The sequence below is a fragment of the Python bivittatus genome, unplaced genomic scaffold (assembly GCF_059951505.1).
Source record: "Python bivittatus isolate LINGU-HERP-01145 unplaced genomic scaffold, Pbiv_v1 ctg000480_np1212, whole genome shotgun sequence".
Taxonomy (NCBI): domain Eukaryota; kingdom Metazoa; phylum Chordata; class Lepidosauria; order Squamata; family Pythonidae; genus Python; species Python bivittatus.
Genome location: NW_028277075.1, coordinates 100,451,976 through 100,512,923, shown reverse-complemented (window position 1 = coordinate 100,512,923; position 60,948 = coordinate 100,451,976). Strand labels below are relative to the sequence as shown.

The window sequence follows — 60,948 nt, the reverse complement described above, 5'->3', positions numbered from 1 at the left end:
GAATTTCAGTTTAGAGCATATTTGAAGGGAACTCTCATTGCAAAACAGTCCCGGGGGGGGGGGGGGGAGCCATTAGCAGCATTGCTCTTCCCCTGCAAACAAGAGGAGAAAACAGATACAACTCTTCCATTTCACCTCTGCTGGTTTCAGAACTATCCTGCTACATGCCCCCAATCCTGCCACTATCACCAACCATGTTTAAAGCTGCTGTAAAAAATCCGTAGTTGAAAAAAATGCTGACATGCTATCAATGTTGGTAGTGACTCTTAAACAGAAACAGGAATCACACCTTTGCAAATGAGTAAATCCCGCTCACAGCAATCACAATAAACCTCTGATTTAACAGATGAATGAGGGCAAAAGGAGTGCTTATTAAATCAGAATGTCTGTTAAATCCAAATGGGATTTTATGCATGTATATTTAACATGCTTTATGTACCTTATGCATGCATAAAATGGTAAATGGAATTTTATGGATGTTCAAAATGGCAAACCAGATTTTACACATGTGCAACAACATGCAGTTAGCAGAAAGATTTTCTCCACTGCAGCCAAAGTCTATTAATCCAAGATCCATGAAGTTTACTATATTCTGATTTTTTGACAAGCAGCCAAAGAAATCTATGAATGTAATGACAGTGTGTGTAAGAGTGGGTGTTTGAATGGTAACTATTCACTTTCTTTCCCTTTTATGTTGAATGGAATGGTGTGAAGGAATAAATGGTTTGGGTACTGAAAGTTTTTGTACTATCCTGTTTGTCAGCTGACAGCATGATTATGTTCTGATGGTCTCTACCTGGTCCCAGCATTTCAAGGTTGGTAAAAGTGAAGATGATCAGGGGTCACCTTCAAATGGCTTTAGAAGGATTGGGGAGTAAACCTAGTAGTGATATGAGAGTGCTCTTTGGCTGCGTTCATACCAGACAGCATTAACCCAGTTTCAAGGTATGCACAGTTCATTACATCATAAGATAGTAAATGAGATTGTGTAACACACTAAGCCACATCTCCCCCCAAATACCCACAAACTTAAACCAAAATGCTGCATGTTCTGCACATTCAGCCATAAGTTCTTTAATTAACCTGGTTAAATGTGTTATGTGAAATTGACATTATTTTTCCAAAATCTCCTCTCTGAAGCAGCTGGTCAGTTCAGGGGCCACCTCTGTGAGGTTGGTTGGTTGGAGTAGCAGTTCACAAAGCCCAGATTATTCTTCTCCTCTCCCTGGGTCATTCAAGAACTGAAAAACTCTACTACCTCAAAAATGTTGTAAACATTTATTAAACACATGATCACTAGTACAATACTTTCTTAAACAGTCTTTTCCCACTCTCTTTTGTGGGTTATTTTACCATGTGAAGTAACTAATTTTTTACAGAAATGTTCAATAGATGTATTGTGATATATGAAACAATGAACTATATAAATGTATTGCAAAATTATGATAAGATGGCATAGTTTTCAAATCCAACTTAATACAGATTTTCTTTTAAAGCACCTGTATAATGGACTGATTCATGAGAAAAAGAGAGAGAGAGAGAGAGAGAGAGAGAGAGAGAGAGATGAAAAGATTATGGTTCTCTTTCCTTGGATTTTGATTAGCAAGCAAATATATAGTCAGAATTTGTCAGTAGCAGTTTCTGATCACATTTCTGCATCTATAATGTACAGTTTCTTTTTCTTCTTTCTCTTGGTTTGACATTACGGAGCTCATCACCTGATATTTACTGAAACTCTCATGGATGAAACCAGCACCCAGGATGTTCCATATTCAACTTGAATCATAGTATCATGTACTAGGAACATTTTCTGTGCTGCTTTGAGCTTGCCATACATTGACATCTTCGGTCTAAATATTTTAAGGCCATTTGATCAATGCCTGACAGGTGTCTAAAATGAAATGTTACCTACTGTGTTTGGAAATCATATTCTAGCCTCACTTTTCAGGTGTGCTAAGCCACAATACATGGGAATGGCAGCTTTACTTTGGAATCAAGTGGCAAGTTGTCACCTGAGATACAAGAAGTAGCTTGGCTCATTGTTACAGACAAAGTGCTTTTGACAACTAAGTCCCTCCAAACTCGGGGGGATTCTTGAGTTGATTTATTGACTTATCTAGGATGAAGTCTCACATTTTCAGTGGTCATTGTTTATATCTACGTATATGGTCCAGTAAATGACATGGTATCATGAAGTTAACATCTTAGTAGAATGAATAAGAGCTATATGATAATCACTGAGTTGATCTCATGTCATTACTTGATAGTCTATAATAATTTTGATCCAAAGTCATCCAAGCCATGGTTTGTTTAACTAAAGTTTGTTGGATAAGCCATAATTGCACAGTTCATGCATATGCTACCATAAATCATGGCTTATGTATTACTATAACTGGGTTCAAATAGCACCTTACGCTAAAAGCAAACAAATAATGTGAGCACAATGGTATTTTAAAACAGTCTTAAGGAGTGGCAAGTACCAAGTTTTCTGTTGTACGCCTCCTCTCATTCACTTAGAGAACCTGTATTCTTCTTTAGGGCAGCCAAGCTGAAACTGCCTGTAGATAGCAATTTGAAACATATTGTTCCAGACTGGTCTCCCCCCAGTGAAAAGCAGTTGTACAGAACATGTTGGGCTTTAAATCACACTTTTTAAACACTTGATGGTTTCATTCCTTTCTTTGCCTTCAGCTGGTACTTTACTAATATTAATTTTATGTAGTTAATAATACAGATAAGTCTTCTGGTGGTAACAAGCATAATCCAGTATGTTGTTGTAGGTAGAATGATGTATCCAGAATTAAAAGTAGTTTTTCCTCCCACTAAATTCAAAGTATCAATGAAACTGTTTTCTTTTCCTGTTCTTGTGTTTCATATAAAAACCCAACAATGTCAATGCATATAACATTTGTGGCTCACATGTGTGACTATATGATGTCTCGGGCTCCTACATTCTGCAATTCTTTAGACTACTGCATTATCTAATAATTTCTTGTCATTAATCAGCCCAAGGTGTTTTTTGATCAACATTGCAATCAACTGCTGAGGTCGTTGCTGATATTCAGCTAGAACGTCATGAGAGGCTTTGATTTGATCCCCTTCAAGTCGATTAACGAGAGTCACACAGACGACTGCAGCTTGGAAACAGAGGAAGACGGGGGGGAAAAGTCAGCTTTGTTTTTCTATCAGCTATAATCTCCGTCAGTATAAATTCTACTGTAGGACTGCAAATTTTATAGTAGAATTTTAGTAAAACAAAAACTTTTTAATTAAAGTATAACTGTTGTAGTCCTATAAAAACAAAACATTACTTGGGTTGCCAATACTTGTTTACTTCGGAAGGGAAACAGTATCATTACATTGCGACTTTTTAAAAAAATCTGGATGGCTTTTAAAAACATGTACGTTTTGTTTCTACTCAGTTTAAAGCGAGCTTCAAAGACCATCAAGGATGATTGAGTGTTCAGTAGGAATGTTGTAAAGCCCCTCTCTGAGTTTGGAAGCTCCTGTAATAAGCTTTTCTGCAACTATTTGTGATTGGAATGTTTTAAGAGACTAAAATAAACCATTGAGGAATATAGCATTTAAACTTTCCCCGCAAGTCACTTTCCTGGCCAAAATTGTCCACATACAAAGAAAACAACATGATACTGTGAGGAATAAAGCCAGATTTGATGAGAACAAAAATATCATGTACAGAAAACGCTGTTGAACATCCTAAGGTATTTGTTACATTAGAGCAAGGGTGGGCAATTTTTTGGTGGCCAACAGCTGCACTCAATATTTTTGGAAGGTGAGGGCTTTAAAGTGGGTAGAACTGCACCCACATGAGAGGGAAAGTGGGTTTGGAGGCCATGAGGGAGGATTCTTTGCTTTTTAACTGTGAGGTGCTTAGTTTAGGGTTACCACTATAGCTTTCATCTACTCCTCAACTCAAAATGAAAGGGAATTACTATCCATTTTCAGCAGCATTTTAAATGAAAGCAGTCAATGCCCTGCCCAAAATGCGGGACAAGTGGAGAAACCTTTGCAGTTTCTAAAAAGATGAAACGAAATGCATACACGTGTGAATGTGCGTGCGCACACACACACAAAGTAGAAACTTTTCTCAAGCTGACTTGAAAAGCTTTGGTTCTGCTGACATCGCTGTGTTCCCCACCATCTATTGTCCATCCTGCACAGCCCCCAATAACCCATTTAAAACATCCCTGTATCCAGGACCGGAGTTTTTGTCTGGAAAAGTGTAGCTTTTGCACCTGCATTTTCAGTCCTCAGATTATTGCAGTTCTCCACAGGATCAATCATTAGAAATGGCATAAAATGCCGCTTATCATTTGGGGTGTTAGCCATACCATTTCAGACTGCAGACCAGAGCTGCTAGGACTGAGTTGTTGTTCTTGCAAAAGAGATCTTCCACTTTACAATAACTGAAATGGGAGTGCTACTCAGGAACATTGTGGGAAATACTGCAGAAACAGCTAGTCCCAAGCCCACTTTTCCAGTGCCACCTTGAGTTAGGGCCCAGACTGCTGACTTCAAGCGAAGTAGAAAAGATCCAGCATGTATACATACAGTGAGGGTATATGTGGATGTCAATGCAGCAATCTGATAGTTCAATCTGATAGTTATATTGCAATTAAACAGCTGATGCTTTCGGAGAAGGTAGAGAATGAGCCTCAGGTAAGAAACAGCACAGGCAATAGAGTGAAAAAGTGGCCATGTGGTTTGTTTGGTTTTGGCTTAATATATACTGTAAACCCAGCCATTATGATTTGTAAATTATGATTTTATGGCTTAGTATATTGTGTGAACTCAGTCACTTGTGGCTTAATGTATCAGCTACGTGTAATCCATGCTATTGTACTTGTTCACCTTCAGTGCTCTCACAGAAGGAGCCCAGAACACCTCTAATTAATAATATAGACTAAGGCAATTACCTCTCTTCTCCAGGGAAGCCTTAGGATATGAGGCTCCAACATAGTTCAGTTACCCTTAGGACATTTTGGCCATTTGAGTTGAAGAGCATTATGCTCTTGGTAGGTGAGTCCTCATCAAAGAAGGAAGGAGAGCAAGATGAGGCGCTAGACAGCCCAGGTGCTGAAGAACAATGTGGATTGTAGAGCTGAACTGGGCCTTATTGGTGCTGATTCCAGTCCTGGAGAATTCTGAATTCTAAGTAGAGACTGGACTGGTGAGTCTCATCCCCATACAGTGGAAGGAGAAAGGGCAGGAAAAAGAGAAGTTGCAGGATGATTAGCCTTAGGCAGGACGATCTTCTCAGGAGTAGGTTGTTGTTCTAAGTAACCTGGCTCTGATAACCAGAGCTAATGAGGGCAGGCTCTGCTCAGGATATTCCGCGTATTTAAGCCCTGCCTGAGGACACTCAAATACTAGAATAATTTCTGTGATCTGACCTTGCGAACAAAATTCCTTGGAGAACTTGGACCTGGCTAACGCTTCCTCTGCTTTATCCACCAGTAATAAACTTTGGCTTATTGATCTCAGACAGGACTGGATTTGTAGCTCTGATTTCAGCTGTAAGCACCTCTGCCAATTTATGATCTTGGAGTGATAATAACTTTGTTAAAACCTTATGGGTCAGGTAAGAAAAACTAAAAATGGATTGAATAAAAGCCAAAAGCTTTATGCTGGGATTACAACATTTCTTACACTTTTCTAATATACAGTAGCAATACTGTTACAATATTATACAATATTGTTTATTGTATAATATGTTATGTTACAATATTACATCTGGACTGCAAAAATCTAGATGGTTTTTTTTCTCTAGATCTCTCTCTGCTGTTTTCTAGTGTCATTCAGATAAGATAGCTCTACTATGAACTTTTGTAAGTGCATTATACAATGTGGCATAACACTATCTCTTCAGAAGTGCAAAAAAAATATTGTGGTATGTGGCTGAATTACACACGTAAGAGCATAAATTGTTCTTAAAATAATAAGTGGCAGGTGGACAGCACACCTGATCCAAAGATTGCGAGTCAGCTTGGATTAACACCTTTCAGCTGGAATGCATTTTTTTCTTCTTTGAATATTGTAATAAAACTAAACACTGGAGCATCATTTTCCTCTTACAGCTGGTGGTAGCTTCCAGTGAACTACTAAACATTACTGAAAATCATTACTTTCACTTACCTGTTTTGTTATGCAAAAAAGTAATTTTAAACTTATTGAATTGTTTTCTTATCAAAATACCAGGTTGGTAATTAAAAATGAATATAGTGCAACCATTGTTTGTCTAAACAAAATGAACCTGCACCTATCCTCCTGCAATGTGGATTGACATAGTTAAGCAAACAAGGATTAGGGTAACTTGATGTAACCTAGGAGGCTACAATAAAGTTGAGGAAATGAGCAAATCTGGTGTAAACTGCTAGGGGTTTACCATGAGAAGCAAGGAAATAACCTGAGTCTAGCAATCTGAGTGCTCGGGGTTATAATTAACAGGATGTAGGAAAGAAGAAGGGGAATATCAAAGCAAATGGGAGAAAATAAGGTAAGGTAGATCTCATTAGACAAAAAGGAGCCTGTAAGAAAACAAAATAAAACCAATTAAGGGAGCGGGGAGGTGACCACGCCCCCACCCCCCACCCCCGCTGCGCAGCCACGACAGGAAGGAATGAACCTTAGAGTTTGTGGTGTGGAGTTGTGGAAGGCAAACAACAGAGCGGGGCCGAGGCAAACACAGATCGAGGGCCAAGGAGCACACAGGGGACTCTGTTTGCAACAGACAGCCTTGACCGAAGGGGGCCAAGCCATGAAGAAATGCTTGGAAAACAAAAAGGAAGGGGAGAGTATAAGAAAGCAGCCCAAGGAGATGAAAAGTCAGAAATTTAAAATCAGACAGAAAGATCACTCAAGAGTAAGAGAAAGGCGAGCTTTAAAAGGAAAGGAAAATAGGGAGCTGAAGAAGAGCTAAGGGATGTATGTAAGAGACTGTTAAAAGGGCACAGGAGAGAAATATTGCTTGGGAATAAGAGGTAAAAGGAGAACACACGATACTGTCTCCCGCAGCTTGGATTCAAGGGAGGTGGGCCAGGAAATCATCCGGTGCGTCAGCTTGCGAGAGGGCCGAGGGCAAGGAGAGCCCAGTGGGGAGCAGCTGGGCAAGTAAATTGGGCCCGGCTGAGCCGGAGACATGACAAGGAGCTGGCTGGATGCAGAGGAGCCAGCAAGGAGGACCACAAGAGTCCATGTCATCAGAGGTGAGACTTTTGGCAGAGCGATTGTGGCTGAGCATCCTTGCCAAGGGAAGATTTTGACTGTGTTGTACATAACTATGTAGTTGAAAATCCACTGCCCCTTTAAGGAAACTGCCAAGGTATGTGAAGGTGATGCTGAACAAGTCGCTGGACATCAAGAGCTCACCCTTCTAAGTTACTATTGTGTCAGGTTATTCTTCCATCTGGGTAAATCTGGCTGTGTATCTAAATGGTTATTGTTTTCCTGCAAGTAGGAAAGCAGAGATGTTCTCAACCTGTGGTCTGAGTGCAGGAAATTAAGGGCACGTTGCCTGTTCATAACTAGAAGCTTCTCAGTCTTTATGGATCTGTGGGAAGTTCTGGGGTTGACAGTGAGCTAGGTTGAAAGGCTTTAGATAGGAGTTAGAAAAGAAACCCCCAGGGTCCCAATGGCTGGGTGTACCACAGAGAACAGGTACTCAAGCTCAAGACTAGCCACTGTATATCCAAACCAAACCAAAGCAAACCAAACCCCAGGGCTACCCAAGAGAGCTACAAGGAGACCCTGCCCAGATGCCCTCTGACTTACCTTTCAGCCCACAGAGCCTGCACATAGCAGCAAATACTGTGGATTCCATTTCTATGTTTCTCACTCCAGCATCGTACGCTCTTTTTAAATACTCTAGCTTTTTTTCACTGGTGAAGGAACACAATGCTCCATCTAACCGTCCTTGGCCTTAAAAGGAACAGGAAAGGATGAAAATATCAGCGTTTTGTGCTTTCATGTGCTCTGCCCTCCAAAGTGTTGGCCCAGTTGACTTCTGCAAAGAATGCTTTCTTCTGAAAGCCTGAAGGTAACCTACTGACATCCTACTTAAATAAAAAAGAAATTCCCATTAAAAAAAAAAGACTTAATAGTCTGCTCTTTGAAATATTAATAAGTTATCTACCATGTATTTTTTAACTTTTCCACAAAATCCAAGAAATGAATGACAAAATAAAATACATAAAAAGAGAGAATGTAAAAACGCCTTCTGTGGTGAAGATAATAAATTAAGGCTAATGCGTTCTTTATTACTCTGTGCGGAGGAAAGCTGCAGAAGCCAGTAATGAAAGCAGCACTATTCTTACGGAAAAAGGCACAGTGGCATATTTGAACCCCCCACTGCAGGTTCTTTGTAAAGCAGAAAGCTCATGAAACACAACCTCTAGTCGCTTTTACTGCTTGCTGCACTGACAAAAAGTCGCGCTTTTCAATGGCTGGCATTTAACTGCAAGCAGGGAAACAAAAAACCAGGTTAGTGCTTTCATGATTGTTCTAACCATTTTCCCTTTGGGTAAGTGCCACTTAGCTAGTATGTCTAGGCTAGCTTTTGTTGGTGCTTTTGTTGCTAACGTTTAATCTTTGGCCCTTGATTTTTTTTTTACTAGGGCGGCCACATTCTGAGCACCCAAAACACTAACTGTTGGCCAGTCTATCCCTCCATGTCACTCGCTTCACCTTTGCCTTGCAGAAAAGGAAACAGAGCACCAGGAAGCAGAGGGAAGAAAGCAGGGGACATCTGGGTGGAAGAGGAAAACTGAACTCCAAACACAACCAATGTAAAATATTGACACAGGGGTGTAAATCAGGACGATTGACCCTTAATTGAAGATTCTAGAAAACGGTGTCTTTGACTGGGATAATGAAAGAATTCCTTGTCTGGAGGTTGAGTTATGGCAACTGGACTTCTTTTCTTTTTTGGTAGAGACGTTTCACTACTTGTCCAAGCAGCTGCTTGGACAAGTAGCGAAACATCTCTACCACAAAAGAAACGTCCGGTTGCCATGACTCAACCTCCAGACAATTCCACCTGGATGACTGAGAATCTTCATAAACAGAAAGAGTTCCTTATGAAATGAAAGTATTTTGAAAATTGTCTCCTTAATTACTGTTTAAACCAGTTGCTGTTCTCTTGGTATCTCTTGTTTTTTAAAGATGGCAAATCTACCCCTGCAGCAGAACCAAGCTGGACAAGCCGTTCCACTGAGGTTTTGTTTCTGCACATGGATCCTCTGAACTTGCCTTGATAAAAGGTGACCAAAACGCAGATGGTCATCCTTGCCAAAACAGCCTAAGGTTTCCACAGACTCCACAGATGATTGCGTCTCAGTTTGTTCTGTTTCATCCACTTTGCAAACAGCATTTAATTGTCTCCAAAGAAAAGGTTCTGGGGTAGTGAGAGGCACTAATGGGTATTTACATAAATGCCACACTTCTTGACATTTTTCTTTGGGAAGGTAATTTTGGAAGCTATAATCCTGTCACAGGAGGTAACTGGAGTGTAATCCAGCTGTTAACATGATGATATGATGATTGACTGGGGGCTCTTTCATTTTAACTGTTTAATATGAAATGCTTGCATCTTCTAGGCAATGACTTGGTAAAGGTTTTTGAGGATGGAAATCAAGAGAATTTTAGATTTTCTTACATGTCATAAAGGAGACAGGCAGCTGGATTAATAGGCATCTTCTTTCTTTTCTCAGTTCCAGAACAGTTTGCAGTGAATTAAAAATATAGCAAAAATACTAGTATCAATCCATAGGATAAACAGCAGAAGTGCTAATTAAAAAAATAATAATTTGAGGAATTTAAAAGTCCTGAGTTGAAAAGGGGTTTTTGCTTGGCATCAGTGCACTGTCTGCACTCCTACAGCTGCATAAGGTGCCACAAAGCCTTTGGTTCATCCTTGAGAGCCTTCCAAAATTGCCACTAAATAGCACTGTTAAATATGATGGAAGCTAAAGTTAGACTTTGAAGAAGCAGGATAGGAAGAGTATTGATGGTTTTTGACTTTGGTGTTGGAGAAGACTCCTGAGAATATCACAGGTAGCCAAGAAAGGGAGGGAGGGAGGGAGGGAGGGAGGGAGGGAGGGAAGGAAGGAAGGAAGGAAGGAAGGAAGGAAGGAAGGAAGGAAGGAAGGAAGGAAGGAAGGAAGGAAGGAAGGAAGGAAGGAAGGAAGGAAGGAAAGTATCATAAAACAAATCAACCCAGAGTTCTCACTTGAGGCACAAATGATAGGCTGAAATTATCCTACTGCAGACATATTATGCAAAGACCTAGCTCTCTAGAGAAGGCTCTAATGCTGGGAAAGGTGGAAGGAAAGAGAGGAAGAGGATGACCAGCAGCAAGGTGGATGGACTCAGTTACAGTGGTGATGAATGCACTGTTGGAAGACCTGAAAGACCAGGTTAGGGACAGATTGTCACGGAGAAAATCTATCTATGTGGTCTCTAACAGTTGACAACAACTTGATGGCACATAATCAGTCAACATGATGGAAGGGAAAATTATTGAATACATAGGGAGCATATTAACTGTACTGAATTAAACAGTCTAATTGGATCAAATTTAGTTTTTATTCTGGACCTGCCCATTCTTTTGGTCTGGGCCCTCCACTTTTTAGGGGACAGCCCTTAGACCACCATTCCCAGTAGCGCTGGTGTACGTAAATAGTCAGTACTAAAGTATGTCGGAAGGTCCAATTGTGCAACATCTGGAGCCCTACAACTTCCCTCTCACTGAAGTCATTTCCTTGACAGAAAACTGAGTAAATGTGGCAGACTTCTTGGGTACCTTAGCTCTGATACTGCCTGGGAAAAAATTCCACTTCTCTCCTACTACTTTATTTCTTTACTTCCTAGAGACCATTTTGGGTTTTTAGTCAAGAAATGAAATAATTCTGCTTTACTAATGTAGGAATACGTTCATACATTGGACCTATTTCGGTATGGTAACTTTTCCTATTAACTTGTCTTGTTGTTTATCAGTGAAATTGCATAGGGTGAAACTAAATTCCAGTTCAATTTTGGAGTTGAGGGTTGGCTAAAGTTTAATTGTTGTATTTGTCTTTAAAGTAACAAGACATATAATTAAAATATAACCAATGTATTGATGCAGAGCTACATTTTTCTTTAATGGCTCCATATTTATTAACAAATCCTATAAAATAAAAGACAAAATGCTACCACTTAACTGTCCTCAAAATTAACAAAATATGTTTTTTTTTAAGAGTTAGAAACTGAGGATAGACTATTATCACTAATAATGAAGCTAAAGAGATTAGGAAAGTTAAGATTATGTTTAACGATGCTTATTCCAGGGTAAAATGCCCAAGACTGCAATCAGTACTTTCACTTATCTGGAAGCAAATTCCATTGAATTTAGTTCTGAGTAGATACGGAATGAGGTTTTAGCATAAATGTATTTGTTGATTTCAAATTAATTAAGGGAATAGGAATCAAAGTGACCATTAGCAGTTTTGGGGAGGCATTAAATGATGCCTCCCCAAAACTGGCTACATACTACAATGTTTTCTTATTTTAAATGTTCAGTTAAAAACATGCTTACCTTCATAAAAATCATATGTGCACATTGTATGACCCATTAGTGTTGGAAAGTCCTTAATCCCTCTGCTGCATTCTAGTAACTCAGAAGCCAAGTCTTGATCAAGTTCTGTGCTTCGTGTCACCACACTGTCTAGGATCACTTGCTCAAACTGGGGCTTAAAAAAGGAATCCACTGCCATGTCTGTTATTACAACGCAGCCCGGCTCAACTCCTAAAAGCAGAAAATAGATGGTGGTGAAGCAATATGAAATGGTAACTATATCCACCAGTAGATATTAGAGCTTCTTATAGTAGATGGCATCCTTTAGCTGACTTTGGCTATTCTCCCAAACTAAGCAGGGTGAGATCTAGTTAGTACTTGAAATAGATTACCAAGAAATCTTGAGGCTGTAGACCAGACTATAAGTTGAACAACCACCCTAAAAGGCAATGGCAAATAACTTCTGTATCATTGCCAAAGAAAAGTACATAGACACGTCCATGGAGTTACCAGCCATTGAGTTTGACTCAAATGAGCATTCACATTAGCTTTATCTTCATCCTAGGAATCTGAATATAATAAAACCTTTGAATAGTTCAGTTTAGACAAAGGTGGAACTGACAGGAGGTAATAAATCATTGGCTGATCCAAAGATCCCTTCTGTCAGTTACTTATCTCAACAAGGTTGTGCTAGCTGCATACAATTTTGATGGCTCAATTAGTCTTCCAGCAGCCATTTTTCAGTATTCTCAGCTGACACAAAGGCAGTTTGGTGGCTGATACTTTCATTCTCAATATCTGGCTATTTTGTTGGAGCAAATAACTAAAACAGACTACATAAAAAACAAACAAACCCCCCATCATGTCCTGGTCAAACTTAGTGGTGACATAGACATACTGAAACAGATGGAGAAACAGAAGTCTTAATCATAGATATCTGAGTGAACAATTAATAGAAAGGTGAGTAATTTGCATAACACACAGGGAGTTTAGTTTGGTTGGTTAGTTAGCTCCAAAGAAACCCAGGTTTTGAACTTCTCAAAACACAGTAGCATACCCTCCCCCTTGGCCCAGTGTCAGCAAGGGCAGTGCATATTCTGTCAACTAAACTTTGTTTTCAATTTTTATTACATTCAATTTTATGTTAAACTTAGGATTCAGTTCATAAGCAACCTATAGATACGTTACCCACATCATAGGGGGGTAACAAGCCTTAGATTTGAATATGTTCCTCCAGCACATATTTAATCTGTCATGAAAACCAACACAGAGAAAGGAAACTAAACTGTCTCAGTTTAGTCTGGTGAGCAGGTGATCAAATTCTTTAAAACAGAGAAGGTTCACTTGGGTAGTTAATCTTTTGAGACCTGGAAGTTCTTTTCACTCATTCTGAAAGCTTTTCTTTTTGATTAAAATTAATATGCTGCTTGCGGTTGAATAAGTATGAAGAGAAGTCCTTATTTTCATGTCCAGGAATTTAATATTTTATAAATGCTATTGCAAAATATTCTTTTACAGTACAGTATTGATATTTCCTTGTTTCAGTTACATAGACGTTCTTATACAGACTCCAGGGAAAATTTAATCCCAATGACTTTAATCTAGAAAGGACATCCACCCCCATATTTTCAGGCTGATGTTACATCAAGCAAATACACATTTGTGATCTCTCTGCATATGCCTTAGCTGGCTGAAATTTGTTGACTTGAAATATATATTAAAACATGTTACAAAATTCTCATAAAGATCTGACCTTTCCTGAGCTGTTTTTCATCTGCATCCCCTCTGCCTGGCAGCAGCAAAACTCTTTGCTCACCTAATCCTCCTGAGGTACCGATGCGGATAATGGTAACATCACAGCACTTTGCATGGTGTAGCAATTTGATTAGTTCATGAAGCATGATTGAAATGGAGGGAATGCCCATCCCGTGCTGTCAGGAAAAGAGAAGAAGAAATAAAAACTTTATACTTTCCCAGCAAAACTGAACTTGTACAGTGTATTTAATAGAAAACCAAACTGAAAAATACACCCAAAATATTGGTACACAATGGAAGTCTATAAAGGGAATGTATGATGCACGATCCGGCAAAAGCTAAGAGCACTTAACTCGGCCTTCCCTTATTAAAATCAGTTATATGAGTTCATTTATAACACTAAAGTAGTATTGTTTAAAATGTGGCTTGTTGAAAAACCATAATGGCCTGGTTCATACATAATGTTATGCAACAGTGGCTCGATTCATAGCCTCAACCGAAATAACTAAATTATGGCTTAGCCGCAGACAGGAGGAACCAAGCTGATGTAGAAAAAAGCAGAATGCTATATGTAGAACACAGAAGCAGGAAGAGATAACAGAACCTAGTGGGAGCCACCCAAATTAACACAGGATCCAGAAAGGCTTTGTTGGATTGGTATACAGTATTCTCCAACAAGGGTGCCTTGCAGTGGCAGGACTTCAAGCCCCACAATTCCCAGCAATGGCCATATGGGCTCAGGAATCCTGGGAACTGAAGTCCACTCACCTGGATAATTTGAGAGGTCTGTCTTTCCTGGTGGATGGCAATGAAGCACTAACACTCATTAGCATCAAGACTTTCTGTGAAATATCTTTGCTCTGTCCAGTAGGAAATGAGCATAAATCTTGACCTTATAGACTGGATTGCTGCTGATATGAACAAAGATACACGTCTCCTCTGTTAATAAGGAAACGTGGGCCTTTCAAAATTAGTATATAGTAGCACCCAAGACAGATGATATGATTCAGAGAGGAGACTAGTATAAATCACCATCATGGGGTCTGATCCAGCTTCTCTTCAATGCTGCAACAAAGCACCCCTTTTGACTTTTGAGAGAGCTGGATTTTGTGTTCCTTGCCTATTACCCGTATTTTTCCGACTATAAGACGATACTTTTTTCTAAAATCCTTACCCTAAAAATTGAAGGGCGTCTTATTCAGGGAAGTCAGCCAAGAATTGCGCGGTTGCAAAACTGCCCATACTTTGTTTCTTCCTCTTATTGCTAGCCTCCAATCACAAGTGAAATAGCTTGTCTCCCAAACAGACTTCCTCCAATCACGAGCCTGATGTAACTGACGTCAGCTGATGCTGAACAAACTAATTAGAGGAAGTCGGTTTGCAGAGACAAGCTATCGGCAGTTTCACTCGTGCTTGAATGTAATCAGTTATGCAAAAGAGCCTGGAAACAGAGCTGCAGAGAGACGGTTTGGACCTCCTCCCACCGAGTGTATCAGGTAAATGTTAACTAATTACTAAATAAAAATGTGTTCTGCACTCTCTTTAAAATATTTATTTCTTAATTTTAGGTTGGAAAAGTGGGGGTCGTCTTGTACATGGGGGCGTCTTATTGTCGGAAAAATACGGTAATCTTAACACACTGTTCTCTTGCAAAAATGTAGGCAGGGAATTTCCTTGACAGGCTTAAACATCTGTTACATTCCATGTATTTGAAGAGCAGGAAAATAATTCATAGAAACAGCAAGAACAAACCAGGACAATTTTTCACTTGGCATATTAAAATTTAGAAGACGTTGCATTTTTGAATGTCTGAATTATTAGACTGGCAATAATTGCCCAAAGGTGTGTGAAGGGAGGGGAAAAAGGGAAATTGCTGGTAAATTAGTTATTAAACGAATAAAACAGGGGTTGAAAATGTTTTCAAATTTGGAAGAAATGGGTCACTGGGATGATTTTGTTATCAGTTTTAGGCCTTAGATTCTGACCTATTTTATGAGAGCTATTAAGGCTGCAATCTCAACCCATTTCCTAGGGTGTAAACTCCGCTGAACCTAAAGCTGCATAAGGAAAGGGTCCAGTAAGAGGTTTATAAAAATAAGTATGCTATGGAAAATGGGCAGAGAGAAGAAACGTGTAATAGAACCTGGGGTCATCGTAATGCCAAATTATATGATTTGTGTTAGTTGAGAGAGAACATGATGCTTACGACATCACTCATACCTGGCACTACACAACGGAGCTGGATGGTGGAAAATTGACAACAGGCAAGACAAATATGCTTTATGCTTACTCTAAAAATAAACAACAAAACCCACAAGCACAAGATGCTCATCAATTTAGAGTGTTTCAAAAGAAGCCCAGACTACATTAATGAAGGATCTGGTAGTCAATGGCTTCTGGTCATGAAGGCTATGCATAACCTCCAGTATTAGAGGACCTATGCCTTTGAATACCAGTTTCTGAGTAACAAGAGTGGGAAAGGTATTGTGCTCTGGCCAGGAATTCTCAGAAGCATCAGTTTCTGGATAAGATACCATTGGTCTGACCCAGCAGAGCTCTTCTTAGCTTCTTAACATCTTCATGGGGCATTTTTTTGAAATAAATGTGGTTTGGATTGTGTTGCCATTTTCATTGCTGTATTAAAAATATTCTTTGATCTGGTTCCCACCACACACTAAGCAATAGTATAGTTGGAGTTTTGGCTTAGCATATGATATGAACCTTCAACTGTGGCTTGCAAATACCAGTTTGTGGCTTAATACAGTGATGGCGAACCTATTACACGCATGTTAAAGGTAACATGCCATGGGTGACACGCCAGCGTTCACCAACAGCCAACAACTATTTTCCCTGTTTGAGTTAGCAAAGAAACTGAGTTTGTTTTATCTGTATTTCATTTTTGTAATTATTCGACATTTCTTTATATAATACATAGCACCACACATGATTGAACTGTATTTTTTAAAAAATAGATGAATATGTAAAGAATTGTTTCTCTTTTGTTCGGGGGTGTGTGTGTGACATGCCAGCAGAGTCAGGTTAGGCATTTTCCAAATTTTTGACACACCAAGCCCAAAAGGTTTGCCATCACTGACTTAGCATGTAATACAAACTCTGCCAGTTGTGGTTTATTTGATAAAACCAAGTTGAGCAAGTCATGGTTCCATGCAAACATGCAATATCTGCAATATACGTCAAAGAAATTACTCCACAGGGGCTACCAGATCTGAGCTGCAAAAATCCAGGTGACCATAGAGGGCAGCCATAAGTTATTCTTTTCTGTATTTCTTTGCTGCCCTCTAGTGGCCATGAAGATGTTTCAGCCCGGATTTGATAGCTTTAAGTAACAACAGAAAGCAGGAGGAAGAGTGGACTGAAATTCTTCCAGAACTGTTGCCACACCTGTCGTTGCTCTGAATGGGACTTTTGAGAGGGCAGCTGCAGCAGCACAACCTCACCCATATCTGTTTTGGACAGCTGGCCCTTTAAAAAGGAGCTTGGCTGAAAAGGAAATAGGACAGCATAGAAAAAAGAAAGCAGACGACAGAAGATTGCAGAAGGTGCTGAAGACATTTATTTGAAAAGAATTATATAGCCACCCGTATTGTAACAACAACCCTGAGTGGTGCACAAAACAGTAAAAACAGCACCCTCCCAAACAATCAGAATAAAAATCAATAAAAACTCCATAAAAAACTACTGACTCCCTGGGGCAACACTCTCCCACACATCAATATACCACCTTGCTGGGCACCAGCTTCACCCTTCACCAGTGCTTGTGGGAAGAGTCAACTCTTTACGGCCTTCCAGGAGAGAAGGAGTGTGGGGGCCTGGCAGATCTGGTAGATCTGGCAGATACCCTGGCAGAAGGGTATTCCACAGAGCAGGGGCAGCTACAGAAAAGATGCTTTTCTTAGGTCCCACTAGATGACAACATTTTAAAGAAGAGACTTGGAGCTATATACTGAGGAGAAAAGAATAGAAATTAGAAAGTGGAACTAAGTATAGAAATATAGAGTAAATGAAAGGTGGAAATACAAGTAGTCCTCACTTTCTGACCACAACTGGGACCGGCAACTCCATTGTTAAGTGATACAGTCATAAAGTGAAACATAATGTGACCGTGCCCAACTTACGACGTCAGTTCTGACTGAGGTCATGAAGGAAATCACCCGTGGTTGTTAAGCATGATGTCACGTGATCACAGCTTGAGACTTCTTGCCAGCTTCCCCATTGACTTTGTTTGTTGGAAGCTGTCTGTGAAGGTTGCAAATGGCAATCACGTGACTGAGGGACAATGTGACCGTCTTAAATGCGTGCCGGTTGCCAAGCACCTGAATCTGCGATCATGTGACCATAGGGATGCTCCAATGGCTGCAAGTTTGAGGGCTGGTTGTAAATCTCCTTTTTCAGTGCTGTTGTAACTTTGAACGGTCATTGAATGAACAGTCAGTAAACGAGGACTACCCGTAAAAACATTAGGACCAACTGGGTTGTAAGAATACAGGACAGAAATAGAATATAAGATAGAGAACAAGAGTCACAGCTATAGAGTAGCATGAGCTACAGAGCAGAATGAAGAACATACCAGAATGTATAAGAAAGTATGAAGAATTTAGGCATTGCAGTAAAATAGCTAGCTAATGGGAAACAGAGCAGTTTGAATGGAAATTGCTGTCATCTGTAGCTATAAGAGACAGGTTAGGAGAGAGATAAAGGTCAAATTGAAGAATGTGACTGGAACAACAGTAGTCAGGAACCAGAAGATCAGATCTTGGAAAGATGAAGATAGGAAGGAGAGACAGAATAAGGACTGTAGGTCTGAGCATAATTAGTATATCTGAGAAAAGATAAGAGAAGTAGAGTAAGTTAGGATAGATAAGAGCAAATAATTAGAAACAGGTTATAAGAAATAGGAAATGTACAGTAAATGAAAGAACACAAAACTGTTCAGACAAGAAACAAGTTTGTTTTTAGAGCACTCCTTGATTGTACATTCTCGTTTTCTCAGTGGGGGTTGGTCTGTGTGTCTCACCCAAGTCCGGACCATCCCAAAATCTATGACAGGGCTCTGCACGTTCAGCTGCTTCTTGGTGGACCAGGCTAAACTTCATTTTATTTTTCTCCTTTGGCAGAGTTCAGGCCAAGGCTCTCACTCTGGCTTCTTTCCCCATACGCCATCGGCCGAATTGCGGGCTGCGTGTGTGTATGTACACACTCACACACACAAATATACATTTTGGTTATGTAAGCATTGGTGCACATTAATTTTCTTTCAGTACATTTCACATTTCAGCGAAATGCATGGAAAAACTAGGCCTATGTGAATCAACTGGATTTGATGCAGATTTAAGTTGTGAGGTTCAAAGATGGCACAGAATGATTTGAATTTCAAAGGCAAAAATATTCAAATCAGGGTCAAGATTCAATTGGGAAAAAAATTATCTATAGGCTATAATAGGAAAGTATGCAAACACCTGCAGCTGACTCTTTTTTTAGCAGGATGGGATGAAAATAGCAAGGATGATAGACCCTTTGGAGGTTCAGCTAGGTATGCTCAAGGGTTTTACTGCAATATTTTATTAAAAACATTCTCCTTTTTAAGGGAGAAATGAGAGGAACGAGGAAAGGAACACAACCACCTCCAAATTACCTAGCAAAGATCCTATAGAGAAGTGATCCAAAACCAATACAGAAAATGCCTTACTTCAATTTAAAATGAAAGCCTTTGAAAACAGTGTAAAATGTAACTCTTACTCCTCCACTTAATTTTACTGTCGTGACAATAACATGACTTGACTTTATGCAGTAATATCACTTTGCTGCCTCTGAGCTCTGGCTTTTGTGGGGGACAGGAAAGTTGGCATAATTGGTTGCCAAGCTTGGCCTGTCTTAGGAAGGAACCCCTCGACATAGGTTTTGGGACAGGGTACCTTGGCAAGTCTTAGCTTCTCCTGGACATGACTCAATTATGCCAGGGTTGTGCCTTGCTGGCAATTCTCAGTTAGTGGGGTAGGAGGGGCAGTAAAAGAAGGCTGCCATGATGAAATACAAACAGGCCACAGAGAAAGAAGCCAGCAGCAAGAAAAGTGGCATTTGTAGACTTTTCACCCCCTATTCTTAAAAGCAGTGGGCATTTGGGCCAGGATCTCTGTAGGTGTTGACCTGCACTCATTCATTCATTCATTCATTCATTCATTCATTCATTCATTGTCAAGAGACTTAACTTGATGATAAAAGTAAACTTTAACTCAATGGTCCATATTGGTCAGCCTTGAGCACAAGGAAGACCAACATTAAGATTCTTGGTTGGCCACATTAAAGAAGCAGAGAGCTGGGAAAGTGAATGAAGGAAAGGCAGTGTAGAGAGTAAGGACGATGACCTTGACAGGGATGGGAGAGATCCATTACCAAAGCAAAGAGGAGGGAAGCACTCCTTAAGTCCAAACAATGAAGGAGGAATGTGAAAAGACAGACAAGCCCTAATTCACATGACTATAACAGAAGGAGGAGGCAAAGCATAATCGGACTTGCAAGATCCTGTAACTAGAGCCGATCTGAATAAAAGTAGTTTTAGTCTCAATGTGGAGTTGATTCCTCTGATCTACATCTTGGGGCTGCCAGATAGCTTTGCTACCCCAAACAAATTCTGAGAGATAGAAAGTTTAGTGGAGTGGAGTGGAGTGGAGTGGAGTGGAGTGGAGTGGAGTGGAGTGGAGTAGCTGGACATTGAGCTGCCCTCAATGTCCAGCCGCCTATGCTGCCAGCATCACAGACGTCACAGCCCACCACCAGCGTCCTCCATATGAGGAGGTAAAGTTGCCATATTCTAGATTGCCTGGAATAAGCCCCAAAGCAGCAGGAGCCACAGGAAATCCACTGAAGCAGTGAAACCCTTCTTACCAGCTGCCTGATTTGAATTGCTTCATCAAAGCACATCCTTGCTTTGATTCACAGATCTGCTTTCTTGGAGTGGTTTGAAAATGTGTTGAATCAAAGTATCCCTTTGAAGCTTTGCACAGCCTAATACAAACCTCACGCTGGAGGCTTGTGTGCAGTAGACACGAATGTCATCAGCCGAGGTTCTGTCAGTTCCAGCACATCAAACTTGTTCACTGAGGTCCAAGATTGGGATTTGTGATTACGCTTACGGTCTTGAATGAAACGTAGCAATTCATCAACATCCTTTCCAATACTGAGCCATCCTTTGGATGGCTGTCTCCAGGTGTGGGAGCTCAGGGCAATTATCCCCATAGCTTTCCCCAATGGCCCCACTTATCAGCTTATGAAAAAAGGTATCTCCTTTGCTTCCCAAAAGAAGCATTTTATTCATCCTTCCAACTTTCTGCTTTAGCCCCTTAAGGGATACGGTGAGATTACACAATGTGCCCTTAGGCACTCTTGCTGACACAGATTAGTAGAAATAGTGGAAAAGTGTAAAGGACTGAAGGAGCTTTTTGTTCAAGGAAATGATGCTCATCAGTCAAAGCATCATTTGTTCACCTGCTCCTTGAGCTCCAGCGGTGATCTTGCTACTTTTTATCTGGTTCCTCCTCCCACAAGTATTAAGCATACATTAAATATTCAAGAACAAACAGTATGCTGGAATGGTCAGTATATTCCTAATGGAAGTGCTTGGGACTCCCCATAATGTACTTACGCTGACGGAGAGCACTGGGCCCACCTTATACATACAATAACGATCTGTTCCAGCACAAATATCTTTCAAGTTGTTGTCATCTCCTTCATGTTCAAGTTCTTTATGCATGAACTGAGCAAAAGCTTTCATTCTGTTGGGGCTTCCTCCCACACAGACAAACTGGAAAAGAATGATAAGGTTATCAGCCATAGCAACAACAACTGAGATTTTGCATCTGCTGCTGCTAAGCTGTTGAAATGGTTTTGTACGTTTGTATATCCAAAGGGAGCTTATACTCGAAAGAATGAACTAAAAAATGGTCTTGACCCATTTGGGCAAGGGGGACACAGAGGTAAATTTGTTTTGATCAGAATAATCCCATGGAATGTAGCAGTTACAGGTAGTCCTCACTTAACGACCATTTGTTTAATGATGGTTCGAAGTTACAATGGCCTCAGAAAAAGTGCTTTACAACCTGTACTTGCACTTATGACTATCACAAACCATTGCACCACTCTAATGGTCATGTGATTGCAATTCAGGCACTTGGCAGCCAGCTCGCATTTATGACTGGTTGCAGCATCCTTTGGTCACATGATCATGATTTGCGACCTTTTTTGCCGGTTTCCAGCAAATAATGTCCATTGGGGAAGCTATATTCACTTACCAACCACATGATTTGCTTAATGACCATGTGATTCACTTAATGACCATTGTAAATATGGTTACAAAATTGGGTCCTGTCACATGGTGACTTGCTTAATGTCCACCCTGCTTAACGACCAATTTTCCAGCCCCTATTGTGGTCATTAAGTGAGGACTACCTATGTATGAATTAAGAACAGAATATAACAACTTGGTCTTATTTTTGTCATGAGACCCAAAGACCTAAATCAGGGACGAGCAATTTGGAGGATGGCGAGAACTTGGGGCCACTTTTATTTTTTAAAACAATTTTTTTTGGCCTCCTCAAACACTGATACAAATGGGCTGATTTTCAACCAGACGTTCAGTGCACAGATTTTAAAACTAACTTATGAAAAGTAAAGGAATCATATAACGAAATAATACCATTTTACAACTGAATTTCAGCAATATGATCCTTGAAGAGCTGTGGGGGACTGCAAAAATGGATGTGGGGAACTATGGGTCGCTAGGTAGCTCCCCAGGCTGTGCCCCCCTGAACTTTCCTATAAGAAATGCACAGCTGTTGTCAAAAGGAGACCTTCTATATCCTTCCCCAGTTGTGAGTGTCTAGTAATTTAACAACCATGACATAAAGAAAATTGAAATGTTCCCTCCCCTGCAAAGAATAGCCAATGAAGTGAAACAAGAGTGGGGAGAGTGTTATGCCCTGCATGTTATTTGATTCCATAAAAGGGGGTGGAGGGAGGAGAAAGCAAAGAGGTGCAGGGCTAGTTTTAGACCTCCCCTATATATCTGGTTCTGTCCAGAATACCTACATTGTCCCTGGAATTCTGCCCACATTTTGAAGGGCTGAGTGGCACAACAAACAAAAATGCATCTGCGTTTCACATCTGATGTGCAGTGTCTGCATTTTATATCTGAATGTTGTCCCCAGTCCAAATGCCTTATTTGCAGTGACCGTAATTTTCAGCTGAAAATAAATCCAGCAAAATAAGCAAGCGCTGCATTTTAACTGCTAGTAGTTATTTATGCTAGAAACAAAGTAGAACCAGATGCTGAAGTAGTGTGTGGTCTGCTCTATTATTTCAGGAAGGGTGCAAAATTCTATACATGCATTCAAGAACTACAAGTGCAAATGCCCATGGAGTCCCAGGAAAAGAAATAAAAATCGCTTTTGAATTGAGAGGGCAACTAACCAACACATCTCCGTTAGCTGCCCACATAGCTATGGTGGTCAGGAATGCACTTGATTTAAATTGCTGGCAGTTCTGTTCAGTTTTGCACAACTTTGTAGCACTGGAAATATGTAGGCTGCAATCCTGCACATTTGCTCAGGAGGAAATAAATCCCACCGGAGCTCAGTGGGATTCACTTTTGAATAATCCTATTTCAGATTGTGCTCCAAAGGTGCGATGAACCTCTGTGAATATACTACAGTCTTGACCCATAATGGCTGGCATGCTTAGTTACGGGTTTTCCAGGATGCTTCCTCCAAATTTTCTGAAGAATTTTGCATTTCTACACTAGCTTTCTAATTAGGGTGAAAAGAAATGCACATTATGCAAATCATACTAAGGGCAAGCTGTAGCCAAAGTAAAGAAATGCTTTAAATGGTTCCCACCGAAACCAATTTAAAACTTATCTTAATATCCCATTAAAATCAATGGGATTTTAAGTACTTAGCTTTGGCTCCACATATTTTCCAGAAATAAAGGAATTCACTGTTGTTGTTGTTTTATACTACTCAAATAAGCATTTCAGAACCAAGGCAAATTTCCAACTGGGATTCAACTGTTGAAAACCTTTGGATAGCAACCATATGCAAAAGACTGCAGCATGAATCCTCAATTTAAAGGACCATTTGGGAGAAAACACATCAGTTAACCCAAATGCCTGTTAATACTGAATTTATGTAATTAACATAATGTTTATGTCACTTACGTCAATTTGCATCATCTGCATAATGGACAATGGTCCAGATGGGCTTCAAAAACAACAGACATATCCATTATTTTGTGGGGGGGGGAGGGAACCCAAATATAAATTTAATCCGTTGCACCCAAAGTCCTCTAAATGGCAGATTTGGGCTGCAAAAATCTGGATGACCACAAGGTGGCAGCAAATACAGTTTTCTGTATCTCTTTGCTGCATGTAGATGTATGCAGTCCAGATCTGGTAATTCCAGCAGAGACACGCAACCTGTGTTGTATACAGGTTTGGTCCTTAGCATCTCCAGTTAAAAGATCAGACAAAAGGAGATACCTATCAGGATCAATAAGAATGTATTATTCTATATGTCAGAATGTCACTTCCTAAACTCTAATTATCTCCCTTATCTGGGAATTCAGTTCCTCTCTAATGTGATCCAGTATCAAATGGGGAGCTCAGAGTCTCTTTCTGAAAGTTTTCCATGAGCCCAAAGACCCTTCACAATACAGTTGGTGTTTGTTTATCTGCAAAGATCCCTAAGCAGCTTTTGAAGCGGCCTCCACAGAAATCCCCCTCTCCTCCTTAGAAGAGAAATGGGAAAATGATACTACGATGAGCTGAATTCCGCCATGTATTGTTTTGGAACTGGAGTCAGTGAGACTACCCCAGGGAAGAATTTAGCCCATCAAACTAGCTTTGTTTTCTCACTCTCCTTCCTTCACTGAGAAGAGAAGGGTAATTGCCCATAACTGTAGTGTGGCATACTTTTTGAGTCACTTTGCCGAATAGCACAGACTCTTTTCCCTTAGGATCTTTAACTCATCTCTGAAGCTTTGTCTGCGATAAGGTAACAATAAAAGAAATGAAGAGCAGCAAGAGCAGAAGGGAAAGTGTTTAGAAAAGCGGTCGCTGTGTCATCTTGATGTTACCTTTGTGTCTCCAAACATGTCTGGCAGGTTGTGCGTTTTGGTCCCTAAGTCTAAGTGATAAAGGACGTCTTCGTCCATTAAATCCAAGTGAGGGTTCTTAACATAAACAAGTCCATTCCTAGGAAAGAGACATAAAAAGAGGAGAAAGGCTATCCATGACCACGAGAGGGGAAACTGTGAGATAAGATACAGCAACCCAGGAATTCATGTGAGGTTGTAGACTGCCGGTTTATATATTAATAATGCTAGGGTTGGAGAGAGAGAGAGAGAACTGGGGCCAAATAGGCTCTTTCCAGATGATCAGTTTTTAGTACAGTAAATGTGTCGCTATTGCCCACTTGGTATGCTGATTGCAGACGTCCTCCCTGGAGGTTGAAGTTCTCAGTGTTCTGCAGCATTATATTTTATATTCAGGAAATGGCATTTTTCCCTCCTTCCACCCCACTGGTGTCTTGTGTTTGTCTTCTGAAATGACTTTGTGTGACTGTTAACAGACACGTTTCTTATGGTTTGTGAAATCATTAATCATGATCACACTATTTTACTGCCGTTTAATTCTGTGATCTTCTTTATTTGTTCATCTTCACAATGTCACCAGTGGTTGTATCCTCTTGTAGTGCTCAGAAAGAACAGAACGGCCCCCGCTAGATCAAACCAAGCCTTTGTCTGTCCTAGAGGGCCGCCCCAAGACATAGTATTGCTGGAGTCAAGGACACTCAACCACTCCACATATAAGCAGCCTCATTCTCACATTATGCTTCTCACATCCAGTCAGTCAGAGACCTCATAAATGGAGCACGAAGGATCTAGCCATCTTCTGGTGCTGCTCACCAGAAACTGGCATTTAGGGGTATGTTGTCTCTGAACACTGAGCTTTGTGCTTTTCCTTTTCCATACCCTTCCAGGTATTTCAGAAAACTCAATATATTTTGTAAAAAAAAAAAAAGGTAAAAACTCCCTTAAGTTAAGCTTGGTTCCTAGTGACTACATGAACCTATCCCTATACTTTGGGGGCGGGGGCGGGGGGGATACAGAAGTGATTTGCTTTCTTCCAGAATTTTTTTCAGCTTCCTAATCTATGGGATTCCTAGTGATCTTCTATCCAAGTACTAGTCAGGTCTGATACTACTTAGCTTTTTTTATATCAGCCAAGTGCCAGAGCATGGCGGAATTGCCCCTAAGAAAGATGGGCTCCCCATTTACTGAATGTTTCCAAATTGATGCTGGACAGCCACGTGTTAGGGTTACATTAATTAAATTATGCTTCATGCTGTGCCTAGGCTCAGTAGAGGCAAAGCTATTCAGTAGACGACAAATGGCGTTTTTAGGAATATAGTTCAACCTCACATTTAAGTCCTTAATATATATTCCTCCAATATGTAATGATTTGAAATAATGCTATAGCTGGACATAATGAGATCATAGAGTAAAAGATGCTTCAAATTTCTTGCAACACCAGCACACACACACGCACACAAAATCTAATGTCCGTCCATCCCTCTTTAAGAATTCTTTGAGAGGTCCAGTAAAACGTGAGATAGTATTTTCTGATTAAATTCATTTTTTAATCATAGGGAGTATATTTTACTTTTCAAACACTTGGACTCATTACATCTTCAAATGTATTTATTGATTAATTGAATGATTGATTAAATTTATATCCTGCTGCCATCTCACAATATTGGAAGTTATTCCAATTCCAAAATATTCCAATTCTTCTTACCACAACTGAAATTAATTAATACTAACTTTAATTTTATTTGTAATTCATTATAAAATTGAGTGGTTGGTTTCAGTTCAGATGCTGCATTTCTGAAAGATCTTAAAATTGCAGGTAGCTTGGAGGCTTCTAGAGCCTCCAGGCTATGCTGTTTGGTTAGTTGTACATATTCAGCTGTACATATTGCCAAGCAAATATTGTAGGTAAGTCATATTCAACATGCAAACTCTCTAAGTTTTTAAAACAATCATTAGAAATCAACTTATTTAAAGTATTGATCCTTTGCTTAGTCAAAGAATTCCAGTAAAACATCTTCCCTGATATTTTCAGATTTGGGTTCTTCCATTAACATTAATTTCTCGTGTGATTTGGGATCAAAACTTAGCCACTTGACTATTAATGACCAAATGTGCTGGAGCTTTCTAGGTGATTTATAGGTAACCAGCAAGGAATTCTGATTCCAGTGGGTGAGTAATAGCAGCTTCAAAGCACGAATCTGCCTTCCAAATCTAAACTATATTGAAAAATAAAAGAAAGCTGAAGACAGCTAGAGTTCATCTGAGTGTGAAAGTAGTGTGAATCCTATACAATTCTACTACTGAAACTAAACTTGGAGGCTTAGGATTCTTCAGTTATGTGAGTTTTTCTCATTCATTCATTCATTCATTCATTCATTCAACTCTTTTTCTGGATCATGGGGTTCTACTAAAACATAAAGTAGATCCACAACCCTAGAATCTACCCACCTCTGTTTTATCGTATGATAATGACCCCTGCATCTCAATAATTTTGGTTGCTCTAAAGTGGCAATCATGATAAACTATCACAATGGAAGATTGCTCATCAAGTAAACAGTGCATCACTCAATACCTCCAGCAACAGTGGAGACACTGTTGACCCTGTCAGGGTTCTTCGCTTTCCAAGGACTGGACACACCACAGTGTAGCAGATAACTATTCACAATACTTTATTGTGGCACACACCTTCCCCAACAATAGACTGTTGCCTGGGTTAACTCCACCCTCCTAGGCTTTGCAAGTTGATGTAACCACATAAACATGTCTTTAATGCTCAGTCTTTAAAACAAACAATAGTCTCAAAGTCTGTAAAGTGGCATACAACCTTTGCCTTCCTCCATTCATTCTTGCACAGGTTGGGATGAGGCACTGCCTCAGTGTGGTTGTGCCTCTTCTGGTTGCTGCCAAGCCCCAGGCCGAGCTCCAAGCTCTGCTCTTAAGCAGCATGGCTTTTGAGCCCTCCAGCTGAGCTCCCCAGCCAAGCTCCAGGCAGGAATCCCACCAGGATAAGCTGCTTACTGTAGCTTGTGGTCCTGGCAGTTGACTGATAGCCCTCTTGCCTGCCTGTAAGAGTTGTAAATTTCCAAACATCGCCTCCCACTTCCTTGCCTGCTGACCTCATTTCCTTATCTCCTTTTCTCCTATGCACAGCTCTCTGTCTTAGCATTTGCTAAGGGCCTGGGTGGGGTGAGGCTGCCTCTGGACATTGGCATGTTCCTGAAAATGCCAGGGTGTGGCTCAATTAGCCAGGTAGCTGGAACGCCAGTGTGCATGCTTGTGAGTAAACTGTGCATGTGTGTGGGAATTAATTAATTAATTAATTAAGTTCGTGGGACTTCAAACTTTTACAGCCCTTGGAGAAAAGTATGAGCTTAGCCTTAGGGAAATGTGGGCGGGGGGGAGGGGAAGCATTTCTGCCTGGCTGCAACTATTTTCCCAAATGCAGACCACAATCCCAGCTTCACTTCCACACAGACCTTTCCATATTTGGATGCCCTGTCAATGGCCCAAAACGGCTAGATCCCATAATTTCCCAAAATGGCTACATCCCATAATTAGAGTTACTCTTTCTTTTCTATTCAAAAATGCAAAAACGTTGCACTTTTGTATAATGGTTTCTGGGGTGCTGTGCCTTTTGGACTTCACCAGCAACTGTAAACATCTTTGTGCCTTTCAACATAGCAAATATTTGTGTTGTTTATGAAAACCTGTCAGATGTGATTCCTATTCTCCTAATATTTACGTGCTGTTACATTTAAGCTTCAAGGCTTCAAATCCTATCCAATCAAATGTAAAAATATTAGATGATTGAGAATGAACAGATGGAAATAGCAATGTTCTCTGAAAGTAAAAGACCAAGGTTTCTTCATCTGGAGGAACAGTATAATGATATAAGGAAGAAGAAAAAAAGAGTAACAGGAAGGAAAAAACTGACTGATTTAAAGAGGAGCTAATGGAAGAGAGAGGATTCATTGTCACAAGAATTAACAAATAAGGGCGGCAAGAACTGAAGGATGGAACCAAGGGGGCTGATGAAAGAAATATTCAGTTGTATCTATCTATCTATCTATCTATCTATCTATCTATCTATCTATCTATCTATCTATCTATCTATCCATCCATCCATCCATTCATCCATCCACCCACCCACCCACCCATCCATCCATCATCTATCTATCTATCTATCTATCTATCTATCTATCTATCTATCTATCTATCTATCTATCTATCTATCTAAGCACATGTGGTGCTCTTCAAAAACAGGAAAACAGACCCCTGTTTATATCGCTTATAGAAAATGTAAGGCTGAATTCATACTAAATGCTAACTCATACTATAGTTTGCATGTATGTAACTTAGTATGTGGTGCAAACCTTATTCTTGTGATTGTAAACCACAGTTTGTGATTTAGTATGTTACGTCAACTCAGCCACTGTAGTTTATTCAATAAAGCCTGGTTAGAGAAACCATAGGTTAGAGTGTTATATGAACGCAGTCTGTGATATTCTATAGGAGCCAAGAGAAACGAACTCCTAAGTAAATATATAAAAAGGAAAATCATGCAGCAGGAAGTCATTAGGAAAGAAATGGACTGAAAAGGTACCATCAAAGAGGAAGGATCCTGAACTGGCACTAAAATGTGTCTATAGTTCAGAAGGTTGCTAGCCTGGCCCCAGAAGCAAGGAGTTACATATGGATGCAACTCCACTTCCAACACCAGCCTTCCCTCCCTCTGCCCCTCCTTCCTACAGCCTTGTGATCCATTTTGAGTTGAATCAAAACTGTGCCAGCCCCTTTCTCTACCTCCCTGCCAGATTTTTTTGTTGCCTCTCTTGGGTTCCTCTGCAGCTGCTTCCCCCGCACATTTCTTTAAAATTGTTCAGCAGGTGGGCTATGCACAAAGATTTTTTTTCCATAGCTGCCACTGGTTGTATTCTCTTGGGAAGGCCTTTCTATTCATCTTGCTGCCAAGACATACTTTATTTTGAATGCACTGTTTGCTTGACATGTCCATCTGCTTAGGCATTCCTGCAATCTTCAGCCCACCCAAGGGCTAAAACCAGATTAAAAGATAACAGGATCATACACATCAGGCCAGTTTTAAAAAATTATCACAATTAAAAAATTGGATATACGCTAGTCTCATGACTTGAGTCAGCTATCACTGGAGAAAGCATTTGAATGAGGCCCCTGTGTGCAAAAAAGAAAAAAAAAGTATGTAGTATTTATTGTCAGTTGAGGTTAATGCAAAGGCACAGTACAGGCCAGGACCTAAACTCAGGTGTTAATTTAGATTATATTTGCATAGGTAATGGGACCCTCTAAAGGGGTAAGTCTAGAGTTCCTGCTGGATTATCAGCACATCCACAGCGGATCTGTGGACTGACTCCCTCCGCCTCTAAGATGGTGACCATTTCTTAGTGGCAAAGGAAGAGTTGCTGGATGTTTTTGTTATGTCTTCCCAGAGGAAAGGGAAGACAGGGTCTACTCTTCTTATAGTGTGGAAAATTTCCAGGACTCAGAAAAGAATCAGTCACATGCAGACTCTTAGGATTAGTAAGTAATTAGTTAGATGGCCTTAGAAATTAATTTTATTTTGGATTGTTCAAAGTCTCACACAGTTTCTTTCACAACTATTTTTCCACAAGCCTGAGTCTCCATTTTGGATGTTTCCTGCCATTGCCTCTTGGCTTACAGTTGCTTTTCAATCTAATCCTTTCTTCTAAACCCAGTACCAGTGTCTCTCCCTGCTGTTGCGTGTTTTCTAATACAGTGAGTAGTATTTTAAACAGACACTTTTGCACTACTTTGTAATCTAGTAGTACACCTCAAATGGCCTATGCCTCTGTAAAAAGACTACCACTTGCTGGCCTTAATTACTCTTGTGTGTTGGTGGTGTTATTCATCCAACAGAAGGGGGAAGGCATCTTCCGGCTTCTAACCTCACTGTGAGCCAGTCTTTTCAGTGAGCCAGGAAAAGACGGTGATATCAATACCAGTGAAAGCAATCTGTCCTAGGTCAGATCTTGCCTCATTACCACTATGGGCCACCCACCATTTTTTGAGTGCAAGAATAGATAACTCCACCCTTGCCCCATTGTCCACCCACTGTGAATGCAATCCCCACCTGTGTTTTGAAGCACCACTTCAAAAGTGCTGTTGTCCATCTTGAGCCATCTAAAGGCCAGTTGAATAGTCAGTAATCCATGCTTCCTTCTAATCTAGCAACATTCCATGCTCCACTTGGCTACGGCACCTGCCCTTCCCTGCCCCTCCAGTGGATGGTCACTGCTCTGTGTGGTCATTTCATCCTGGGCTGCTGAACTATGTTCTCATCATAGATCAGCAGCTTCCTTTCTGTTTTTCCTTCCAGTTGATCTAATGATGCCCAGAAAGATCATGGTGTCCAGTAGAGTCTCCTGGACATCATGTTTTTCCTACCCTTTCTGCAAACATACCACCAAACCGCCCTTACATTTCCTAGTGGACATCCTTTGGGGGTCTGCCCAGGCTGGTTGAAACATACTCTCCTTTCTTTCCCACCCTCCCCTACTCTACTGCAAAGCTGCAGCTGCTGTTCTTCCTCCTCCTTCTCTCTTTAACTTGCAATGAAGATGTGTTGGAACAAAGCTACAAAGCCTCAATAAATGCTACTTCTTTGCTTCTATGAACCTGAGCTGTCAGTTCTTCATTGCCACCACATTTCCATGGACCCATGGTAACCTCTGTCCTTTGCTTTGATCAAAGCAACTATGGAGGGAGGGAGGGAGGGAGGGAGGGAGGGAGGAAGGAAGGAAGGAAGGAAGGAAGGAAGGAAGGAAGGAAGGAAGGAAGGAAGGAAGGAAGGAAGGAAGGAAGGAAGGAAGGAAGGAAGGAAGGAAGGGTGGGTGGGTGGGTCAGCCCTTTGAGGTAGTACAGACAAGAAGCACCAACCATGAATACTAAAATTACCTTATTGTAAGGTTACAATAACAGAATCTTGCAAGTCTGAAAGTACTTCTCTCCTCCCACACTTTTACTGTCCTGAAAACAAGGGAGGGTCCCTTCTGAAATGCTTTCTCCACCCATACCCCTCCTTCGGACTCAGATTTTGTTTATCAGACTGTTGTCTAGGCTGTGGGTCTTTCTCCTGTCTTCCAAGGTCATTCCAACATACCATTACAGGAGGGACAGGAGGGGACGGGAGGGGAGGGGAGGACAGTTATGTCAAAGACAGAATGTGGGGAGTGGTAGGTGAAAGTATCCACACATGCAAATATCAGAGAAGGTAAAGGAAAACAATGGGGATTAGTGAGAAGGGAACATCCCTAAAAAGGGAAGGCTGGCACCGGTAAACCTGCCCATACAGGGGCCAGCCAGTGAAGCTTGTCTTCCTGTTCAGATGGGAAGGGTAAGAAGCAGGGGAATGATAAATCAGGGCCAGTGGTAGCTATAGCACCAACCCATCCCCATTGGCAACCACTGGCAACCAATCTTGACTGGAATTGTTAAGGTAGTTTCAGAAACAGCCAGGAATGGCATAGGAGACAAGTGACTTGGGCTGCATATGTACCTACCCATTATACTGTTCTCCTTTAGGGTAAGCAACATTATGCAGAGTGCAAAAAGGAGAAAGGAATAGTAAGCCAAAATAAAATAAAATAAAATAAAATAAAATAAAATAAAATAAAATAAGAAAGATATGAAGTACTGTAAGAAAAAGAAACCATAACTAAAACTGGTTTATGTCAACACTATTCACTATGCCTCTCTGTAGCTTTCTATCCTTGCAAACCATCCTTGCTTCTCCTGCATCCATATACCACTTCATACATACATACATACATACATACATACATACGTACATACATACATATAAAATTTGTCATTGCCCATCTCGTTGAAACAGCTCTGGGCAGTTTACAAAATGGTTAAAATCGATTCAAATTACAATATACAATAATCTTAAATAAATAGAAAATAAATAGATCTAAGAATAGATGCTGAAATTGGCAGTCACTTGGGGAGCGTCATCAAGGTGCCAGCCACCCCAAGATTGGGTAAAGTTGTTATCCCCCCACGCAAGCTGGCAGAGCCAGGTCTTTAATTCTTTCCAGAAGGCCAGGAGGGTCGGGGCCTGCCGCACCTCTAGGGGGAGAATGTTCCAAAGGGCGGGAGCAACGGCACAGAAGGCTCTCCTCCTGGGTCCCACCAGTCAACGTTCTCTCGCTGATGAGACCCGCAACATGCCCTCTCTGCCTGACCGGGTGGGATGGGTTGAAGTGATGGTGGTGAGACAGTCCCTCAGGTAACCTGGACCCATTGCCTTTTGTTTTTTAAACTTCTAATCTCTCTTTTTCAGAAGCTTATCAGTTCTATTCAAGAACAACTTTCATGGTCTTCACCTTCCTTTCAATCCATTAATTCTTCCTTCAAATATTTGATTTGCAGTTCAGTTCTCATTCATTCCCTTATATCACCCAGTCACTTCAATGTACTTCTTTCCGATTGCTCACTCATTTTGTATTCAATGAACATTTATTCAGCACTTGACCCTCTCTCTCATTTTACCATACTTACTTCTTTCATACATACCTTTCCCATAGCACTCAACTTACTTCTGTGTTTCTCCTGAGATAGTCAACTTTCATTTCCATATGATAGAGTACACAATGAAGCATGCTCTTATATACAGTCATTTCCACTCCTTTCAATAAACATTCATTCCTTACAATGCACTGCATGCTACCATCTATCTTTCTACAACATTTTAAAATTTCTCCATCCATTTCCCCACATTTAGTAAACATTCTACCCAAAGACATCTACAGGTAGTCCTCAGGTTATGACAGCAATTGGGATCAGATTGTCATCGCTAAGCAATGCAGTCGTAAAACATGACATCATGTGACCACATCGCTTAGCAATGGCAATCCCTGCAGTCCTGGTTGCTGTCATAACCCCTGGACCGCATGGCTCATTAAGTGGGAAGAGGTAGCAGTCCCAGGCAAGGAGCAGAGGGGTGCTGAGGGGGGTAGGGGTGCCATAGGCAGGCTCTACGGAGTATGGGTGGGTCAGTGGAGGCTGCATGTGGATTGGGGCAGGCCTAAGGAGGGCCTGGGGAGGGTCAGGGGAGGCTGTGCACAGGCAGGGGGCTGCTGCAGGTGGGTGCACACTATCGAGAGCAGGTGGGTAGGTGGGGGTGCTACAGAGTACAAGATTCCTGGGATCTCATACTCCATTATGGACTCCTCAGGAGAAAAAGTGATGGGAGTGACTTACTGGAGTGACTTGTAACCTTCCCTGCCAGCTTCCCCATTGACTTTGCTTGTGGGAAGCCAGCAGAGAAGGTCACAAATGGCAATCACATGACTGTGGCTCACTGTGACATAATCGCAAGCTGGGCACCCGAGCACCTGGATTGTGATCACATGACTGTGGGACTGGTACAACAGCCAGAACTTTGAGGACCGGTCATAAGTCCATTTTTTCAGCACCACCATAACTTTGAATGGTCGCTGAATGAATGGATGTAAGTCAAGGACTACCTGTACTTGCTGTAGCTTTTTTCTCTTTATGTGTAACCCAGAGGTTGCAGTAAAACTGGGGAAACGTGAAACTGATGCAAACTGAATTAAGGAAGTAACATGGATGCTAGGAATATGGACACCCAGAGTTTGTAATTAGCAGAATTTAAGAAAGAAAAAAGAGGATGTAAGGGTAAATAGGGGGGAATATGGTTGATCTGAGAATGTGATAAGGGTTTGTTAACCAACAGAATGGAGCCTGCAAGGAAAGAAGAAGGATCTTTTTTGAGGGAAGAAGGAAGGTCAACCTGGAAGAGGGAGAGAAACAAACAAAACTGATTTTGTAAGCTGCCCAGAACCCAGCCAGTTTCAGAAGGTCAAATGAATTTCATAAATAAATAAAAAATAAATGAGGGTTTTATCCTCACACTGTGTGCCCAGCTGACATGCCTGCTAGCACTTTGGATTCAAGGGAGGCAGGTCAGCCAAGAAGTTCCCCCTGGGAAAGGCGTGCCCAGTGTGTCAGCTGGACTGAGAGAGCAAGGAGAGCCCCGGATGTGATGGCTGGGAGAGCACATCAGGACTGGGAGAGCCAAAGAGGTTACGAGCAGCCAGCCTGGATTTGGATCAGGACCAAGAGAGTGCAAACCCACCAGATGTGACATTTGTTTCAAGGCCAGCTGTGGCTGAGCATCCTTGCCAGGGAAGACTTGAACTGTGTTATGTACTGTATATACTAAACTTATATACTATCTTGTGGAAGGTGCTTCACCCCTTTACAGAAACTGTTAGGATGGGTGAGTGAGACACTGAACAAGCCTTTGGACACTGAGGTCCCAGGACCCTGAGTTCAATATTTGCTCTTGTACAAAGTTATTCTTGTAGCTGTAGAATTGTATGACTATTGTTTTAATGCAAGTAGTAAAGTATACTACCCTTTTACTTTGATTCTGAAAGCAAGGAAGGTGTGTTGCTAACTGCCTCAATCTTTCATCATCATTAACCAAGATTTTACATTTATATGTATTCCTCTGTCATGCATAAATATGATTAAGTTTATGCATAAACTACATGCTCAAAACATACTTTTTCTAAGTAGATATTCACCAAACTGTCATCAACCTCATTCACTCTTGGGTCTCTGAATAGTCAGTTCACTTTTTTTTTACTCTCTGCCCCATTCCCATCCATGCATTCATGTCATCTAGCAGAATAATTGTCCCCCTGGATTGAATTCATTCAGAATTTTGCAGTTTTTCCCCAAACTCATCACTGGTTCTTTCACTATCACTATTCACAGGAGCATAATATATAACTATTACCAATCTATGGATTTTTACTTTCATATCTACCACAACAATTTAGATGATACCCATTTATACTTTCTGACATACATTTTAGTCTTTTCATTCAGAGTTAAACCTATAGCTTAACTTCCCTGCATATACTGTATTTTTCCACTTCCCTCCACAAGATCAGATCATCTTCATTCAGATCTATTACATTGTTCTACTTTCTCTCAATTTCACAGACATACAACATGTCTATTTTTCTTTCATTTTTTTCTAAGTTAATGTTCTTTACCATTACTTCTCTTATGTGGTCTGCAGTCTTCCATATGGTATGGCTATCACCAAATTGGCCCATAGATATAGACCTCATCCATCCAATATGGCTTTGGTCAATCAAGGTTTTCACATAATGTTTTTTAGTAAAATAGAGAAAACGTGGATTATGTTATTAGCCTTAGTTGTATTTGGATCACATTCAGCTTTAAAAACAAAAATAAGTATGCATAAAGAAAGCCAGCATAAAGATCTTCTTGGACAGATATAATGGATATGGAAGTACAATAGTAATTGAGCTAAATGTTCATATAGTTTAGTTACTCATTAAATGAAACATAGAGTGTAAGCCTAAATAGGTACTTTTGACAATGGAGAAACTACGAAAAGTAGAATTCCAAGGATCTGTTTGGGAATCTATACCTTTTCACCTCATTTATGAGCAACCTGAGATAGGGGTCAAGTCTGCTGATAATAACAAATAATTGAGAGTGATTTAAAAAAATGGGATTCAAAAGGACTCTCCAAACCAGAAAAATTGGTAATGACATGGTAAGTTTGTTAGTAAATAAAAATCAGTGTAAGTAAATATTGATACTCATAGGGCACAAACTTGCATGTGCAATAATTGGAGTTGGGCTAGTGATCAGAAAAGGAATTTTAAGCATGATTTTAAGCATTTTCAGTGAAAATGTTAATGCAGCGTGTGGTAGCTGTGACAAAAGGTTAATTATATGCTAAGGATAATTAGAAAGAGGTTCAAAACTTTTTGGCACGGCTACATTTCAAATTCTATGAGCAGTTCTTGTAACCATATTGGTAAAGACGCCTTGAGTTGAGCACAGCTCCTAGTGACTATGTGGACATCTCCATGTAGTTTTCTTGATAACAATTTGGAAAAAGTTTGCTACCACTTCATCTGGGATGTTTTTTAAACTTCCCAGTCTAGCCTACAGATGTGAGATTTCATGGTGATCTCCTATCCAAGTATTATTAAGTCCAAATCTTAATTTTTTTGAGACCACCTAAGTTCAGCTAGAGACTGCCACCTGCTGGGACTGTAAATATCTAGGGAAACACAAAATGTAGAAAATATAAAATGTATAAGGAATTATTGGGTTGTATATTCAAATGTATCACCGTAGAAGAATGAGTTATAAATATGATAAATATCAAATTATTATTTGGAGTGGATCCTTTTAGTAAGTGGCTTACAAAACGTGTTTTAATAAATCCCCAAACCAATGTGAATTTTGTACAAATACATTTTGAATCATACCCATTGAACATCAGTACTCTACAAGCAATTGGGTAGTCTATGGTTATAAATTGTTTGACTTACTCTTTCCAGCACTACAACCTTTTCCCAGGGGCAGTTCAAATTAAAATTTCATTTAGATTCAATAGTTTCAATCTGGGATAGTAAATCAGTCAATAGATCATTCCATCTTCATGAATTGCGTTCAACGATTGTATTCCTTGTTAAAATGAGAATATGGATACACAGTGATATATTTTCATTATTAGAAACAATCTCCTCTTTGGATACCTCTCTTATAATTATTGCAATATTTTCCCCTGTCCTCTTGATTAAAGGTTAAATTTTGCTCTACATATAAATTAAAATGATATTCAAAAGACTCAAGCGTTTCTGATTGCATCCTCCTTCCAATTATACTTGCAAATGGAAAGAAACTTACTTCATAAGAATGTGGGCCCCTGTTTAGCTATTAAAAGAAAATTAATACATTAGGACCTCTGAAAAAATTGGTAGCAGTCCAGACCACTTGTATGCAGTAGCGTAGGCTGGATTATAGCTACAGAGAGATCAGAGCAATTCAGGGAAACGTGGTGCTGTGCTGATAGGAAAGAAGGAATCTGTCAGTTTTGCTTTCTCCCACATTCAAAAAATTTAAATTTCGAGTTCTCTCTCTTCTAATTGTAAAGCAATGTGCAAATCCTAGACAGTTTTATGAAATGAACCAATGAAATGACACTCATTACAGGATGAAATGAACCAATGAAACCAGACCCCTTACAGGACCTACCGTGCACCTGCTACGTAGTTATTGAAGAGGAACAGCTTCTCAGAAAAAAAAATCTATTCACATCTCAAATCCTTGTGAATACACAAGAGTTAAACTTCTCTAGAGCGAGGCTTGCAAAGTCCTCTGCCCACATAAATAAATCTATCAGTTCTGCTTTTCCACACTTCTGATTTTTTTTTTTTGCCTTTCCATCTACAGTAATTTATGAAAAAATGATTTTTTAAGTTCTTAAATGAAGCAAATGGAATTTTCACTGATCCCTGTTTGCACCAACGCTGCATGAACATCCGCGGCAGATGCTTCTAGGCCCAGTTGTTTAGGGTCAGGTGTGAAAGGCTTACCTGCTGCGCTTTTCTTTCTCGACGTTAATGCACTGGTTGGAATTGGCTAAAAAGAACGCCATGCTGTCCAACTTTTGCAGCCTCCCAGCAAACGCAGGCGCCTTGCAAATCACAAGAACCACGTACAGTCTGGTGACTTGTAGCCAGTTTTGTATCTAGTTATTGCTGTCTGTTTTGCTGAAATGATGAAGAGGAATGCCTCAAATCAAAGTCAGTGTTTGCTGCTAATGGCTTGGGGGTGAAATAGTTCATCTCCTCAACTGCTTTGCCGAGTTATATCAAATTGCCCTCAACTGAGCATCTTAGATTGGCTGTTTTTGAAGGTGTGGCGCTCCAGCCCAAACATAACCCTTTCCCTTAGGCCTGTGTTACTGTCCTTAGAGGACACAAAGGCCAGGACTGCTTAACCTGAGATTCCTCTTTGACCAGAATTCCACATTTGCACTTTGGCAGCCCTCCCTGCAGGAGAAACGCTACCGAGGGCACAGGCCGCTTTTCCAGCTCTGCTGCCTTGCCTTCATATGGGAGTCGGTGACACACGAGAGCCAGTCTGGGCAGTGGTGAAAGTGCTGGCCTAGAAAGCAGGAGACGGTGAGTTCTGGGCCCGCCTGAGGCAGGAAAGCCGGCTGGGGGACTTTGGGCCTGTCCCTCTGTCTCAGCCCAACCCACCTCGCAGGGTGGTTGTTGCAGGGAAAATAGGAGGAGGAAGGAGTATTAGGTATGCTCGCCATCTTGAGTTTTATATATATAAAAAGGAGGGATAAAAATCCAATAATCATCATCATCGTCATGAGAAAAAATGTAGTAGACACAGGAGACAAACAGTGCATAGAATGACACTGACTGATCTGGGCAAAATGCCAATCTTTATGCAAACACCAAGTTAGTTTTTAACTCACATTGGTTTACGTTTCACCTGTCAAAGGGAGGCCTCAGCATGAAGTGACCGGCTGATTTGAGGACTCCCTCCCATGCAGCCAGAAATACAGAGTGACCCAAATGGTGTTGCACGAGGTTCAAGATTCTTCAGGGTTACTGCTCTAGACAACACCTTTTCAGATTTGCTACTGGCTGTAAAATCCATTTATTTTTCTGCACATCGTTTTCCAATGCCAGTAGAACAGATGTATTTTTAGCCATTATGGTTTTCTGAGGCTTTTTCTGGCCCTGACACACAGCTTAGCGTTTTCCAAATAAGGATCATTTTCAGCCAGAGGCATCCCCTTGGGTTGCCTGGCCCAGTGTTCTGCGGTGGTGTCACAAACTTGGTCACAAATTGTTTAAATTTAAAGTGTGTGGGGTGGGTGGAATGCAAGGGAGCTTCCAGCCTACAGACTACGTGCAACACCAGAGTCAACCCACAGCGTTGGAAGTTTGCCTATCAACGTGACCGCACACAGATTTTGAGGCCACAGGGAAATTTCTCTTGCCCCGTGATGTCTCCCGAATGTGAATCTCCTACTCGAAATCCTCATAAGGAGTGGCTTTTGAGGTGATACAAATATAAATGATTTGGGTGAAAGAGTCTTTGTGAGGTATGGTGCTGTAAAAGTGTTAAAATGAACCAAGACACAGTCAGTCCCGCCGTGAAGGGGTCCTACATCTGAAATAACATTCCAGTTCTTAAGTAAGGAACAGTAAGACAGGCTCAAGCAAAGGAATAGATCCACCCCTTCTTTGTTAGTTAACCCTGCATATTCCTGCATCAACCAATGGAGCTAGAATAAAACTTAAGGTTTCCTCAATAAGGTGGATAAAGATCACATTTGGGGAGAGTGCTGATTCAAAGTGCTGGTAGCAATTTATAAAGTTCACAAAAGCTGGGGCAAGTTCCTTTAAGTAGAGATTCCTCCCATACAGGTAGTCCTCGCTTACCAACTGCCTCATTTAATAACTGTTCAAAGTTATGACAATGATGTTTTGCTTAACAACCATGGTGATTTGCTTAACAACCACAGGGGAAGTGAGGTCATAAGCCTGTTGAGGTTACATGACCTCAACCTAGCAACCATGGCGTTTAGCGACAAAGTTGCCTGTCCCAGTTGTGGTAGCTAAATGAGGATTACCTGTATTTACTTACTTCAATCCTAAATATTCTAAAACTCTTCACCCAATGAAGGTGATGGGACTCCACCTATCAAATGCCCTCCCCACAGACATTCACTTGGTACTTCCATTGAGAATGTTTCAATACCAGCTTCGATTTGAAGAACTATTTGTTTTCTCAGGCATTTTAAAAGCCAACAGTATTTTTTTAGAACTGTGCTGGATTACTTGCTATTTGATTGATTTGTTTGTTTGTTTGTTTCAGCAAATGTACTGTATACACTATCCAATCTTAATGTCCCTGAGAGGTTTACAAAAATATAATTAGATAAAACAACACAGAACATCATCAGCAGAAAGGATGTTAAGCACTGAAATGCCAGGGTAAAATTGTTTTCATTTCTCCAAGGCTGTAATAAGGAAGAGGCCCACTTCAACCTGAAAGCCTATTTGCTTCATAATACAGACCCTGCCATAATAAAATCAGAATTACGATCTTCCTACCAAGATAACAAAATCTCTTTGGGTTGAAGCGGGTACAAAGCTTCTGAAGACAATAAGAATTTTTATGAGAATGGATGCCCAAAGTCAAATAGGTGAGCTATTCTTCCAGCTTCTTTTCCTCTGCCTGGCTTAAGAGGAGATCTTCTGCTTTCTGGTCCCTGCCCCATATTTCCTCACCCATTCTTCATCTCTGGGGAAGGACAGTCAGGAACTGCTCCAGCATCATCAGATCTAAGGTCTGAGTTTTTGTATGCCTTCCCAGCTTCAGCTGCTGCTGGCAACCAGAATGAGGTCTGCTGCAAAGTTCTTGAGGCCCTTTGGTTTCCTAGTAATAAAAATGTTAGAACTGCCAGTACTGCTTTCTCCTCATCAAGTCTTCTGCTTGGTTCTCTCTCACGACTCTCCTTTTTTTCAGTCTACACAAGGTGAGAGGCTCTTCTTTCTGGTTCCTCACCTATTTGACTTTGGGCATCCATTCTCTTTCTGTGATCAAGAGGATTCCCTGTCCTGCTCCAAACCAGTTTTCAAGGCCATCTCTCATGAGTCACAGCAGTTAGATTCAGCAAAAGATATTGGGATCTGCAGATCAGAAAATATTATAATAATAAAATATGATGTTCACAATTATCTTGAGCTTTTCCCTGAGGAAAATCACAAAATCACAACAATCAGAATGCACCACAAGCTATTTCCTCATACTTTTGTCCAAAAACATACATCTTTCCCCACTTCATTAAAAAAATGATCTTGTGATGGGAATAGTTTTGTTGTTGTTAATTAAGCAAATGTCATCAGGGTTCCACCCCATGCAATAGTCTTGTACAGACTTTTTTGGGAATAAGTGCTACTCAGGCAAGTAAGTCTTAATATGTCACAATATGATTGTTTTCCAAATCTCCTTAATACTAAGCCTGGACAAGCAGGCAGGCAGGCAGACAAATGATAGAGCCTCGCTTTAGTGGAGTTTCAACTTTCAGGCTCAGTGGGACCAACCATGCTGGGTAGGGTGACATTGCAAAGCTTCAAAATGCTTCAGACTTTTGTAAGGAGAGAAGAGGACCACGTTCAGAAGCCCAACCCCACCCCTTTTCAGTTAGAAGCCCTGAAAAAATATTTGCATTTTTGGTGTATAGGAGTAAATTTTAGCATAAGTGGAGATACACTCCTAGAAAGGTAGCAAGGCTTTTCATAGGCGACATCCTTCCTTCTCTTTTTCCCTCCCCTGCTCTGCACAAAGCTAGTGGCTCTCCAAAGATTTAAAACCCCACAGATCTAGGCTTGATTCCAAGATGGCTTGGGAGTACAAAGTAGGCCTTAGGGAAAGGTGTTGCTCCTGGGACTTGCTGTATTCAGGGACAGTACACTGAGTACTTGTATAACCAAGATTCCCTCCCTCTTGTACCTTGCCCTCGGAGGGACCAAGACTCCCAACTTCCTGTGGGCATTCTCAGGATCTCCTATTCTGAGAGTTAGGGAGCAGTGACTCTTACCACCTTCCATTCCTAAAGAAAGTCTTGTTTAAACTTAAAGTACACTGTGATTTCTATTCCTCCTATATAAATAATGTGAGATGAAATGATCTGTAAACTGTAAGTTTATCTTTTTTATGGGGAATTCTGCACAAAATTAATTCACAGCAAAACGTCAGTACTAATTAATGGAGGATATTTAGTATGGGAGAAGTTAGTGCTGGAATACAAAAGTCAATTAAGATAAAATTCATTAAAATAAAAACCAAAAATACTGAAAAACAACATTTCTACAGTATGTAATGGGGTGGTATTTTAAGATTCCAGTAAAACAAACCATCAAACCATAATTAAGTTAGAAGAAAAAAAAACATTTTGCATATAAAAAAAGAACAGCTAGTAGGCATGTACAAATTTACCCTGATGGAGATTTAAGATTCAAAGAGAGCATGATTTGATTTGAGTTTGTGATTCAGGATTCAGCAGCAAACTAATTCAATTCATGCTACTACAAGATTTGATTCGGAAAAAAGATTTGTGTCTGTAGGCTCTAAAAGAGAAACTTCAAAACATCTGAAAATGCTTTATTTTTGGCAAAATGAGATGAAAACATCAGTTACGGAAGGCAGGTGGCCCATTAGGAAAAGCACCCTGGGTTAGACTTGGAAGACCTGCCAAGCTGGAGAAGACTTTCGCAAGTGGCTTTGCAGAGGAAACGCAAGAAATGCCAGACACCCATTTATCCTGCCATTGCAATTGACACTCCAGCTGATTTCTTGTAACCCTACAGATGCAGGGAGCCAAAGGTGGGTGGCAGGAGCACCAGAGGAATAATAATAATGTGGGGCCTAGCCCAACATGAGCCATAAGTTCCAAAAAGAGAAATTTCTGAAGCTTGTCCTAATAGTATCCTAGTCTGCTTTTTCCAAAGGATAGTTCAACAAGAAATTCCGATTCTTCTTCCAAAGCTCTGTCCTTTTCTGACCACTCTTTACATAACATTGACTTAAGCGTCTTCCCAGCCACCCCTATAGAAGATGGAACAGAATGGTGATTTGCATTCAGATGGAGAGCGGGGTTAATGCTGTTCTCTGGAAGACCCACCTTGACTAGATCTGTATGAATCCACCTAGATTCAGTTTAAAACAAGGATCTGAAATTTGAAAAGGGCATAGATACATGTCAGCTTGTAATGTGAGGGTAAAGTAGTTGGAGCTGCTTTGAAACTTCTATTTAAAATCAATCAATCAGTCAATCAATCAATCAATCCAAAGACTGTAATGGAAAAGTATTGAAATATCTTCAGCTGCTATAGTTTTTGGCAGAATGGGATGAAAATGCTGGCTATGTTGTTATTTCTTTGTGTTCCCAGAAACAATAAAACAAACAAGTTGTTCCATTCTTTTGTTAAGCAGGGCCTATTATTCCCCAGGAAGAATAAAATAAGCTTGAGTGGTTTGATCTAATATTACTGTGAGAAACTGTGGAAAGCCAGGAAGGAGAATAAACATTAAAACGTTAAAAAAATATATCAAGAGACAAAAGGCAAGACCCTCGGCAGCTTATCTCATAAATGGCAACTTAGCCTAGGTGGCAAAAAACCTGGGGAGAAGTCTTCAAATCATTCAAAGAAGTTCTTCCTTAATGAGCTCATTATAACTGAAGCTGGGAAATTCCTCTGACAGTTTCCAAGGTTCTGTATTTCATCCAGACTAGCATTATAAATACTTTCCTAAAATCTGTGCTGTTCTTGCTTCCTTGATCTTGTCCCTTGCCTGGGGCTTGATGGCTAGTCATGGGCCTCTATTTGCAACAACTGGAGGGTCCTGTCCTAAAATAAGCCTACTCCCAGAAGAAGAAGAACAAGCTGGTGGGACCCATTTTAAGGTTAGCCACAGCTTTTCTTCACCAAAGGCATAAACTTGTAGAGCCAAAACTCTTATTCAACAAGGTACCCCAGCAATTCTTTAAGCCGATGGTTCCGAAATGGCGGGCCGGTGACCTGGGGTGGTCACAGAGTTATGGCAAGAGCTTCATAGTTTCCATCAAACATGCAAAACACCACTCACATGGCTCTGATTGCTGCTAGCACTGATGCTCCTGAGGGTGAGGTAAGAGGGAGAGAAATACCAGGCAGGTCTAGAGGGAGACTGGAAGGAGTAGCACCACCTGGTTTGCTGTGGGTCTTCCTTCCTTCTGTCTGACCAATCTCTCCCTCCCAGCATAACCAGTGGGTGCATGACACTTCCTGCTGAGGCTGCATTCCCTGTGAACTGCTCTTGAATGCTGTCACCTCAGAACAGCCCCATAAGCAGCCCCATTGCTCTGTAATGTCCCTATTCTGCCCTCCTAGATATACTTGGCTATCCCACCAGGGCTCCTGTGCATGCCACCTGCCGCAGCCCCCTTTTACATTTTCCTTCTTCTGTAAATGTTGAAACTCCTCAGCTTCCGCCTCTGAGCCTGTGCTAACAGCTTCTCCACCTCAAGCAGGTGGGGGTGGTGGGTGGGAAGCGACTGAGATGCATTACTGGATTCATAGTAGCTTGTGGTCATTATGTTTTATTTCAGTCAACAGATACTAAACATTCAAACCAACTATCATGGAGGTCAGCAAATGTGTTCAGTGTTGAAAAAGTTTGGAAACCTCTGAAACCTAAGGAAAAAATGAGCATTTAGTTCTCAAAGGCCCATCTTGACCACTATTTCAGGAAATCATACGTTCTGCATGGCTTGAGTTCATTCTAAGCAAGCCACTCATTGACATAAAAAGCAGAAAATAAAGTACAGCAAATCCTTGATTTAACAGGCCTCCATAAAGCAAACCTTAGGTTTAACAGACCTCCATAAAGCAAATCTTAGATTTCAGACACAATAGACAAAATTTCTATCCAATATCTGCCTGAAATGGACTGGCCTGATTCATCAGACAAGGCACTTAATCTTATATTAAATTATGTTATATTTACATTATTTATATCAATTTCAATAATTTCTGAATCATTGGATTTCACACATCCCTATTGCGGGGCCTGATATAGGGTTATCCATAACTGGTTATTCATAGAAGGTGTAAACAAATGATGAAATTTAATGTCATATTCATTGTAGCCCTTTATTGCCAGATAGGCATACTGTACTATATCATATCAGGGTTGCAAAATTCAAATGGTCATTAGGTGGCAGGAAAGAGCTAGAGATTTCTGTATCTCTTTGCTGCCATCCAGTGTTCATTTTCAACAAGGAGGCTGCTGGCTTTTGTATCTGGTGCTAAATTCTTGCATTTTGGTAGGGCTGGATTAGGACTACCAGGTCTAGGCTGCAAAAATCCAGACAGTCACTAGATGGTCATCTAGAAATCTAATAGCCCTACCTGAATTAGCTCAGAAAGTGTCAAATTTCAGAAAGTGCTAAAATATCTGATAGTGCAAGAAGGACTTTCTCCAGCAATTTACCAAATTGTAATCACCTGGTAAACAGGTTATCTGCATTATCTTGCTCAACAAAAAATGGATAAATTATCCAGTATTTTGGTTTAGCTTGTTATGTTAATTCAACATTAATGTTGATGAACCATAGTTTATGGATTATACAAGCCAATTGTTTAAATAAACTATGATGAAATAAATATGGCCTAGTGTGGCTTCATAGAAGATTCTAAATGTTCATCTGTCTAGGCATTAATTAAAATGAGACCATTTTAGCTACAGCTGCATAATATCTAGAGTCTTCTGGAGTGGGCAGCCATATTAAATCGAATAAATTGAATTAAATTAAATTAACTTCCTATCAGATTGTGCTTTAATTAGATAAACATCATACTAATTTACCATTTGGCATTGATTGTTTCCCTTAATCCTTTCACAAAGTGGAAAAGTTTTCCTCATCATCTGATTTTTTTTTTAGCAATAAACACCCTCATCACTTTTTATATGTGATCTGTTAAAATACCCCTTATCAATTAATTAATTAATGTAAATGCACTGTGAATGGCCCTCTTATGCTTTTCATTGCCAGATATTTCTAGTAAACAGTAAGTAATTGTGCTATGCGTACAATGGTATAAATGAGATCTTTTTGTTAACCAGACAAACTAAAGATCCTCATCCAGTTTACAGGAAACATTATTCCAAGACTGATCAAGCTTTAAACAACCAACATTAACTTTTGAGTAGCTTTTGAGATCTAAGTCTGAGTCCTATTTGTTGTCCCCAAAATATAAATGTTATTACAGTGCTTGCCATTTATTTTCACTTACAAACGTCTTTTCTACTGCTAAATCCTTAAGAAAAATGACCGAGTAACTTGGACTGCGTCAAAATGCTGAGCCAATAGTTTCTAGCAACTGTTTCATCTTTCCAGACCACTAAGTGAGGTCTCTCTCACACACAGATGCACCCTAACCACCACTCTCTCTAGTTCAAAAATCAGCATGTTCCAGTTTGTATTTCTTTGACTGGGTTTCATTTTGCTGGGGGTGGGGGGACAAAAAGTCACTTTATTAACTGCAAGCCCACCCCTCTGCTATGCCAAAGCTGGATGTGAGAACACAGCAGCTGCAGTGAACAATTCTTGTGTCCTTCCCCTTTCTTAAAAAAAAGATCAAATGATGCTTTTTATCCCAGGAGAAGATCATGTCCCGCTGATACAATCTGCCAAAAGGAGGTGTGATTGAAGCAAGCCGTAGGCAGAGTAATAACAATGCAAATGAAAGAAAACCAATACCAGGAATATAGAAATTGATTCCCCATCTCCTTACAATTTAACCATGTATATTTATTGATCTAGTTTACTTTATTCATGGTGATAAAAGCCGATAATTAACATACAGCTTCCCAGCCAATATTTCCTCTGAGTTGCTCTTGAGTACTCTGCTCTTATAAAACTCAGTCAGGCAGCTTAGAGGGGTTCATCAGCATCCCTAGGAAAGGGTTGTTAGGCAAAAAAATGTGGCAACTGCTTGGGTTTTATTTCCACCTCAAGAATTGTACCTCACAGTCAAAAGATAGCCAAAATGGCAGTTGATATTGAGGGAGTGAAATGGTTCAGAGAGGATTCTTTCTCCTTTCAATGCTGTCATAGTTTAAATAAAATAATTTTATTGGAGGCCATTAGATGGAAGAGAAAGGAAAACGATGGGCTTATTAATGAGGGAAATCCCACCGTTTTATTGTTTGCTGGAGCTTTTAAAGGTAAATTAACCCACAGCAGAAGTCCAATCTGAGTGATTTCATTTGTGAATGTTCTTTCAAGTGGATTCTTAACCTGCTTAATGCTTAAGGACTAGACTGTTAGGTCTAATATTCCCATCCTAATTGGTTTCTGTTGAAAAATTTGTGCCATGGGAAAGGATTACATCTTAGAGGCAGGAGGGGTTGGTTTTTGTTTTCACAGCATCTTTGGCTGCTCTTTTATGTATTTGAGAGTGAAAAAACCCTGAAGAACGTTCACTCATCTGTCCTCCTGATCATTAGATTAAGTCACTTGTCCATCATAATAATGAATAGGAACAAAGTGATGACTCTTTGATTCACTTACTTCATTGATGGTTATGAAAATCCTTCTCATTTTGCATTGTTAGCATCACTTGCCTATAAAAGGATCAAGGAGCAAATGGACTAACAGGTGGAATGGTAGTATAAGACAACTGATCCTACTTCAGGATGCCTCGTATTTAAATGATTAGCAGCTTGCCCAAGGGGATCCTCAAGATGAGAAAGCAGAATTCTTTTTAAGTGTCTTAGCTGTAGAGCTTGGGGTTTCTATTCTATGCAAATGCTGAATAATAAAGTTGTTGTACATTATAAGAGTGGATGATGATGATGATGATGATGATGATGATGATGATGATGATGATGATGATGATTTGTTTAAATTGCTCCAGGCTAGTGCTGGGATGATGAAATAATAATTATAGGTTTGAAACAGGCTGTGAGAAGAATTGACATGCCATTTCCCTGATTGCCCCCCCTCCCCACTTCTGAAAGGCCATCCTGGAGGCATTCATATATTGCCATTTTTGCATATTTTTAAGTACCAGCTATTTGCCTATTAATTCTAAATGATTTTTTTTAATACTGTGGTATTGTTTTAGCTCCTCAGTGTGTTATATTTCCCTCTATTTACTTATGTTATGGGTTGATATTTTTATTGTTTTGTTATCTTTTTACACTTCCTGGAGTCCACATTTTGAAGGGGTGACTATACATTTAAAAGAACTATCATATCTACTTCAGGGTGAAGTATGATTTGAACCATGGCCCTCTTAATTTACAGTCAGATTTCCAGTACTACAGCATCCCAGTTTATTCCAACATCTATGCTAAAATTCAGGGTGAAAATTAGCATTTTGAGAATATCCAGGTGGTCCAGGGTAACTCTATATATTTATCATATATTTATATAATGATTCTTCAGTAAGAGCCATTTCAGAAGGCTTACTTTATTGACCTATGTTGTGTCAAAAGGGGTGATTAAGCAACCGTTCATAGGGGAATTATATATATATAGAATTCTGAAGTTCTCCTACTGGTGAAAAGAAAGTTAGCGGACTTGGTTTAGGAAGGTTCATAGGACTAATATATAATTTTGCAAGATTGGTCTGCATTTATGAGGATAGGTGGAGACTCTCTTGATCACTTCAAGAGATGTTCTCAGATAGGCTGCTCCAGTACTAGCTTTCTTGGCTGAAAGCCAGTAACCCTAACCCTCTGTTTCTGTCCATAGATTCCCTAAAAAATTGGCAGTCCAAAAGTCTAAATTTTTATCACACATACATACACAGAGTTTGATGACAACTTGGGGCTCAGAAAATTTGAGCCTTCTTCCAGAACAATCCATGGCCGCTTCCTCTCACTGAGGTCCATCAAGCTAATTTCTATGTCACAGTACATCAGTGAAGATAGACCTGGATCTGTAGACAGAAATCTCTTTGCCACTTGAGGTGTTTGGGGCCATCTTCCTGGTCACTATTTTGGAATCACAGGCACTCATAGGGGCACCCTGAGGAGCCTACAATAATAATTATAATAATGGGTATATAAAAATATAGATTTCCAGGAATCTACTCTGTGGGTTTGAGGTACAAAATCCAAGGTGGGAATCTCCACAAGTGACGAGTGTCCAGTCTGTCCTTGAAGATCTCCAGGGAGAACCCCCTCCTCTCCAGAAATAATCTGATGGGACTGAGCAACAGCTAGTTAGATTGCACCACAACATAACAAGCAACTTCTTTATGGTAAGAACTACTTGATCATTTTTCTCCAAGGAACCTGACATTTATTAAGGCAGACTTGTGTATGTGTGCTGTTGGTGGTATTTTAACTATTCTCATATTAAGGATTATTAGCTACTTTAAAATGACCTTTGTTGTTTTGTTTAATGTTTTTGCATGGCATGTGAATACACAGGGTAGAAAAGCAAAGGAAAAATACATTGAATATATATATATATATTCAATATATATATGAAGCTTAATGTGCTTTCATTATTAATAGATGAGGCCATGGCATTAGAAAATGGTAAATAACAGTACATATTATATATAAAATAAAATAAATGATTCATACTAGCCAGCACTATTGTTAGGAAAGCATCAGGCGGGGGTGGGGGGGGTGGGAATGGGGAGAATAGCAATCCTATTTTGAGGATACAATCGGTGTGGATAAATTTTTACCATCCAAATCCATCCAAACACCAGAAAAAAATCAGGTAGCAAGTGATAGAATTCTTTTTTCCCCCACCTAGCAGTTATTTTATTCTTATGTTTTGATACATGTATATTTCTCAACCCAGAATGGTCTCGAAGCAGCTTATAAATCAATAAGAAGAGGTAGTCCTTCCCTTCAGCTTTCATTCTTATAATTCAGGCCCTACTCATTTGTCAATAGGGCAGGGTGCTCTAGCCAGTCTTAGTCCCCATTTCAGTGATGTTCCCAAACACACCCCTTCATTGTACTCCATGTAAATCAATGGCTGCCATTCTTTCAGCTGTCCCCTTGGACAGAGCAAACATTGTGGGCATATCACTCTCTTTTTCATTTTTATTTAGACAGTTCCAGTGATAGCAAGCAATGGGAATACTCTCTTTGGTCCAAACTCTAAAAGAGCTGGTGTAAGTCACCACTGACAATAGGAGACTATGTGAACAAACAGCTTCTGACCTCCTTATGTTTTCAGGAGTTTAGCAAGTCTGAACTCCTAGAGTTCCATATAATCAATCACTGATTTCTCTGGTACTTCAGGCCTAACATATGTAGAAGTGAAGCAGAGTCTAGAATTGCTGACGCATAGTTTTCAAAGAACATCCTATCAGTTTGCATTTCAGTTTAGATTAGAATGTTTAAAGAACAGTTCTTGTCCTGCGGCAGTGAATAAACACATTACAGCCTCATCACATCTTTTGCAGTTGAAGGTCACAAGCTTCGTGAAAACAGACAAGAATGAATCCAAGGGTGGAACATGCTGCTTTGCTGGGCACCCAAAACAGATGCTCACAGGAGTGAGTTACTGTCACTTTTGAAATTAATGGTGTTGTGCTCTGTTGGCACAAGCCTGACATTAATACACCGTGTTTGGCATCGTCATCCAGCAACAGTTCTGGGTGCTAGTAGGAGTGCCATTCAAGAGTAGCAATCCTGGGCACCGTAATTATAGATCCAAATAAATATTCAATTTCTGAGCTTTAAAACTGAATTATTAAATTAAACTATGTACTTTCAGTTATAAGCAGAGGAAGGATAGGAAGTTAATTCATTCTTTATGTTGTAAAAATCAATACAAATAAAAAAAATAAGTAATAATAAAAAGAGTCAAAGTGAACTAAACTGTACATGACCCATTGTTTAGTTAAGGTCCTTGGATGTGTCATTTGTATAACTCTCTATAGCCAAAAAGGGCAGAACAACAAATTCTAGAAGAATTCCTTGGAGGAATTACGATATAATTACACATCTATCATTTCATTTACAATCCATTATGTAAAGCCATGATAGACATATCAATCAACCATCAATCGTATTCATACTTAATTCTTTAACCTCCTTAAGCTTCTAAAATAACTTAGAAAGTCTTAGATAAGAACAATTCTAATCCCTATCAAGGCTGCCTGAGATGAATTTGAATAAGGCAGCCATGCCATTCAAACAGGCTGTAACGGAAAACTTTGGGGAGTTCTTGGTGCTCTCTGAGCTTGGCTGTTTGCTTGAGGGCTATTCATTACCCAACCAGGTAATGTCATCAGTGTGAGTGAGTGTGGGGTTTACTGCCTGTTTATATACTGTACAGTAGCTTGCCCTGCCAGTTTTGGTAGGGCTGTAGTTTCCTCCTTGGTGGTTCCTTGATTAGAGTATTGTTTTCTGCCTGATTGTTTGTCTGGTGTTGATCCCTGCTTATCTGTTGGAGGGGATGCCCAACCATGTCCTTAATAATTTCCTTTGCCATACAAATTACTACATCTATGTAACCAATTTCTGAGTACTTTTCAGGGTGGGTAGCTAAGCCCATGCCAGTTCATTCCCTTGCCATGCCTCTGGGTCAGGGACCAAAGCCTCAGAGGAATAATGATAAAAATAAGGATTCTTAGGGAAAAAAATAACTGCCTTCTGCCCTGAAATAGCCAGAACTGGGCCATAAGTCTTCTTCCCAAGCCCAGATTTAGGGTGGCATTTACTCAGCCCGGGATTCCTATAGGAAAGGTTGCTGTAGATATTTGGAGCTGTTTCTGAAAAGTCAGGAGAAGATGTCAGCCCTCCAGGGTAGACCAAACTTGGAAACCAAAGATATGCAAGCTAATACTACTTTTATTATATAGTTATATAACAGAATCTTGTAAGTCTGAATGTGCTTCCCCCCTCTTCCCTTTTCTTCATGAGAATTAGGGAGCGTCATGTCTGAGACACTTTCTCAAAGTACATTTCTGTCCCAGACTCAGATTTCTTTTATCTGACCGTTGTCTTGGTTGCGGCTCTTCCTCCTGTTTCTCAGGGTTATTCCTTCTGCCACTGCCCTCTGGAATGAGGTTCCCCCACAAGATCTGGATGGCTCCCACCTGTTGGTTTTCAAAGGGGCCTGAAGACTCTTTGCCCAGGCCTTTGGCGAGAGTGACTGAAGCCCCCTTGGGCTGTGTGAGTCTGTTTCTTTTAATTCCTGTGAGGGTTTTTTGGTTATCTTGCCAACTTTTACTCCTTTGTTTTTATCTATTATGGTGTGTCTGTCTATCTATCTATCTATCTATCTATCTATCTATCTATCTATCTATCTATCTTTTTATTATTTTTTAATAAAAACTTTATTATACAGAAAGTACAATTAAAATAGAAAACAGAGAATACAGCAAAGAAAGAAGATAGAACTAAAAGAAAAAAGACAAAAACTAAAAGTGAAAATAGGCAGAAAGATGAAACAGAAAGTGGCTTCCGACTATCTCCAATACAGATATAGATACAAATTAAAAGAAAATTAGTCTCTTACCACTAATTAATCCAAATTCACATTATTTCTATCAACACAAACCATCTAATCATTAAAACCCACAATCAAAGCCTCATTTTTTTCCCACACAAGCACGTAATCTAAGAAGGGTTGCCATGAGGAGACAAATTTAGAAACAGAATTCTCTCTTATTAACACTGTTAACTTCGATGTTTTTATTATTTTTAACTTGTGAACTTCCCATAGTTGTTGGCAGTTGGGCAGTATATAAATTTAATAAATAAATAAAAGCACCAGCTTAGCTCCTGAAGGGAGGAAGGAGTGAGGAAGAAATTCAAGGTTGCCTCACTTTGATTCTGTGGGGTATAAAAGAGAGGGAAAGGGAAACTTTCAAGATTCTTTTATTATACCCTTTTACAATAAAGTAGCGATCCAATAGTTCCTGTGGTATCTGTTTCCTGATTTGGCCTACCTTGAAGGGTTGATGGGAATAAAGGTAATGAATAAATTAAATCATTAAATAGAATTAAATCTTGCCCTTTATGGAGAAGACAACTTGTTATTCCTTTAGAACTGGATCACCATGACCTGCAGAATTACAATCCTGTCTGGTTAATCTTATGCAAGAAATCTACTCTGAGTAAGACTAATTTTATTCAGTGCAATTTGCTCCCAATTAAATGTATTTGTCACATACTATTTGTCACGTACTATATTTCAGAACAGAATAAACAGAAACAGTTTTATACCATGTTAACTTTTCATCCAGCTGAACAATATCCAGAGCCTGGAGTTTTAAATTAATTACTTTGTGTGGGTAGGATTGATATGGTTTTCCAAAGATGATGTAATATCTGGACAATCAGTTAAAAATTTTGCAACAATATTTTAAAAGTCCTAGAAAAATTTGTTCTGATAACTTCTTCAATCTTTTGGAGGTAGTGAACAGATCCTATTCTAAAGCTAAAATTAAAGAAAAACCTCTGTTATCTGCAAGGGCATCCGCACGGGATGCAAAAAAGTCAATATGGTGGCCACAACCACATGATTGAAGCCCCATCTTTTTCTAATGTACGACACATATTTAAACAGTCCACCATTTTGGCCACACTACAGATGCCCCTAGCTGTATGGAACTCTCCCCTTCTCTTCTCAAATCCTGTGTTAAAATGTTCACGTCTCTTGCCCTCTTGATCACTAAATCTAAGATTGTTTAGCCTAGTTGTGACAGCTCTCTTCCCACACTAATACATTTCTTTACCTACCATAAAATCTTAATTGCTGTAACATAAAATTGAAAGTACTAATACTAAGAAGGCTTCTCCTCCTGAATAATGTATCTATTATTATTTCTTATTAATTCTTAAACTTGAGAACATTGTGTCATTTTAAAGTTAAATTTATTAACATTTTAAAATTAAATTTAGAAAGCTCTAATAGGAGACGTCAATGGAAATATGACTGTTTCTAGACCTATCTCAGGGTTTCCATACTTGCGATAATTGTGTCTATTGTTGGCTAAGAAATTAAGTAATCTTTCATGGAAAAAAATGATTATTAAAGGTAAGGTTTCTAGAGGATTGGAAATGCCTGTTCCAACTCAGCTGAGAATGCAAATCATGTAACTTATGAGGCAATATAAAGTATAAATACAAATTAGAACTTAAGAAATGGAAGAGTATATTTGAATGGATTTCAGCATAGTAACATTTTATTCTTTAAGTGTTTCCTGCCTGTGTCAACCTTTTCCACACTTTCTTTTTCCTCTCCCTCAGTAGTGAGTCATCCATGACTAAATAAACAACGTGAAAGGAAAAAAACACACCAATATTTCAGTTTTATAGAGAAGCATTCTAATAAGTTAGATAAGAGCCATCCTTATCTTTTTTTACAAGTCAATAGAATAGATTTTGAATAATCTATGATTCTTCATAACTTTTTCCAGCAGGCGTCTGGGGCATCTGCACAGGGTGGGGGGTTGTCAACAATGTCAAAATGGTGGGTGTGAGCAAACAATCAAAGCCCCATCTCTTTTTATGTGTGTGCAATGCCTGTGATGCATATTGGAAAAGGTGGCTTCAATCACACATTCACACATTTGCACCTGCCATCTTGATGCCCCTATGTAGATGCCCCTGGCTGGCATCCAGTACATTATAATGTATTCACATTCTAAAAATAGCATATGCATTAAATGCCTGTAAAATACATACTATGGTTAATACTTTAGAGGCATCAGCAAGCGTTAAAAAACAAAAAAACAAAAAAACACCAGCATTATAAGAACACTGATTTTTCCTGAAGCTTATCTTTAACTGTCAACAGGCTTATGCAGTAAGTGAGCACTAAAGTTTGGATAAAATTCAATCATATAATTAGATTTTTTTCCCCCTCCTCCCTGCTATCTGCCATGCAACTCCAAATTTGAATTGCCCCAATGGTCTGAAGCAAATTTTAAGCGGGGGGGGGGTGTTCTATGGGGGTATTTCCCCCTCCCCTTTATGCTGTGGAAGCAGAAATGATTAATCAGATGCTATCTTTGAATCAAAGAAGGGAAAGACCTTCATCCTCTCAGTTGCTGCAATTGCAGTTGTTGCTTTAAGCTCTGCTATAAAGCCAGCAAATATGAAGCTAGTGGGCTGTTCTTTTTAAAAGTTTAATCAGATTCATTGTTTCCTGAAATGAGATTAGTATATTTAACTTTCAAATGCCTTCAATTATACTTGTAAGCATTTACAAATGATGCAAATAATTCTGAATTCTGTTGGCAGAATTAATTTGGTTTGCTGTTGATTGACTGCTGGTGTGGCTTATGATTCCTCCAATGTGCAATATTCATAAACAATTTCATTTGGTGACATTGGCCAATATAGTTCTGTAATTAAGGAATTGATCCACCGCATCACACCATTAATTATCTAGCTCAATATTGTCTACCCTTGCTGGCAGCTGCACTTCAAGATAGAAATCTAGCTTAGGGACTGAAACTGGAATCATTGGCATGCACATATCATACAGAACACCTTTGAAAATGAGGTTAAATCATGCTACAAACTTCTCTATGCTAATGTAACACACCAGTGGCCAACAAACACCACAGAAACTGGACTTAAGGGGGAAGATATGTGCAACAGCTAGTTTGATAGAGTACCATGGACAAACTGAAACATTGGATAAATTGATCCTATACTGAGAGACAAGAATAGATAAAATCCAGCTTTTGTTTCCAAAATGAGTCTCTCCCATGTAATCCCATCCCGTTTATACAAATATAGAATTGGTGAAAATTAGACCGTGTTGTTAGCAAGGTGGCTTTCGCCCCTAGATAATTTGCTTACCTGATTCCCATAATTATGTAGGTTTCCTCTTAGAGCTGATAGGCACTTCCTGCTTATTCCAGCCCAGGAAGAGGCAACCTATAATTTTGGGAGGGCACGAAGAGACAATGTTGCCTTCAGCCTACCTCTAGGCTGCTAGGAAGGTGACCTCACCTGAATTTTCTTGGTCCACATCTGAAGTAGTGTTTTCCCTCCTCCACTGGTGCAAAGTAGGGCATGCTGGTTCACTGCTGCACTTCATTCCATCTTAGACAAATGCCTCCATTCCAATTGGCTGGGGCAGGCGCTGGTGGGCAGGCCTAGGCCCAACTCTCTGCCTTCAGTGGCTGGGCTGAAGGCTGGCCCTTTGCATTGTTGATTTTCCTGGGTTCAGTAGTGGAATGGTGAAATGATGGGTGCTTCTTTGTTTTGTTAATAGATTCAGCAGAAAAAGCTGAATTTTCCTTTTTTTTTCTTTTCTTTGAAAAGCATGGAATTGACAAGAGTTCTACCAAGTTTCCTCTTCTAGCCCAAGTGACAGGAAGAAAAACAATTGTAGATTCCCCCCCCCCCCCCGCCCCCAGTGATTCTGAAAATCCATGCCCACAGAAAGGGAAGCAGTTGGTGCTTGTTTCCCTAGCATGGGTGAGAGAAAGAAAGAAGCAGGAAAAACCATCAATTGGGCCATGAGAACTGTGGTCCAGACAAAACATTTGGCCATCATTACTTGACCAAAGTAGAGGAAGAGGTTGAAATCCAGAATTGCATTTCTTAACCAGGCTTCATTTCCAGCCCATTCACGCATGGGAGCCAGCCAGGCTGCTGAAGCTGGATCTTTCTTAACAACTTTTCCTGGCTTATTCAAGACATCAGAGCTGGATAATTGCCCTTGATCGGACAAAGCAACAGTCAGTCTCGCAAGTCAGAGGCTGGCTTCCAATTATCCTCTACATTCTACAACACTGAGGGTAAGAGATCAGAAAGAGAAAAGAGGAAGAAGAAAAGAAAAGGAACAGGAAGGGCCTACTGACAAACATCCAAGCAGGAGGCCCAGATGATCCTTTCCACAATGAATATATGTTAAAACCAAAGAGCTTATTCAAGGAGGGAATGAGTAACTAACTAGGTGGACTGTACTGGTTTTATTTGTGCATGATTGTTGTCTTTCCTTGTTTTCTCTGTATTTTCCTTTTTATGTCTTTAGGCTTGGTTTATTGGCTTTAAAAGAGAATTTCTCATTAAAAATTTCTTCATATGCAAGATTGCACAGAGAGAACGTGTAATGAATTGGCGCCTTTCTTGGATCTGAATAAGTATACATCCTGTTTTTTGTCTCCAAATGCATTCAGAATTTAAGCTCTTTTGCACAATGCTCCACCCAGTTGTAAATTGGGAATGATGAAGACAGTGGATTCAGCCATTAAACTGACTATATATGTATTTATTTATTAGGGTTGTTCAACAGTTTATATTCAGTTCCAAAAAAGTGTTTTGGAGTGCACAGGATATGAATCTATCTACAACTCTTTAAAGCAACTGCATCTCTCCCCAAAACAGCACAGATGCAGCTGCTTTAAGGACTTGAAGGCAGGTGTTACATTTGTACCCCCATCTGCTTTGGAACACTTTTTTAGAATTGAATCCAAAGTGTTGCATAGCTCTCTTTTTTATTAGCAGTATTGCCAACATCAGAAATAAAAAGTATCATATTCTGGGGGGAAACAATAGCTAGTTCCTGCTATGAAGCTGACTTTTACTGATCTCAGATTCCCATTAAAAATTGTAACTTTGCTTAGTCTGGCTCTTCTTGGCAACATCTAATTAGGAGGCCAGAATCCTTTCCCAGAATCTAAACATCAGAATTATTATTAGTAGTAGTCATTGTCCTCTCATCGTACTATTATCATCCTCGTGATATGATTATTATAATCCTTACCATCATTAGTATTATCGCTATTATTATTGTCAGTATTTTAACACTCCTTTTTATATCATCATCAGCGCATATCTTTGTGTCTCTGCACCTTCAGCTCTATCAGCTGGAGCTCACTCTGTCTTGTCAAATACAGGTGAAAAAGTGACAGGAGCCTCTCCCGTTGTTTCTCAGTTGTGAAAAGTAGGAACCCAAAGCACCTCTGGCGATACTGGCAGTAATTTGAGGTTTCAGTACCTCTGGTTTGGAAGTTGCTTGAAACCAGACTGAATTTTGTTAGCAGACCACATTGCTCACGAAGTGGATTGTCCTAAGCAGGGCAAAGAGAGGAAATTTAGGAAGAAGCTCTAGAGGTTGCACAAAAATCTCTAGGGGCCACAAGCTACTCAACCCTGCAAGGAGCTCTACATATGCTCTGGAACTCTAAATTATATTCCTGGACTAAGCATGAAATGATCTCAGTGTTGTGGCAAACTAGAAATGGAGGATCCCTCCCAGGACCTTGTTTCTGATCAGGGCCAAGCTCTAGTCCCACTCCCTCCTTGACATCATCTCATCAGACCTGAAGAGACTATTCCTGCCCTAAAACAAAGCCCCCCTAATCCTGTCAGGCCAGAAGAGAAGAGGACGAACCTCACCAGGAAAAGACAGTGAACACTGTTGCATTTTGTTGGTCCTAAGAGTTATTTGCTAGGAATGGATTTTGAATATTTCCTTGTGTATCTTTTCATGTCTACCCCATTCTTGGAATTTTGGTTATGTGTGAATGCATAAAGGTGGGAAATAATAATAACAACAACAAATAGAAGCAGCTGAAAGACCTTCTGAAACAGTAATGGAAGTGAGGTAGAGTCTCTAGTATAGCAGTGTGTTCGTGGGCGCATCCTTCACTTACTTTCTCACTTTACAGTTCTGGTCACCCACAAAGTTAGAAAATCTTGTTACAATTCTGTGTCAGCGCTTAGCCTTAACTCTAATTAACTTTTAATTTTGTACTGCTGTCAAACATGCCAGACAGAGGCTTTGGAACTAAGCTTTCCCCTTGAATATAAAAGAGGCAAAAGATACCGAATAATAAAGGGGCGGGAGGGAAGGTTTAGCAAAAGCAACTGTAATAGTGCTTTTGCTTTTCATTGTCAGTATTGTAAAAAATTGCTTGTGGCCTCAGGGCACGCTACCACAGAGGTGAATGGGAAGGCAGTTTAGAAGAGCTCATTGTAAAGCTAAAGCATCCCATGGACTCTGAATGACTTTGTGGACATGTCCATGGAATTTTTGACATGGTTTGCTGCTGTTTTCTTTCAAGGTGTGTGTGGTGTTGTTGTTTTGATTTCCCAGTCTAGATTACAGTTCTTGGTCTTTTCTGGTGGTTGCCTATCCATCCCTTAATGAGGTCCAATCCTGCTTACTTTTTCAGGACAATAATCAAGATCAGCTGGGTGCTGCTCCCATAGCCAAAATGAAGCTAAAGGCTGCCCTGATGCCCTCAGGAGTGGTTGTCAGTCTTGTGAGGTAGTCCAGACAAGAAGCAGGCCCAGATGAACTAAATATACTTTATTGTAAGCTTTCATTAATAGAATCTTGCAAGTCTGAAGGTACATTTCTTCTCCATCGCCTTTACAGCCCAAGAAACTAGGAAGGGTCCCTTCTGAGATGTTTCCAACACCCACATTCCTGCTGTGGGCTAAGCTGCCTTTTATCAGACTGCTCCCCTGGCTGTGGCTCTCAGTGCTGTCTCCCAAGGTTATTCCCACATACCATTACAGTGGTAGAAGATGCTGTCCCATTGCTGGTGGTCAACCTTTGACTCTGAACTTGTTTGGAAGTTCTAGCAGGAGACCACAGCTCTTGCATGCCCTTGACAAAAGATTGGTACACTCCTTCTTTCTGGGATGGTCGTCCTCTTCTACCAGGCTAACATGGAGTGATGAGGGAAGAAGGAGACACCTGCTAGCCAGCTGGATCAGCCAAATCAACCCTGGCAATCAATGGGGTGATAGATATCACAGCCAGATCACTTTCACATCTGGGATTCAACCCCAGTTCTTGGTCTTGGGCTGGTTCTGTCAAAATGTCCTCACAATCTGAAAATACATACATACATACATACATACATACATACATACATACATACATACATAGGGGGGGGAGTTAAATCTCAGGTTTTTGCCAATTATTCTGTTTTCTGTTTGGGGGAAGTTTTTAACATAGCAGAATACTGAAAAATAGCCATCTCTTTTAGAACTCTGTAGCAGAGGGGTGCAGTCCACTGCTTCCTCTACCTTCCCCTTTATTCAGCTTTGGGTGCAGGAATAGTCCAGACAAGGCACCCATCTTTCTATGTTCCAAAAGAAAGTAATACAAAATAAGCTGATGTACCTTTCTATTTTGGGACTACGTCAAGAATCCAAGACTTTATCGGAAACGCTTCCCTCCTGCTCCCTCTCTCAAATCCAGGGAACTTGCCTACTATGATTTAACAATATTTCCAGCAGCTCAAGCTAAGGCAAACATTTCTGGAAGGAGGCATAAGCATTTTCTTTTGTAGACCGCTTTCTTGCTCTTAAGCTTTTCTTAAGCTCCCCCCCCCCCCCAACACCCTGGTGCATTTGAATCTTGGTACCCTGTTTGGGAATTCCACGTTCTCTTCACAGTATCACCCTCAGTGACTATTCAAAATGTTTCAGGGATACAGTCTTCCTTTCCCACCAACTTCTGATTACAGAAAGAAAACTGGCATGTCAGATAGAAAAGTAAGATATAACCATCTCACCGATTCACTGTTTTCCAGATAGGGTTTTTGTGAGAGAGGCCTCAGATCCATGGAGCCCCACTTATCTACCACTGAGGTGGTGCAGTTGAGAAAATTAATTTTAATATTTGATTCTGCTGCTGGTGTAAACTGGTCTTCAGGTTCTGCTACAGAGAGAACAGGCATGTCCCACTGTTACGATACGTATCTTTGGAACAGGCCATAAATAGTGATGTGAGTAAGGAGCTAAGTACGGTTGGAAACCGTGATCTCATGAGAAACTGCTGATTTTCAGACTTCACCTTAAACATGTTTTCTTTATCCTGCCATCTCCCTAAACAAAGGAAGCAGATGGAAAGGGGTGTGGTGTTCTAACTCTTCACTTGTCAAAACAGACAGGTGAACAACATGGCTTCATTTGCAGTGGGACAGAAAATCACTGCAAGGCCCCAGATGTTTTGCTTGCACTGCACTCAGTTTCTTCTCTGACAGTTTCGCAACAGGCATTTTGAAACTGTTACCTAAGGGCACAGGTTACAAAATATT

At 40.1% G+C, this 60,948-nt stretch overlaps 1 protein-coding gene across 6 annotated transcripts; it reads right to left on the bottom strand.

The window, feature by feature from the left end:
• Positions 1–1,214: 1,214 nt before the first annotated feature.
• On the bottom strand, positions 1,215–38,312 carry UPP2 (uridine phosphorylase 2). 6 transcript variants are annotated; one of them, XM_025170296.2, is made up of 8 exons: positions 37,951–38,308; positions 36,904–37,039; positions 24,473–24,590; positions 20,988–21,146; positions 13,326–13,503; positions 11,594–11,803; positions 7,792–7,938; positions 1,218–3,137 (listed from the first exon to the last, which is right to left on the bottom strand). In XM_025170296.2, exons 3-8 carry the CDS (start codon positions 24,548–24,550, stop codon positions 2,965–2,967), a joined length of 945 nt encoding a protein of 314 aa, XP_025026064.1. In that variant the 5' UTR covers positions 24,551–24,590; positions 36,904–37,039; positions 37,951–38,308; the 3' UTR covers positions 1,218–2,964. The 6 variants fall into 6 exon arrangements, with proteins under 6 accessions (XP_088002708.1, XP_025026064.1, XP_025026062.1 ...); XM_088146582.1 differs by lacking the exon at positions 36,904–37,039 and having other exon boundaries at positions 1,215–3,137; positions 21,012–21,146; positions 37,951–38,312; XM_025170294.2 differs by lacking the exon at positions 36,904–37,039.
• Positions 38,313–60,948: the final 22,636 nt, after the last annotated feature.

Bases quoted from the DNA above. Each gene is read 5' to 3' on its own strand.
- UPP2 (XM_025170294.2), bottom strand. From the start codon at position 38,012: ATGGCGTTCTTTTTAGCCAATTCCAACCAGTGCATTAACGTCGAGAAA. The intron at 7,939-11,593 runs GTAAGCATGTTT...GTTCCTTTTAAG, and splicing joins CACATATGATTTTTATGAAG to GCCAAGGACGGTTAGATGGA. The intron at 3,138-7,791 runs GTAAGTCAGAGG...TCTGTTTCCAAG, and splicing joins CAGGCTCTGTGGGCTGAAAG to CTGCAGTCGTCTGTGTGACT.